At 37.3% G+C, this 72,089-nt stretch overlaps 2 protein-coding genes across 10 annotated transcripts; one reads left to right on the plus strand and one right to left on the minus strand.

Moving 5' to 3' along the window:
- Nucleotides 1-32,306: 32,306 nt before the first annotated feature.
- Nucleotides 32,307-36,443, plus strand: LOC140862442 (WD repeat-containing protein JIP5-like). The gene is made up of 9 exons (XM_073265464.1): nt 32,307-32,720; nt 33,021-33,105; nt 34,526-34,603; nt 34,934-34,971; nt 35,082-35,138; nt 35,749-35,825; nt 35,984-36,032; nt 36,159-36,205; nt 36,296-36,443. The coding sequence occupies exons 1-9, from the start codon at nt 32,307-32,309 to the stop codon at nt 36,396-36,398; spliced, it is 948 nt and encodes a 315-aa protein (XP_073121565.1). The 3' UTR covers nt 36,399-36,443.
- Nucleotides 36,441-59,016, minus strand: LOC140864535 (protein MOS2-like). 9 transcript variants are annotated; one of them, XR_012144262.1, is made up of 5 exons: nt 57,810-59,016; nt 57,659-57,732; nt 56,777-57,534; nt 56,558-56,638; nt 36,462-36,477 (listed from the first exon to the last, which is right to left on the minus strand). XR_012144262.1 is itself a non-coding variant. In XM_073268778.1 (3 exons), exons 1-2 carry the CDS (start codon nt 59,000-59,002, stop codon nt 57,681-57,683), a joined length of 1,245 nt encoding a protein of 414 aa, XP_073124879.1. In that variant the 5' UTR covers nt 59,003-59,016; the 3' UTR covers nt 56,257-57,534; nt 57,659-57,680. The 9 variants fall into 9 exon arrangements, 2 of the variants coding, with proteins under 2 accessions (XP_073124879.1, XP_073124880.1); XR_012144258.1 differs by having other exon boundaries at nt 36,441-36,477; nt 56,558-57,534; XR_012144259.1 differs by lacking the exon at nt 36,462-36,477 and adding an exon at nt 38,812-38,852 and having other exon boundaries at nt 56,558-57,534.
- Nucleotides 59,017-72,089: the final 13,073 nt, after the last annotated feature.

Here is a 72,089-nt window from a genome sequence, read left to right on the forward strand (position 1 = left end):
GGGTCACACAAGTAATGGATTACTAAACCCCATTGAGATAGTTAAATTTAAAGAGTTAAATTTAATGAAAGAGAAGTTGGACTTCTTAACTAAAAGGGAGTAGAATTTCCTAAAATGACATAGGGATGGACATTTTTGGAAATCACTGAATTCGGATTCAGAAAAATTATCTTGACTTTAAAAGATGCAAAAATGGTTTCTGTGTACATTGGTGAAATCGGTTTATCAATAAGAGTCACGATAAATTTTATATTAATTTCTATAATAACAGGCTTGGCTTGTTGGGCTTAAGTTATGGATTATGCGTCCTAAGGAGTTAGAGTCCTAATACAATTATAACTTAATCTAGTCTAGAAATTATATATAAATACATGTGTAGTGTTCGAAAATTGATACAATTCATTCTAGCAATTTTCGAAAATTCACATAAAATAATTCAAGGGGATTTTCGAAAATCCTCTGTCCCTTTTGAGAAAATTCGGTCTGTGATTTTTGTGAAAAATTACATTCCGAATTAACAGATCAAATCTGTTTATTCTCATCGATAAACATCGGATTGATTTCTAGTGCAATCAATCAAAGGGTTTCTGTTTTCTATTCGTGGACCTTATTCCAAAGATTGAACGTGAAGCCATCGGTTCCCGGGATATACAAGAAGAGCAGATTAAATTCTGTTGGTGTCCATAATCAAGCCGTTGCTTTAAGAGATAAAATATTATTAATTGTGATTATTATTATTTTACTTGCATAATTTAATCGTAAAGTTTTGATACCCATGATATGGAATCGTTCCATATATAAAAATAAAATTTTTAAACTTCCGCTGCACCGGGTATCAATTCTTAATTGATCTGAACAAGTTTTCCAACAGCCACTTGAAACGACATTTCCTTAACATCCTAGGCTATTCCCAAACACATGCCCTAAGCCAAAACATGAGGAAACTCTGTCTTGATCAACCACATCCGGATATCCCAACGCTAGCCCATGAATCTGCTCATCCATGTCCTTATTCATTCCCTTTTCTAGACTCCTAAACTTTGAATTCCTATGTTAACGACCTTTAAACTAGGACTTAGACCACTTCCTAGTTACACCAAAACCCCTAAGACCGACTCCCTCACGAGCCAAAACCCCAGCTCAAGCACTGACCCCAATTCTTAAGCCCCTACCCAGCTCGAGAAAGCCCCTGCCCCAGCCCCCAGAAAACCCGATTCCTTCAACCTACGCTCAGCAGCCCCTTGCCTCAGTATTTGCTAGCCATTTCGCAAAACAAGGTGCTACCATGTGAGCTACGTTCTCACCCATGGTAGCCCCTAATTCACCATCCAAGCAACACACATAACTTGAAACAACACAAGCCCAATCACAAAGGGAATCCGAAACTGAGACAAGAATGCATACAATAACATGAACTTCTAACTCACAACTATCCATTACTGGAAAAGCAACGTAGTTCGATCATAAACATGTGCAACACACCAATGGAATCAAAATTTCTAACAGCTAACCCCAAAGGGAACAGAGAAGCTCGGACAGTAATCCAAAAAACAAAGAAAACTGTAAAATTCTCGGACAGCCCCATAAATTCAAAAAAATTCAAAATGCAAATAAGAAAAACAAGCACACGACGTAATAATCTACATGGTGGCTAAAGAAACCCATAATCTTGCCTATTTACGAAATACTCCAAAAATGCCCAAAGAAATGGAGATGGGATGAGCTGAAACCAACGGTCAGCAGCTGGAAAAGATTCCAAGAGGTGAGCTCCGGCGACGGCGGGTGATGATGGTGGCTGTCGGCGGCCTGAACTCCATGGGAAGAAGAAGAACCGATCGACTTAAGGGAAATGAGAAGGAGCCGATGGACTTGAGAGAATAGGGAAGAAAGGAGTCTGCATCGATTTAAAGGCTTGGAGAAGGGGAAATAAACTGGGTCGTGAATTTGGGTAGGGAAATTTTTTAATGGGCCGGGTCGAGACAATTTTTTAAGTGTGTAAGGAATATAATATGTAGTATTTATAAGTGTTAGACCCAAATTCTGCAAATACTCAATTTCAAAAATCCAAGAAATGAACATTTTAAATATTCTGATGTCACGGCAACGAGTAAAATATTTAAATAACAAACAAAACGATTAAAATAATTTTGAACAAACTAGACAAAAATTTAAAAGAAATATAAATAAATACACAAGCAAAAATAAAGCCTTTAAAATGATTTGGACAATTAAAAAGGATTTAATTAAATAAGCTAGACATTTAAAATAATTTAAAATAACTAACAATTAAACTAAGGCTATTTAAAATAAATATGTTGGACACTCAAAAATATTTAAACAAATAAGCTAAACAGTTAAAATCATTTAAAAAACTAAACTAAACAATTAAAATCATTTAAATATGCAAGCTTAAACCTTTAAAATATTAAAACAATTAAATTGCATAATAAAAATCATTTTGACAAATAAACTTAAACAATTAAAAACATTAATTAAATAGTTAGTACAATAAAATCATTAAATAAAAAATAAAAATATTTTATTAGCACATAATTCAAATAAATAATTTAAATAAATTAAACCTAAAAATAATAATCCTAATATTTATTAAATTTAATGCATGCGATTTAGTAGATTAGATTTTAGGTGCTACAATTCCTTCCCCCCTTAAATGAAATTTCGTCCTCGAAATTCAAGACTTACTAACTAGGTTCGATTAACTTAGACCAGATCAACACTAAATTTTCTAACTTTTCACCTACATGAGTCGACGCTAATAAGCTTACGCTGCGCAATCTGATGCTTATCAACACCTACAAAGAAATGAGATAACTAACTCCCCCTGCAAAATAAATTTGAAAATTCCTCTTTATCCCCAAATGATTGTAGCCTAAGAGAAATTTCTAATCATTGTTTCCATGTGATTTAAGAGTTTCAATTCGCCATCTAAACTCCTAAAATATCTGATACCTGCCTTAGTTCGATAACCTTAAATCCTAGATCGCAACTTCAATCAATAAATATCCGTAAAACCAATAAATAATTTATGTCGACCTACCTCATAACTTAAAGGCTTCCTAACAACGAAAATATGCTTAATGTCTATTAACAGTAAAACTCAACTAATATAATATAGAACTTGAGCTCTTAAAAAATTCACAAGTCCTCAAATTAATTAGCGACTAAACTCTCAATTCTTCTAAGTAGGGCAGCTAAGGGACTATACAATTTTACCTCGTTAGGCCTCAAGATATGATATATATGAATCTGACCCATTTCTATAAATAAATCTAATCTAATCCTTGATAAGAAAATATACCCATAACATGTTGTTTGGTTCCAAGATATTATCCGATGACATATAAAATCCAAATAGGTGACCAGACAGATCCCAAATATCCATTCACAAATTTATGCGTTCATCTCAAGCGTCTTTGATTCTACCGCAAGTTCAACTCTTAATTAAAGTTTCCCAATAAATTTATCCACCTCTTCTATCCCAGACGCAACGACTAAGAAATCCATAATTACACTTCAAGTCAAAATATACTACGAGCTATTCTCCGCTTATTGGATTAGATGGTCTCCAAGTACCAACCAATTCCTACATATCGCCTAAAGACATATCTCAAATCCCTAGTTCAACTTGACATCAAGTCTGAAAAATCCAAAAAAAATTCCCAAATTATTATATGTACAAACTGAATTCATATTTCAAGAACTTAGTATACAATTGTACACCTCGAAGAGTTTGTAACTTGATCAAAAAGGCTTTATAATTGATCCTCCAGTACCTTAGTATTTTTCCAATAAATAAATCTAAAGCTTATCCAGAAAAACTACCTGAATGTTCTATTCATCATTCTATTCCCATAGTTGGTGCATTAGTCTTACCGGTCGACAATCACATAGTCTTAGAATGCAAATGTAAAATACTCAAAAGTATTCTAGGGACAGATCTATTTCCCTATCTCACGACTGACCTGTAACACCCCATTTTTATCTTAATTGAGTTTATTTGAATTAATCGGAGATTACAGAGTTCAAGAGCCGACTTGATTTTGATCAGGGACTATTTTGCAAATTTTGCAAATTTCAGGGACTAAAATGCAAATAATGGATTTGTTATATTATATTTCTCTTGTTGACTTAGTCTCCTCATTCCATCACCTACTTCATCTCTCCCAAGCCGCCTCCACCATTGTTAACGCCTCCCACCTTTTTCCAAGCTTTGGAAATTCAGTCCGAGCTCGATCCGTCCGTTGGAATTTAATTCTGAAGGCAGATTAGCGATCACTGCAGCGAGAGCTCCGTTATATTGTAAGTTTTTCTACGATCAGATACATTCTATTTTTTGGATGTTGTTAGAATCGATTGAGATTCGAGTATGTTGTTCTTGGCAGAGTTTTGATCGTTTATTATCTGTCGGTTTTGAAATAGAGCGACGTTCGGAATTGTTATGATTTTTGGAAGCCTATTTTCGAAAATGAGATTTTGAGATGTGTTGGAATTGCCTTGTTATTGTTGACTTAGCATTGTAATGAGTTAGTATCGGTGATATACTGTTGTTTGCATTTCCAGTTTGTTCAGTTTATAGTCGTTATGCCGCCGGTTTGAGTTTTGGGGATTTCGAATCGTTTCAAGTTGTTGAAACTTGGATACTGAGTTTGACAATCGTTGTTGATGATCTTTTGTCTCCGTACAGATTCGTTTGGAGTTGTCGAGACCGGTGTTGACAGCATTGGATAGTCGAAGAGATTGGATGAAGAATGGTAAAGAGATTACCTTGAGCCGTTGTTGTTGTTAGGTTGTATAGTTTCTGATATAACATTTTATTGTAGCTTATCCAGAGTTGGAGCTATTGCATTTAAAGGTAAAAGCAGTCATCGTTAGCGGGATAGCATACTCGGGACAGTTGGTTCACGAGTTTCCCTTATAAATCACATACTTGCATCAATACTTGTTCTAGCATGTGGAACTTGTATTTTATTGTTGATTGAGTTTTGTTATATGGCTTAATGCTTTATGTTTTCTTATGCATTCATATTGAGCCAAACCTTTGATTTCAGCGGGCAGAACAACCCTTTTTGTTTAGACGTTTTGGGGGCTATACTGTGAGTGGCCTGGGTGTAGAGGTTCACCTAGTGTCAGCATACTCCTTATAGTCGCACCAAAGTCTAGGGGAGTAGGATACGTGGCACCACCTCGATCACCACCTCGATTGGAAGAGTCGGTGAGTCGTTACGTGATCTCATCCTCGGGATCCCAAAAAGCACAGCAGCAATCCCTCGTTTATTAGAATTGATATTCCGATTTAAAGACATACATTTCATTACGTTGATATTGATTATGTTGTTTCCTTAAATCATGTTTGTTGTTGTATTACTTGTTATGTTGCTTTTACTGGGAATATCTTTCTCACCGGAGTTATCCGGCTGTTGCTTTGTTTTGTATGTGTACTTGGCAACAGGAGGGGCAAGATCAAGTCAGCGAAGACCTGGTTAGCATCAAGTCTAAGAGATAGCAGTGGGACTCGATTTAGAAGTTGAATATGCATGCCAACATAGTTTTATGTTTTGAGGCATGTTAGAATTCAAACTTGTTATGTTTTGTATTCGGATTGTAATTGCTAGAATCGAGACATGTTCTATCCTTCTGTGCAGTTGATCAACTCTAGAACTTCATGTATTAGTTGGAGTGATTGTGATGGTAATGCATGATTATAATTTGAATGTTGTGGATTTGAGTTGCATCAAGTTTCTGCTGTATTATGCTTTTGTTCTGTCACCGCTCGATCGGTAAGATTTGACCGATCAAGAGAGTGACATTTTGCCTTGTTTCTATTCTTGCTGCAGGGTGCCCGCTTGATCGGTGGTTTTTGACCGATCGAGGGAGCTGGTTTGTTCGAGCAGAGAGTTGGCACTTTTTGGCTCGCTCGATCGGTTGAATCTTACCGATCGAGCGAGGCTCTCTTTAAAAAAAAATTATTCTATGATTTTAACCTTGGATTATTGTATGTATATTATTGTTTAATCCGAGATTAGTTGTTTAGAACCGATGTCTCACATGACCAGTCATTCAACTTACCAAAATCATCTGTTTACTCTTAACGATCCTATTTAAAATTGAAACAACCCATTCAATTAATTTACTACCTAGCAATCTACTCGCTAGAACCAGATATAATTGATAGTCGTCATTCCTCAGAACACAATGATAACTTAGGATTTATCTAGTAATAATACTAAATTCCAATAGTCTAAAAACTTACTAAGCGGCTACGAGCCAATTCTCTACACAAGAATTTGAAATAATAATTGAAATTATGATCCAACCAAATCCTCATCATGATGGATCATGAAAGGAAATAGACATAAAAGTAATGCTGCTTAATGTGAAATGAAATAATGCAAGCATTACAAACAAAAGAGCTGAAAATAAAAATCTAGATAAGTGAAAACAACTCACTCATAATTCAATTCTAGAGGTGAATGAATAATAATGGAGGTTTCATGAATAATGAACATGAGCCAGCTAGATCCAAATCTCGTAATCATTCATCCGTGGGTAATGAATCATTCTCAAACAATAAAAGTACAATTAAGGCAATCGGTGTGACTTCAGTCGTGAGAAGTCCACACAAGGGAAAACAACGATCCTAAGGTATATTCAGATGCCAGCCCCAACATAAGTAGATCACCAAAAAGAAAGATAAGATGAATCTCACTCACATCAACATGTGGCTCTAGAACCGGAGAAAAATTCAAGAAGTGTGAAATATTAACAAGATTTTATTAAGAATTATGACCAAGGTCAAAATAGCAGAATACAACGTTGACTGACGTCGTACGATCCTATAAATGAACCAAGGATGTGCAAATAAATTTCAGATACTCAAAAGTATATGTTGCAATGGATACAAGCATAATTGAAGAATAAGGAAATAATTATCGGAATAATAGTTCACAAAATTGAAAGGCTCATAGTAAACGACTCACTATTTCCCCAAAATCATACTTGCCTGAATAAACAAAGAAAAACTCAAACTATCCATAATAATATAAAACCAAATTCGTAACCCAAGTCTTCACACGAGTTCGATTCACTAACTTAACTGAAAAACATACCTCTATCAATTTCTAAGCAAACTATACAATTATTTTTATCCGACTAAATTCCATCCATAAGAGAATAAATTACAACAATGACAGATCAATTAATATCTTCTAATACGCAAGTTTAATACTTTCCAGCAAACTCCTACAAACTCATCAAAATTATTAGTACTACCTAATAACTCAAACAACATCCCCGTACTGCCCAAATCTGGAGGGAATATTGATACACTAACTCCGTTTAACTTGGAACCGCATGCTATAAAAATAAACAGTCAAATAGTACACTTTAAACTATAAAAGAAGTTTTTAAACGAAAATAAACACTAAACTACACACTTAAATAAATTAAACATCTTGTTTTGAAAATATTTTAAAAAGAATGTGACATCAAAATATTTAAAGTAATAAATCAACAACGACTACCATATAAAATTCATTAAAAATTATAGACTTTGAGGCGAGATTTCTCGAGTTTCTTGCAACCAGTAGTAGGCACAACCCAAACCAGAACCATAATCTGATACCAATTGAAACGACCCTAACTATACATTAAATAATAATTAAATAAAATGCAGATTTTAAGAAAATTTTCGGCATGACCTCTCTATACATATTCAAACCCGCCTGTTATAGACAACAACTAAAAATACGACCAACAGTACAAAAAAACTAGACCGAGAAAGAAACGAGAACCAGAGAAAAAGATCTGACAATTCAACCATCCAAAATAAATAACACTTTGATGTTTACATGCCCAAAGACGATCAATAAATCCTTGCGTTTACATTTTTCCAAACAACAAAATAAATAGCTATAAAGTGTTTAAAATAAACTTCTGCGGAAGACTAGCATAGCTCGGAGGGATGTGCCGTGCCTGCATCGCAGTCCACTCGATAGTCTTGCCCCTCTATCTCAAAGATAACTTATACTTGCACCAAGTAGATGTAGTGAGCCTAGGGGCCCAACAAGAATATGGGGGAAATAATGAGTATTACATAAATACATGCACATGCAGATTAAAAATAGCTTGATAATAAAATACTTTGTGCCCTTAATTTGAATAAATGATCTCTAAAGGAAAGAAGTGAACATAAATGAAACATATGCATGGCTAAGTCGAATATAATCACCGTAACTGAATAAACTGTACTGAAACATAGTCATAAATATTTGAACTTAGATCCTTGATGCGAGACCTCGGTTCTAAACATCTAATCTCAGATTAAACAACAATTAAGCATACAAGATCCAAGATTAAAAGCAATAAAAGTTTTTTTTAAAGGGGTGCCGCGCTCGAGAGGTAGAAAACTACCGCTCGGGCACGATCAAAACAGCAGCCCTGTTGTGTTGCTAAAAAGGGGGGGGGTGCGCTCGGTCTGCTAAAAACTGCAGACCGGGCGCCCCCTGCACCAGAACAAATATACCAAAAATTTACTCGCCAAACTAAAACCAATAACCATTCCAAACATAACAAGGTTCATAAAACATGCAACGACAACATTCAATCCACAATATTCGAATAATAGGAACTACAAACATCAACAAGTTCGAGTTCTAACATGCTTCAAAACATAAACTAGATTGACATGCTGATTCGACTTCTAAACCGAGTCTCACTTCTATCCCTTGATCTCGAAGCTAACCAAGCCTTCTCTGACTTGATCCTGCCCTACCTGTTGCCAAGTACACATACAAAACAAAGCAACAGCCGGATAACTCCGGTGAAAATGATATTCCTAGTAAAGAAACATAACATGCAATATGTGAGATCTCGGTTCTAAACAACTAATCTCGGAGTAAACAATAATTAAGCATACAAGATCCAAGATTAAAAGCAATAAATAAATTCTTTTTTTGAAATAGTGCCTCGCTCGATCGGTAGAATTAAACCGATCGAGCGAGCCCAAAAGTTTCAACTTTCTTCCCGGGATTACAACCCAGCACCGCTCGATTGGTCAAAAACCACCGATTGTGCGGGCACCCTGAAACAAGAACAGAAACAAGACAATATGTCACTCGCTTGATTGGTCAAATATCACCGATCAAGCCATGAAAGTACAGATGCAATTATACAACAGAAGACTTGATAAAACTCAAATCCAAAACATTCAAATCATAATCATGCATTACAATCGCAAACTCTCCATTTAATACATGAACTTCTAGAGTTGATCAACTGCTCAAAAGGATAGAACATGCATCGGTTCTAGCTATTACAAACCAAATAAAAACATAACAAGTTCGAATCAGATGCAAAGACAACCTTCAATCAAAGTTTGAGTTCTAAACACGCTTCAAAACATAGACTAGATTGACATGTTGAATTCAACTTCTAAACCTAGTCTCACTTCTATCTCTCACTCTTGATGCTAACTAGGTCTTCGCTGACTTGATCCTGCCTCTCCTGTTACCAAGTACACATACAAAACAAAGCAATATCCGGATAACTCCGGTGAGAATGATATTCCCAGTAAAAGCAACATAACAAGTAATACAAGTAATATATAACAACAACATGCTTTCAAGACAACATAATCAAATCAAAACGAATGATATGCATGTCTTAAAAATAGGGATATCAATTCTGATAAACAAGGGATTGCTGCTTTGCTTTTGGGATCCCGAGGATGAGATCACGTAACAACTCACCGACTCTCCCAATCGAGGTGGTACCACGTATCCCAATCCCCTAGACTTTGGTGCGACTATGAGGAGTATGATGACACTAGGTGAACTTCTACAACCCAGGCCACTCGCAACATAGCCCCCAAAACGTTTAAATAAAAAGGGTCGTTCTGTCTGACAAATCAAAGGTTTGGCTCAAGATGAATGCATAAGAAAACATAACTCATTTAAGCCATATAATAAAACTTAAACAACAAAATACATGCTCCACATTCTAAAACAAGTATTGATGCAAGTATGTGATTTTAAGGGAAAACTCAAGAACCAACTATCTGGAGTATGCTATCCCGCTAAACGATGACTGCTTTTACCTTTCAATGCAAGTAGCGTCAACTATGGATACGCTAGAAAAGAGGTTATATCAAAATCTATACAACCTAAACAACAACAAGGCTCAAGGTAAACTCTTTACAGCTCTTCGTCCAACTCTTCGACGATCGAATGCTACTAACACAGGGCTCGACAAAATCCAAACGATCTGTACGGAGGAAAGAAGATCAACAACGACAATCAAAACTCAATAGCCAAAGTTCTATAACTCAAAAATGGTTCAAAATTCCAAAACTCAAACCGGCGGCATAACGGCTATAAACTGATCAAATCGGAAATGCAGACAGCAGTATAATATCGATATCATCTCATATCAATGCTAATACAACAATAAAGGCTCAAACCCAACAAATCACAAAACTCAATTTTCGAAAATAGGCTTCCAAAAATCATAACAAATCCGAACGACGCTCTAGTTGAAAACCGACTGAGAATAAACGATCAGAACTCTGTCAAGAACAACATAACCGAAACTCAATCGATTCTAACAACATTCGAAAATAGAAGTCTAGCTGATCGAATAGAAACTTACGATATAACGGAGCTCTTGTTGCTGTGATCGCTAATCTGCCTTCAGAAATAAATTCCAACGGATAGATTGAGCTCGGGAAAAAATCTGGAAGCTTGAAGAAAGCTTGGGGCGCAACAATGGTGAAGGAGACGGCTTGGAGAAGGAGATGAAGACTTTTCCAACTTAAACCAAGTGTAGATAATATATAAAAACTCAAATTTGCACTTTAGGCCCTGAAATTTCCAAAATATGCAAAATAGACCCTGATCAAAATCAAGTCGGCTCTTGAACTCTGTAATCTCTGATTAACTCAAATAAACATATTTAAGATAAAATCGGGGCATTACACAATAACAGGTAATATATATCAATAACATGATATAAAGACAACATCTACAAAGTTAATACGAATGAAATGCATGTCTTTAAAACAGGGATATCAACTCTGATAATCAAGGAATTGTTGCTCTGCTTTTGGCATCCCGAGGGTGAGATCACGTAAACAACCCACCGAATCTCCCGATCGAGGTGGTGTCACGTATCTCCATCCTCTAGACTTTGGTGCGACTATAAGGAGTATGCTGACACTAGGTGAACCGCTACACCCAGGCCACTCGATTATAGCCCCCAAATCGTCTAACAAAAAGTGTCGTTCTGCCCGCTGAAAGCAATGATTTAGGCTCAATATGAATGCATATTAAGGACACAAAGCATTTAACCATAAATCAAATAATAACAAGAGTTAAATCAAACAAATACAAGTTTCTCATTCTAGAACAAGCATTGATGCAAGTATGTGATTTTAAGGAAAACTCAAGAACCAACTGTCTCGAGTGTGCTATCCTGCTAAACGATGACTGCTTGTACCTTTTGATACGAATAGCTCCAACTCTAGATAAGCTACAATAAAAGGTTATATCAAAAACTATACAACCTAAACAACATCGCTCAAGGTAAACTCTTTACCGCTCTTCGTTCAACTCTTCGACGATCGACTTCTGCTAGCTTTGGGCTCGACAAACTTCAAACGAATCTATACATAGGAAAAATATGATCAACAACGACAAAAAAACTCATTTGCCAAAGTTGTACAATTCAAACGGTTCAAATTCCCAAAACTCAAACCGGCGGCATAACAGCTATAAACTGATCAAACCGGAAACGCAGACAGCAGTACATCATTGCAAACAACTCAAATCAATGCTAAAACAACAATAACAACTCAAATCCAACACATCTCAAAATCTCCATTATTTCGAAAATTCTTCCAAAAGTCATAACAATTCCGAACGACGCTCTATTTCAAAACCGACTGAGAATAAACGATACGAACTCGTTCAAAAACAACATAACCGAAACTAAATCGATTCTAAAAACATCCGAAAATATGAGTGCAACTGATCGGAGAAAAACTTACTATAGAACGAAGCTCTAACTATCGTGATCGCTAATCTGCCTTCAGAAATAAATTCTAACGGACGGATCGACCGGAAACTGAAATCTGAAAGCTTGGAAGTTCACGTTGGTTCTTCAATGGAGGAATGGCGAGATGGGGGAGGAGATGGAGTGAAAAGAGAAGTAAACTCTTTATTAAACATCTAATAAAGTCCAATTTTTCATTTTAGTCCCTAAAAAATCCAAAATTTGCAAAATAGACCCTGATCAAAATCAAGTCGACTCTTGACTTCTGTAATCTCTAATTATCTCAAATAAACTGAATTAAGATGATTTCGGGGCGTTACAATTCTCCCCCTCTAATAACTGATTTCGTCCTCGAAATCAATTACGGTTCAATCTCAAAAGAAAAGGAATAATATCCAAAGCTGGAAAATAATTCATCTCTCAGAATAAGTCCAGAAACCGTTGTCTCAAATCGCACTCTATTTCCCAAATCTCTTCTTAAAAACCGTAATGGCTCAACTGAACTAGCACAAACTGACTCTGTTTGTTTCGGAGCTGCTTCTCTGTTCGGTCATACTCTGAATCGGTCGTCTCAGGCAATTTGGTAACTCGTCAAATTCCGGCCTCATCAACTAAAAAGCATAAGAAAATTATGGTTGGGTAATTCAGCAACACGGATCTGGCGATAATCCGCAACGAAAGACAGAAATCACCTCGTGAAAATTAGAAAGAGACGGAACGAAACAAGTCTGTAGGCAAGAACGCCTATCATCTCCAGACTCTAGTGAGATTAATCAATCTCAGAGACGATTTCTCTCTCTTCTCATATCTGAAAATTCTTATGAAAGTAGAATTCTTGAGAAAAATTTTATCTTTCCGATCCAAATACGAAAGTCTGCATCTAACATTCATATAATTAAACTGTCTAGTCTAAGCCATCTTCATTCACATCAGACAATCATCATCTGATCAAAATACCTCGAAACAAATCTGGTCCAAAACAGGTGACTCAGAAAAGTATCATCCCAAAACAAAGAGGTTTTCAATTCTGCTCGTACAATTCATCAAAATATTTCATCCAGATAATCATCTGATAGATGTCACTGTACAAAACTCCATAGGAGTTAGCGACACTCGTCAGCTAGTGCAGGATCAAGCACCAAACTCCAGATCTTCTCCTCTCGGAGTCAGAGAGTTTCATATCTTCCTCTAATACGACACATGGACCTTCAGGCTAGGTACCATGAATTACCAAGTCTGGTAATAATTGAGCTTAAGAGATGGCATGGACCACTCATGTAGTAGCTCGTAACCAAAATCAATAATTAAGGAATTAATCATAATTACTTGAATAGAGTTCGGAAGCTCCGAAGGTAGGTTCGGAAGTTCCGAACAGGATCGGAAGCTCCGATGCAGGATCGGAAGCTCCGATCATATAACGTCAGGCATGACGATTGTCTAGATCGGAAGCTCCGATCAGGATCGGAAGCTCCAATCACCCCTATCCGAAGTCAACAAGTGATATTTTGACACGTGGCAGATCAGGATCTTCGGAAGCTCCGATGGCAGGATCGGACGTTCCGATTGAGGATCGGAAGTTCCGATCTTTGTCTATAAATAGAGGGCCGGGGCTTCATTTCCAATTGCCAATTCTGAGTATTTTCCTCTCCTTTCTAGTCTATTCGAGTTGTTCTAGCCTTCCTAGGCTTGACCCGGCGGTCGGCGAGGCGTTCGGAAGTCGTAGCAGAGTTGTGCCCAAGTTCTGGAGGCATCGACATCAAAGGGCTAACGACGGACGAAGGTATAGCTTTTGCTTCCTAAAAATATTTAGAAGTATGCAATAGCTTAGTTAAGGCTTTTAGAGCACTTTAATGATAGTAGTATCATTTGGCAGTGTAGAGCAGACTATAGGCGTGGACCTAGAGTTGGTAGAGCTTGCACTGTTTTGAGGTACGGAAGTACTGTTCGAGATATCCTGACTGAGTATGCATGTATTATGTGACTGCATGGTTTATATGTCATTGATTTATGCTGCATTCATTTGCATACTGAGCTATCTCCTTCGAGATGTCTGTTAGTAGGGTTTTTCCCTATCCTGTTAGTGGTTGGACTTCCATCGATTTGGGTCCGGCATATCCACTTGTATTATGGTATGGGAGCCACCTCCTGAAGCGACGGCACAACGTGCTACATACCAGGGCCTGGTCTGTCTCTGTTATCTGATCCTTGACCTCGAGTTTATAGGGAGTTCACTTTGCATGTATGTATACTCATACTCTCGTACTGAGCATTTTATGCTCACGTCTCGTACTCTGTGTTTTTGGATATCCTATTCCATGGGGCAGGTTTGCGATTGGACGAGGCGGGTGGATCCAAGAGGGGCTAGTCAGTGGTTGACCAGCTGGAGCTTCGTCTAGGTTTTATTTCTGTTGTTTTGAGGTTGATACAGCTATTCGATTTGGTTGTATATTATTTGGATAAATTACAGATTCCTTTACTTGGGATTGTATAACGTTTATGGTTTCCGCAGTTTTATTCTGATATCTGTTTAATTAAGTTGATTGCATGCCTAAGTTCTGTTAGTAGGTGATCCGGGTAAGGTTCACTACATTTATGGTATCGGAGCATGCATAGTATTCTTGGGATTTAGACTCTGCATAAGGTAACTGTGAGGTACTTTTTAGATGGCAGATCGTGACGACCGGAGTTCTCATGGCAGTATTGGTGGGCGTTGGGTTGATGCCGACCGGGAGCCTCGTCGAGAACGGCATCATCGTCATCATGATGACGAACATTTCACTGTGCGTCGATTCTTAGCAATGGGTCCTAAGCCCTTAGTTGGAGGTGAGTCTCCGGAGGATGCGGAGAACTGGTTAGACCGCATGGAGACGACTTTTTAGACTTTCCAATGCACCGAGGAGCAGAAGATGGAGACCCTGGGTTATCTTCTGGATGGACGTGCGCGTAGGTGGTGGAGGTTTACTTCTGCACCTTTTGTGGCGACGAGAGGAGTGGCCACCTGGGCCGAGTTCTGCACAGCTTTTCAGAAGCTGTATTTTCCTCCTACACTCCGTCAGTCGAAGGCAGGCGAGCTTCTGAGTCTGCGATAGGGAGCCATGTCTATTGATGAGTATCAGCAGAAGTTCTTTGATCTGCTATCCTATTGCCCCGAGATTGCTGATAGCTCTGGGATGAAGTATAATCTGTTCCTTCAGGGCCTTAACCCTGAGATCCATGATCGTGTGGCGGTTGGCGATGACATGTCCTACGAGGGTTTGGTGAGCCGTTGTCACTAGGCGGAGGACAACATTTTGCGGAATAGGTCTTTCCCTCAGTCAAGGTCTGCTAGTTCTTTGGGTCCCCGTGCCCAATCTTTCAAGAAGTCTGGATCTACTTCTTCCTCTGGTTCTGGAGGTGTTGTCCGTTTCGGTAAGAAGGACAAGTGTGATCACTGTGGGAAGAACCATCCATCCGACAAGTGTCATAGAGCTTGTGGAGCTTGTTTCCATTGTGGAGAGACTGGTCATATCCGGAGAGATTGTCCACTATCTGGGGGAGGCGGTTCTGGATCTGGTTCAGGATCTGGTTCTCAGGCCACCGTACAGCAGAGGTCGCAGGGACAGCCTGCTGGGAGTTCTCATTTGAGGCCACGAGCTTTTGGCCAGGTGTTTGCCCTGAGACATGATCAGGCAGTGGAGGAGAATAAGAAAGTCATCGCAGGTACATTTCTGCTTTATGGTATACCTGCTCTTGTACTTATTGACACTGGTGCATCTCATTCCTTGATTTCTGCACGTTTTGTTAAGAGGCATAAGTTACCATGCATTGCACTAGACGTAGTGATGTCTGTTTCTACTCCGACGGGCCAATCTGCATTGGCTAAGCGTCTAGTGATGGGTTGCCCTTTAGAGTTCGAAGGGAACATTCTGTTAGCGAATCTCATGGTCCTGGAGATGGATGACTTTGATTGAATTTTGGGAATAGATATGTTGACTACCTATCGAGCTTTAGTGGACTTCTATCAGAGGTTAGTACACTTTCATCCGGAGGGGAGTGAGAGCTGGTTTTTCTATGGTGAGGGAGCGCGACCCCCGATGCCTTTGGTATCAGCTTTGAGAGCCTGTCGAGCTCTAGAGTCTGGCGAGGAAGGCTACCTTATCTATGCAGTTGATTTGTCCGCTGAGAGCATTGGGATAGAGAGCATTCCTGTTGTGGATTAATTTCCAGATGTATTTCCTGATGAGATTCCGGGTTTTCCTCCTGCTAGGTAAGTCGAGTTTGGCATAGAGTTGATGCCGGGTACTTCGCCTATTTTTAGAGCACCGTATCATCTGGCTCCTTCAGAGATGCGTGAGTTGAAGAATCAGCTACAGGATCTTTTGGACAAGGGGTACATTCATCCTAGTGTATCTCCTTGGGGAGCTCCTGTTCTTTTTGTAAAGAAAAAGGATGGGTCGATGCGGCTGTGCATTGACTATCGGCTGCTGAATCGAGTCACTGTGAAGAACAAGTATCCGTTGCCTCGTATTGATGACTTTTTTGATCAGCTGCAGGGCACGTCAGTTTACTCCAAGATTGACTTGAGATCTGGGTATCATCATTTGAGAGTCCGTGATCAGGACATAGCCAAGACTGCATTCCGTACTCGCTATGGGCATTACGAGTTTCTAGTAATGCCATTTGGTTTGACTAATGCGCCGGCTATATTCATGGATCTGATGAACCGTGTTTTCAGGGAGTATTTGGACAAGTTTGTCGTGGTATTCATTGACGACATTTTTGTGTATTCGTGTAATACGGAAGAGCATGTTTCTCACTTGCAGTTGGTACTACAGACTCTTCAAGATGAGCAGTTGTACGCCAAGCTGAGCAAGTGTGAGTTCTGGATGGATAGAGTGGTCTTTCTTGGCCATATCATATCCAAGGAGGGGATTTATGTTGATCCAAGCAAGATTGAAGCGGTACTTAATTGGTCGCGTCCGATGACAGTTGCTGAGATCCGTAGTTTTCTGGGTCTAGCAGGGTATTATCGTCGCTTCATTCTGAACTTCTCTCAGTTAGCTCGACCGTTGACGCAGCTTACCCGTAAGGGTGTGGATTTCGAGTGGTCCTCCGAGTGTGAGGAGAATTTCTGTGAGCTTCGATGGCGGTTGACTTCTGCGCCAGTGTTGGCATTACCGTCAGGATCTGGAGGGTATGTGGTATACACTGATGCTTCTCTTCAGGGGTTAGGTTGTGTTCTGACTCAGAATGGGCATGTGATCGCATACGCTTCTAGACAGCTGAAGCTTCACGAGGACAACTATCCAGTCCACGATTTGGAGTTAGCAGCCATTGTGTTCGCTTTGAAGATCTGGCGTCATTATCTGTATGGCGAGAAATTTGAGATCTTCACCGACCATAAGAGTCTCAAATATTTTTTCACTCAAGCGGAGTTGAACATGAGGCAGAGACGTTGGATGGACTTGCTTAAGGACTATGATTGCGAGATTAAGTACCATCCGGGAGCTGCTAATCTCACCGCTGATGCTTTGAGTCACAAGGTGCGACTATCCGCACTTCAGACTTGTTCGATGTCTAGTGCAATCAGTGACTGTTGTACTTCAGGTTATACCTTCAAGCATAAGAAAGGTATGCAGAGTATCCAGATGTTTGCGATATTATCTGAGCCAGCCTTGTATTCGCGGATCCGAGATGCTCAGATGTCTGATTCGAAGACCCAGCGTTTAGCTCGTCTAGCTAACGAGGGTAGCTCGTCTGGATTTCATTATCAGTTAGATGGCTTTCTGTGTTTGTCTGGTAGGCTTGTGATTCCGCAGGATGAAGAGTTGCGAGAGGAGATTTTGTCTCAGGCACATCGCACTAAGTTGAGTTTTCATCCTGGGAGCAACAAGACGTACAAGGATCTACGTACTCGTTTCTGGTGGAAGGGTATGAAACGCAGTGTTTATCAGTTGAGTTTTCATCCTGGGAGCAACAAGACGTACAAGATTCTCAGATTTGGCCTTAAGGGCAAGTTGTCTCCCAGGTTTATCGGTCCGTTTGAGATCTTGGAGAGCATTGGCGATTTGGCTTATCGGCTAGCTTTGCCAACGCATCTATCCAGTATTCACGACGTGTTCCACGTATCTCTGTTGCGACAGTATGTGGTAGATGAATCTCACATTCTGCAGCGGTCTGAGGTTCAGGTGAACAAGGATTTGACCTATGTTGAGAAACCTATTCGTATCCTGGATTTTAAGAATAAGGTTTTGCGGAAAAAAGTCATTCCTTTGGTTTTAGTTCAGTGGCAGTGCCGAGGCACTGAGGAAGCTACTTGGGAGCTTGAGGACAGGATGCATGAAGACCATCCTGAGTTGTTTTGATTTCATTCTTAAGTTGTATTCAGTTGCAAACTCTGTAAACGTTTGATTTGAATAAAGAATGTTTCTGATTTTTGTATTACATTCAGTACTTAAGATCTGATTTCGAGGACGAAATATCTTAAGTGAGGGAGAATGTAGTAGCCTGTAACCAAAATCAGTAATTAAGGAATTAATCATAATTACTTGAATAGAGTTCGGAAGCTCCGAAGGTAGGTTCGGAAGTTCCGAACAGGATCGGAAGCTCCGATCATATTACGTCAGGCATGACGATTGGCTAGATCGGAAGCTCCGATCAGGATCGTAAGCTCCGATCACCCCTATCCGAAGTCAACCAGTGATATTTTGACACGTGGCAGATCAGGATCTTTGGAAGCTCCGATGGCAGGATCGGACGTTCCGATCGAGGATCGAAAGTTTCGATCGTTGTCTATAAATAGAGGGCCGGGGCTTCATTTCCAATTGCCAATTCCGAGTATTTTCCTCTCCTTTCTAGTCTATTCGAGTTGTTCTAGCCTTCCTAGTCTTGACCCGGCGGTCCACGAGGCGTTCGGAAGTCGCAGCAGAGTTGTGCCCAAGTTCTGGAGGCATCGACATCAAAGGGCTAACGACGGATGAAGGTATAGCTTTTGCTTCCTATAAATATTTAGGAGTATGCAATAGCTTAGTTAAGGCTTTTAGAGCACTTTAATGATAGTAGTATTATTTGGCAGTGTAGAGCAGACTATAGGCGTGGACCTAGAGTTGGTAGAGCTTGCACTGTTTTGAGGTACGCAAGTACTGTTCGAGATATCCTGACTGAGTATGCATGTATTATGTGACTGCATGGTTTATATGTCATTGATTTATGCTGCATTCATTTGCATACTGAGCTATCTCCTTCGAGATGTCTGTTAGTAGGGTTTTTCCCTATCCTGTTAGTGGTTGGACTTTCATCGATTTGGGTCCGGCATATCCACTTGTATTATGGTATGGGAGCCACCTCCTGAAGCGACGGCATAGCGTGCTACATACCAGGGCCCGGTCTGTCTCTGTTATCTGATCTTTGACCTCGAGTTTATAGGGAGTTCACTTTGCATGAATGTATACTCATACTCTCGTACTGAGCGTTTTATGCTCACGTCTCGTACTCTGTGTTTCTGGACACCCTATTCCATGGGGCAGGTTTGCGATTGGATGAGGCGGGTAGATCCAAGAGGGGCTAGTCAGTGGTTGACCAGCTGGAGCTTCGTCTAGGTTTTATTTCTATTGTTTTGAGGTTGATACAGCTATTCGATTTGGTTGTATATTATTTGGATAAATTACAGATTCCTTTACTTGGGATTGTATAACGTTTATGGTTTCCGCAGTTTTATTCTGATATCTGTTTAATTAAGTTGATTGCATGCCTAAGTTCTGTTAGTAGGTGATCCGGGTAAGGGTCACTACAACTCACCCTCACCTAGTCCAATTCAGGCTATACAGATATTGGGTCAGCCTAGCACTTTAGCTCGGCAAAGCCTCTAATAAAATAACGTCTGTTCTGACTGTCCGTCGTTCTGAGGATAACAAAAGCACTCAGCTGCAATAGAATAACAAAATCCTCTTTGAAGAATATACCAAGAAAGGGTATATCAAAGATCTCTGTCTGAAACGCCCAAATCTGGCAATCAAACAATCTGACAAAATTCTGACGGAATATCAATAATCTGATTAAGTCTAAGAATCATTCTGTACGGAAAACAGTAGTAGCTTTCACCAATCGGTCAATCTTATACAGATGGTATCTCAACTCAGACTTCTCAAAGAAGTTTCCTGACGAATCCATCAGAAAAATTATCTCAGAATCAAGAGTGATATCATGCTCTTCCTCTCCTACGTTAACTTGGACGCCTTCATAGTAGTGCTTCGGCCGGTGGCCATTCACCTTGAATGTTTTGGATGTGTCCAAACTTTGAATTTCGACTGCACCATGAATAAAGACATTAGTAATAACAAATGGTCCATTGCAACGTGAACGTAACTTACCTGGAAACAACCGAAGTCGTGAATGATAGAGCAGCACTTTCTGACCGACTTCGAAGTTCCTTCTAGAGATCATCTTGTCGTGGAAGGCCTTTGTCTTGTCCTTGTAGATCTTAGAGCTGACATAAGCATCATTGCGGATTTCTTCTAATTCTTGCAACTGTAGCTTCCGGTGCTCGCCGCTCTCATCCATTTGCATGTTGAAGTGTTTGATTGCCCAATAGGCTCTGTGCTTCAATTCCAGTGGCAAATGACATGGTTTCCCAAAAATCAGTCGATATGGAGACATTTCAATTGGTGTCTTGAACGCAGTTCTGTACGCCCATAAGGCATCATCCAAATGCAAGCTCCAATCCTTTCTAGTAGGATTCATGGTCTTTTCCAGGATATATTTGATCTCTCTGTTCGATATATCAGCTTGCCCGTTGGATTGTGGATGATATGCAGTGGAGATCCTGTGCGTCACATGGTACTTTTTAAGCAAACTCGCCACAGTTTGGTTGTGGAAATGTGTACTTCTATCACTGATGAGAGCTCTCGGAATTCCAAACCTAGAGAAAAGGTTATGCTTGATAAACTCTGCAACAACTTTCGAATCGTCAGTCCGGGTGGCCTTTGCTTCCACTCACTTCGAGACATAATCCACAACAAGCAATATAGAAATGTATCCATAAGAACTAGGAAAAGGTCTCATGAAGTCGATGCCCCAAACATCGAAGATTTCACAAACAAGAATAGGTTGCTGGGGCATCTCCTTTCGTTGGGAGATATTACCTGTTTTTTGGCATTGAGTACACGACTTACAGAACATGTAAGCGTCTCGAAACAGGGAGGGCCAAAAAAATCCACTTTCCAACACCTTCCTTGCTGTCCTTTTCGCTCCAAAATGTCCACCACATGCATAAGAATGACAAAACGTGAGGATAGGGATTACCTCGCTCGCGGGTACACATCGACGTATCACTTGATCAGCGCAGTGTTTCCACAAGTATGGATCATCCCACACATAATACTTTGCATCGCTCCTCACCTTGTCCTTTTGCGAACTTGAAAATTCAGAGGGAAACCCATTAGTAACTAAATAATTCACAATGTTTGCGTACCAGGGTAATTCGGCGCTTGCTGAAAATAATTGCTCATCAAGAAATTCTTCTTGCAAATTCAGCTCCTCATCAACATGAACTAGGCGACTCAAGTGGTCAGCAACTTGATTCTCGGTCCCTCTTTTGTCTTTGATTTCTACATCAAATTCGCTCATAAGTAGTATCCATCGGATCAGCCTTGGCTTTGCCTCCTTCTTCGCCATCAGAAAACGAAAAGCTGCATGATGAGAGTAAACAATAACTTTAGTACCAAGTAAATAAGAGCGAAATTTTTCTAATGCAAAGACCACAGCTAAAAGCTCCTTTTCAGTGGTGGAGTAGTTTCGTTGGGCATCGTTCAGGATACGCGAAGCGTAGTAGATAGCATGCGATGCTTTCCCAACTTTTTGTCCTAAAACAGCGCCAACTGCATAGTCACTGGCATCACACATGATCTCGAATGTCTTGCTCCAATCCAGTGGCTGGATTATTGGTGCAGATGTCAAGGAATCTTTGAGTTGATCAAAATATGTTTTGCATGGTGCATCAAACTCAAACGGAACATCTTTTTGCAATAGCTTGCACATGGGGGATGCTATCTTGGCGAAGTCCTGAATGTATCTCCTGTAGAAACCTGCATGGCCAAGAAAAGAACGCACTTCCCGCACACATGTTGGATAAGGGAGAGACTGAATGATATCGATTTTAGCCTTATCTACCTCTATTCCCTTATATGAAACAACATGACCCAATACAACACCTTGCCTAACCATAAAATGACATTTTTCAGAATTTAAAACCAAGTTGGTTTCGACACACCTTTTAAGGACAAGTGCAAGGTTAGACAGACAAGTTTCAAATGAATCACCATAGACAGTAAAATCATCCATGAAAACTTCTAAGATATGCTCGATGAAGTCCGAAAAAATGCTAACCATATACCGTTGGAACGTGGCCGGTGCATTGCAAATTCCAAAGGGCATCCGTCGATACGCAAAGGTTCCAAACGGGCATGTGAATGTCGTCTTTTCTTGATCCTCTGGCGCAATAGCAATCTGAAAATAACCAGAATACCCATCAAGAAAATAATAATAAGGATGGCATGCTAAACGTTCAATCATTTGATCAATAAATGGCAAAGGAAAGTGATCCTTTCGGGTTCCCACATTTAACTTCCTATAATCAATACAAACCCTCCACCCGTTTTGAATGCGGGTGGAAAACAATTCATCATCCTTGTTTTTCACCACAGTTATCCCGATTTTATTGGGTACCACTTGTACTAGGCTGACCCACTAACTGTCAAAAATTGGGTAAATGACTCCAACTTCAAGTAGTTTCAAAATTTCAGCCTTGAGCACCTCCATCATCGGTGGATTCAACTTCCTCTGCGGTTGACGTGAGGGGTTTGCTCCATCCTCCATCAAAATTCGGTGCATGCATGTGGACGGGCTAATTCCCTTGATGTCTGCTATAATCCACCCAATAGCAGTCTTGTGCTCCTGTAGTACCTTGACTAGTTGTTCCTCTTGGTCGGCTTCCAAACTATTGGAGATTATGACTGGTAATGTTTCTCCTTCACCAAGGAAAACATACTTCAGATGGGTTGGAAGTGTCTTTAGTTCGACCACTGGTGCCTGCAAAACAGATGGAAGAAGCCTAGTGTTAGAGATTGGTAAAGATATGTAAGAGACATTACCTGACTGAGGTAGCTCAGGCGAACTATTCAGAATTTCCTCAATCTCCTTCACTTCCTCGCTGAATCCAATTCCATCATTCTGCTGAATGGGTGCAATAATAGCCCTCTCTAGATCATCTTTTCCTGCATGCTCACAATAATCTTGTGCCAAGTAATCCACAATATCAACAGAAAACACACAATCATCACTATCGGGAAATTTCATGGCATCATAAATATTAAATTTCACAACTTCTCCATCAAATTTCATAGTGAGTGTGCCACTGTGAACATCAATTTTGGTCATGGAAGTTTTCAAAAATGGTCTGCCTAACAAAATAGGACTATTATGATCTCCGTTTTCCATGTCTAGCACATAAAAATCTGCAGGAAACACCAAGTCATTCACTTGCACTAACACATCTTCTACTACTCTCCTAGGGTATGCATTAGACCTATCTGCTAACTGAATAATAATTCCAGTTTTGTTCAATGGACCAAGTTTCAAGGAAGCATAGATAGAATATGGCATAACATTGATTGATGCTCCTAGATCCAACATGGCCTTTTCAAGTCTAACATTCCCTATAGTGCATGGGATAGAAAACATACCTGGATCCTTGCATTTTGCGGGCAATTTTCGTTGGATCACAGCAGATACGTTCTCACCAAGTTCCACTTTTTGACAACCCTTCAGTGTCTGCTTCCTCTTTGCTGTGCACAATTCCTTCAAAAACTTTGCGTATCGAGGTACCTGCTTAATGGCATCTAACAACGGAATATTCATCTCACATCTATGAAAAGTCTCATAAAGATCCTTTATCCCTTCATCTTTTCTAGACTCTTTTAATGCTAAGGGAAAAGGGGCGACAGGCTTATATTCAGAAAGTGGAGGAAACTTACCTCTTGGCGCTTCTTCCTTGGTTGCTTTGCCATCAATCGCCTTTGGTTCTTCTTGTGGCTTCTCCTTGGTTGAACCCTCCACTTCTTTTTCCTTGATCTTCAACTCCTTCCGATTCCGTAGAGTGATTGCACTTGCGTTTTCTCTTGGGTTCAGAATTGTCTGAGATGGTAAAGCATTGGAGTGATGTGCTTCCAGCTTATTGATGGCGGTGGCGAGTTGTCCCATCTGGGTATTCAAGTTTTGAATACTTGTTCTGGTTTCCTGTTGAAAAGCTACAGTGTTAGTAGCAAGATCTTTAACGATATTTTCAAGAAACTCACCTGGATTTGGAATTTGAGGATGCTGCTGCTGTTGAGGATACGGCAGCCTATAAGTTTGATTGTGCGGTGGTTCTTGAGGCCCCGATTGATTTGCTTGAGGATTCCCATATCTCATATTCGGATGATCCTTCCAACCAGGATTGTATGTGTTGGAATAAGGATCATATTTCCACTGTGGTGGTCCAGGAAATCCTCCAATAGCATTGACATGTTCAACCGAATCTTCTTGAAGTGTGGGACACATATCAGTAGCATGTCCCACTGCAGCACAAATTCCACATGCCTTTGCAGTCTGTCCATTCCCTACAGCCATCTGACGGACAAGAGACTTCAATTCAATTAATTGCTGTTCAAGGAAAGAGACATTTACCTCGTTATTCTTCCTTGGTGGATGCTCATTCCTGATGGTGCCAAATTTTTGAGAGTTGGCAGCCATACTCTCTATCAAAGTCCTCGCTTGTACCGGCGTTTTGTCCACAAAAACGCCTTCACTGGCTGCGTCTAGCATTCTCCTGTCATGAGGTAACAAACCTTCATAGCAAAATTGTATCAATTGATTTTTACTTATCTGGTGTTGCGGACAGCTAGCACAAAGCTTCTTGAACCGCTCCCAGTATTCATGCAGTGATTCCCTGGAGTATTGCTTGATACCATAGATTTCCTTCCGGATGTTCGCAGCTCTAGAGGCTGGAAAGTATTTCTCCAGAAAGGTTCTTTTCATCTCCGTTCATGTTGTGATGGAGCCAGAGGGCAAGTAATATAGCCAATCCTTAGCAGCACTCTTCAAAGAGAAAGGAAAAGCTCTCAGTTGAATCCGTTCCTCTGTCACTCCATGGGGTTTCATACTCGTGCAGACCACGTGAAATTTCATCAAGTGTTTATTTGGATCCTCACCTGCAAGACTATGAAAGGAAGGTAGTAAGTGAATTAATCCAGACTTAAGCTCAAAAGTAGCATTATTTTCTAATGTAGGAAAAGTAATGCATAAAGGTTGTTGATTGGGATCAGGAGTGCCCAATTGTCTTAGACTCAGGTTAGCATTGGCAGCCATCGCTTCTTTTGGAAAAGCAGCTCGAGTAGCGGCTTCTTGTTGTTGCCTTCAGAGTTCTCTCCTTCGCCTATGCAAAGTTCTTTCAATCTCCGGATCGTAGAGAAAGTCTTCTTCAGCAAGGTCACCTGAAAGCATGAACTAGAGAGAACTAGAAACAAAGAAAAGAGAAGAGAGTGAGATTAATCAAAATAAAAAAAAATAAAATGAACACAATAAATTAACACCGTTCCCCGGCAACGGCGCCAAAATTTGGTAGCACTTAATCGTGTCACGCCCAAATTACCCAACTCAATCAGATAATCACTAAAAATGTAGTACTGTGAGTAGGGATCGTTCCCACGAGAAAATAAAAATTTAGTGTGTCCTAAGAAAACAAAAGGGGATTTTGAGATTTCAGATTAACTACTAAAAAATTAAACAATTAAATATTCAAATTATCGCTATCATGCAAGATTGAAAATTAAACTGGAGAAATCAATAAGAGACAAGACTTGGTATCAGTCGACTACACCCTTGATATTCATTCATTCAATCATCGATTCCCTAAAAATAATTAATCCTATTAAATATTCGTCATTGAAAATCAAATTTTTGTTTCACCTTAATTTTAGTTAATTAGAAAACAGCATTCTAAATTAACTCTTACCAGTAAATTAATCCAGATAACAGCAATCTAGATTTAAATCCACGGTAGTATTCAAACTAGTAAAACTGACGAACCTAGACAACACAAACACCAGCGGTTGTATTTAGCCTAGTCAATAATTGATCCTACAATTTAATAAATTCAACAGTAGAAAATATCAAACGTAGTTGCTTTTCAAATTAGTTCATTCAAACAATTACGGATTTGAATTCTAATTTAGCTATAGCTTGCAAAACAAAATCCTAAGATGGCCAATCCTAAAATCTCGCATACAAACATGAAATAAACCAAATCAGTTATTGATACTTAACAAGAATTAAACACTACGAATCGAATCTCATGAATAAAATATATCAAGGTTTCGTCTCCCTCAACCAAGTATAAAAGGTTTAGCTACAACGATTCATCATCAAATCAATAAAAATTCAAAAGAAAAGAAGAAAACTAGAGAGAAAATTGAAGAACAAAACCTAGCCTCCAAGAGAGATTCTCCAAAATCTGATAATAATCCTAAAAAATAGAATTAAGAGTCTAATAAAGCCTAGAGTCCAAAATAACAAAATTTCCAAAATTATAAAATTATTCCCGAACAGGCTAGCGCGCTCGATCGCATTGAGTACGTCCGATCGAGCACGCAATATTATGCAATTCACTGCCTTGAAATTACTCGGCCCGCACTCGATCGCCTCGAGTTCGTCCGCTCGAGCGCATGGAAAACGACCAACATTCTGCCTTCATTTCTTCAACTTGAAATCTCTTACACATTAAACCCGGGAGTATGTTATGAATGTAAATGCATGCAAAAGACAAAACTAAGATAAAACATGAACAAACCAATAAAATGCATGCAAACTAATAACAAAATAACAACAAAATATGCAAACAAAACACGACTATCAGTGTCATATCATTTTGTTGCATTTGTTTTGAATTGAGAAAGAAATGGGTAGCCTGGCCAATGATGAAAATTTATTTTTGTTGTTCAGTAACTGAATCCCATGTCTATCTAACCGACTTTTTGCACTGATGGAACTAAATAGACGAGTGAACTCTTATATATTCGGTGATTTGTGCTTGAATCTAAAATTTGAAACATACAAACATGGATAGGATTGAGGCATTGTTTAGATTATTTGGGCCGAATTTTTTCTTGAATTATCCTTAGATGCACTGTTGAGCTTTCACGTGATATATGAGCACATGAGATGCATACTTCTGACTTTTGTGCAAGATCATCGTTTACTATTGATGATTTCTCTTTTCTGCATTGATTGAAATTTGTATGAATTGACTGTGAATTGAGACATGTCTAGAACAAGTTCGGACACCCCTCGATGCGCGATATGGGTAAACTGTGACTTAGGAGTGATGTAGGCAATTTTTCTGAATATCGTTTGAGCTTTTCAAGCCACCCACTGAATTATTTATCCCTAGTACCTTGTTTGAGCCTAATTGAAAAACGAGTGGCATGCATGTAAACTTGTGGTAAACCCCCATTCGGCATTGTTTCAAGGTACTACAACTACTACTTATCGCCTAAACACTATTTTTTACCTTTAAGGGAGTAAATTGAATGTCAAAATTATTTTTATGCTCCTACTTTGTATTGTGGATATGGAATGATGTGGTGATAGAAATTTGAAAACAAAAGATTGTAGTGAAAGAGGATAGAAAATGAATAAAGAAAGTGGTGCAAAAAAAGAAAAAAATTAGTTGGTGAAAAGCAATAGAAAAAAAATGGAGATCAATGAAGTGCAAAGAGGTTGAAATCTGAATAAAAAGGAGTGAACTTTAGAAAAAGAGCATAATTTACTCCCTCTTTGAATTCCTTTTCCTTCATTGTAGCCATGAGCCAAGCCTAACATTATAAGCTGATTAAGACCTATTGACCGACTCACAGTCGCCTAATATACTAGTGGAGAGGGGTTGCGAGAATTTTTCCTATTGACTGTCAATTGACACTTTTAATGAGTATGATTTTTTGATCGAAACACACACACTCTAGAATTCTTTGCATTCACCCGATTGTGAGTGTGTTAATTTGATTATCTATTCATTTTGAACCTGTGAAACCTTGAAAAGTCCTCATGATCTATGAATGCATGAATTGAATTTGGAAGAGAGTGTTTTGAATTTGAGTTGCGGAGTTTATAAGTTTGTGCGGTGAAATTAGTCTGTGTTTTAAAATTTTCAAAAAATGTTAGTGAGTTGGATATGGATGGATGTGAAAATTTTGAAAGTACTGAGGCCAGTGTTCCGTAGTATTTCTTGATTTTTGTTTGTTCTGTTTCATTCTGTATTTGCACGACTTACTCGAGGGCGAGTAAGGATTAAGTGTAGGGGTATTTGATAGTCGTGTTTTGTTTGCATATTTTAATGTTATTTTGTTAGTAGTTTGCATACATTCATATGTCTTTGTTCATGTTTTATCTTAGTTTTGTTTTATGCATGAATTTAGCTACATAATATACTCACGGGTTTAATGTGTAGGAATTATCAAGTTTTAAGAAGAAATCAGATTTTTGCTCATGCGCTCGATCATACGAACTCACAGGATCGAGCGTGACATCTGAAGATTCAAGGCAGTAGGTTCCCCACTTTTCATGCGCTCGATCGGACCAACTCATAGGATCGAGCGCGGCCGAGGAATTTTTAAAACAGTGTTTTCGCAACTTTTCATGCGCTCGATCGGACGTACTCATGCGATCGAGCGCGGATGTCGGTTCGGGAAAGATTTTTTATTTTTAGAAACTCTTTTATTTTGGACTTTAGTTTTTATTAGGCTTTTATTCCGTTTTTAGGAGATTATTATCAGACTTTTACAATCTCTTTGGAGGCTAGGTTTTGTATTACAACTCTCTCTCAAGTTTTCTTCTTTTCTTTTGAATTTTTCTTGAGTTTTTCATGAATCGTTGTAGCTAAACTTTTATACTTGGTTGAGGGAGATGAAACCTTGATATAATTTATTCATGAGATTCGATTTTCAGTGTTTAATTCCTTGTTGAGTATCAATAGTTGGTCTGTTTTATTTCATGCTTGTATGTGAGATTTTAGGATTGGCCATATTAGGATTTTGCTATACAATCTATAGTTAAATTAGAATTTAAATCTGTAATTGTTTGAATCAACTAATTTGCGAAGCAACTACGTTTGATATTTTCTGTTGTTGAATTTATTAAATCGTAGGAACAACTATTGACTAGGCTAAATACAAATTCTGGTGTTTGTGTTGTCTAGATTCATCAGTTTCACTCATTTAAATGCTACCTTAGATTTAAATCTAGATCGCTGGAATCCGGGTTAATTTATTGGTAAGAGTTAATTTAGAACGCTGGTGTCTAGTTAACTAAGATTAAGGTGAAACAGAAATTTGATTTTCAATGATGAATATTTGATAGGATTAATTATTTTTAGGTAATCGATGATTGAATGAATAAATATCAAGGGTGTAGTCGACCGATGCCAAAGCTTGTCTCTTATTGATTTCTCTAGTTAAATTTTCAATCTTGCATGATAGTGATAATATTACTTTTTAATTGCTTAAATTATTAGTAGTTAATTCCAAAACTTAAAAAACCCTCCTTTAGTTTATTTAGAACACATTAAATTTATCTTTCCTCGTGAGAACGATCTCTACTCACACTACTGCATTATTTGTTTATCTGATTGAGTCGGGTAATTTGGACGTGACACGACTAAGCGCTACTAGCAGGTACAATGTTTGAAAGGAGATTCTATAGGTATGATAGTAGTGAGGATTGGGGGAGAGAAAGGAGAAATTATGGGAGTAGGAGAGAGAGAAAAATTGATGTATGATGGTTATCGTGGAGAAAAAGATTTTGAATATTATTTGGATAGGATTAAGAAAAATAAAATTTCGTCGTTCCATGGAGATATGGATTCGGAATCATATTTGCGTTGAGAGAAAAGGGTAGAGTTTATATTTGAAGGTCGTGACTTTTCTGAAGCTAAGAAGGTGAAACTTGTCATAAAAGTGTTTATCGACTATGCTTGCACTTGGTGGGATCGATTAGATGAGAATAGGGAAAGACGTGGAATGAGTCCTATTTATACATGGGATGAGATGAAGAGAGTCGAAAACGTTTTGCTCCTAATCACTATGAGAGGAGAAGTGGAGTTCCAAAACGTGAACATCAAGGTACATCTAAATTTTCAAATGATATGAATCTTGATGAATAAGATTAGCAAACACAATAATAAATTAAATCGCACCCTCTAACCAATAATCAAAGATCCAAAGTGTTTTTTCCAATTTTTGAAACAAGAAAAATTGATAAAATTTTTGATTTCCACCTTTAATCGACATGACGATTAACAACAGAAATCACGATAATCGAAACCAAAGAAAACCTTTAGATAACTTGTATATGACAATCTTCAGTAAAAAATCAATTGACAAACGTTTCCAAGTAATTAAACTGAGAAAGTTTGATTCGAAAAGCCAAATCAATTGAATAAAATTCTAGAGAGAATTTCAATAATTTGTGTATAAACTGAATCTGAATTATGTTATTCAATAATGAATGTATTTGTTGTATTTATAATACAACTACAAAATAATAAAAGATATTGCAAAATAATATCTAAAGATATCAAAGATATCTCCTTAAAGTTTCCTAGTCTAATTAGAACTCTAAAAAATAGGAAAATAATATCAAAATATCAAAATCCCGCACACACACACAAAACACGCCGAGGTGTGTGTTTTTCCCAAAAAAACTCGCTCGCTCGAGCGGAAGAAATCCTCGCTCGAGCGAGAACATGCGCTCGCTCGAGCGGACGTTATACGCACTTGAGCGAAAAACGCTCTGTCTGACAAATTCCTTTGAGCTCGCTCGAGCGGACGATACCCGCGCTCGAGCGATAAACTCTCTGCCCGAATTTTATTTTCTTCATTCTTTTTTACTCCTAGCACTTCAAAAATTCATAGGCAACTTCCAAACTGATCTTCAAGCTCTTCAATTTGATTTTCACGTAATCCAAATCCTTCAGTTCTCGAGGACAAATTACGAACCAAATCTTGAAACAATATGAATCGTTGAGCATCTCCTAGATTCATATCACCTTGTCACCCTCAAACCAGTGGTCAAGTGGAGGTATCAAATAGAGAGGTTAAAAGGATTCTTGAAAAAACTGTCAGCTCTTGTCGAAAAGAGTGGTCGAATAAGTTATATGACGCTTTGTGGGATTATCGAACCGCGTTTAAAACACTTATAAGAATGTCTCTTTTTAGGATGTTATATGGCAAAGCATGTCATCTACTTGTGGAACTCGAACATAAAGCTTTATGGACCACTAAATTTCTTAATACTGAAGTAAATGCCACATGTGAGGAGCGAATTCTGCAGCTAAACGAGCTTGAAGATCTCAGATTGGATGCCTACGAAAATGCCAAGCTGTATAAGGAAAAGACAAAAAGATGGCATGATCAGAATATAATAGTTCGAGAATTTGAGTCGGGCCAACAGGGTATTATTGTTTAGTTCCCGACTGAAACTTATGTCAGGTAAGTTGTGCTTGCGCTGGTCTGGACCATACACTATCACGCAAGTTTTTCCATATGGCAATGTGGAAATAACTAGTGCCACAACTCGCTAGTTCAAAGTCAAAGGCCAAAGGCTAAAAATTTACCGTGAGGGTTAGTGGAGAAGAATCAAACCACTATGGACCTGCAGGATCCAAGTTAGTAAAGAAAAGTACAGTCGAACTATAGACTATAAATTTAACGCTGACTGGAGACAACCCAGTGTTTTTCTTCCCTTTCTTTTTATTTTATTTTCGTTTAGTTTTGTTATTTCATAAATAAAAATTTTAAATTTTAAATTTTAAATAATTTTGTTCTCGCTCGAGCGGCAAGAACTATCCGCTCGAGCGAGAATAGTTCTGTTTTGAAACAATTTTTGCGCCAAAATCACGCCCGAGCGCACAAAACTCTCCGCTAGAGCGCGAAGAGTTCTGAATTTTACGAAATTTTAATTTTTTCATGCTGGAGCGCGCAACTTTCTGCACTCCAGCGTGCCGGGATCTGCGTCATATAAACACGCAGATCCCCTTTCTCCCCCTCCCACTTCTTTTCACCCTATCTTTGAAACCCTACTCCCTCCCCTCTAAATTCGGCGCTCTCACCTATTCTTCTCCTTCAAATCGTAGGTTTCTCTCATGCACACTCTTCGGACCAATTTTTACAAGAACCATGCCGCCCAAGCGAGCCAAGGTCACCGCCCAAGCTTCATCTTCTTCGTCCAAGCTTGACGGCAAATTCGTGTCCTTGGAAGCCCAAAAAAAGTATGACCATGCGAAGCTTCATAGAAATCCTATTCCCATGCATGGTCTTGAACTCTCTTCGCATACAAGTTGTCTTGGTTTGGACGTTAAGGCTAGGGGTTGGGCTAAATTTTGCACACAACCTAAGGCCGTTGTGGTGCCCGTGGTTCATGAATTTTATGCTAATGCTGCCGAATGGGAAGATGGCAAAGCTTTTTTGAAAGGCAAGATTGTGTCGTTTGATGAAGACATGTTGAATCGATTTCTGGAAACCCCTCCAGTGGATGACATGATGTACCAAGCCTTGAAAGCAAACCCGGATTACAATGCGATCATCGATGCGGTTTGTCATGAGGGGGCTGTTTGGAAGGACCCGATCAAATTCTTACACTTCCCAGAATGATTTTTGCGACTCAATCCGGCACTGTGGTATGCCTTTTTGACCAAAATATTGATGCCGGTATCACATACTAGTGATGTTCATACGGATTGAGCTATATTGTTGTATGCTCTGACGAAGAACTTCCCTATCAATGTTGGGCAATTGATTCATTCACAAATCCGCCAATCAATCTACACTTCGTCAATCGGTTTGTTCTTCCCGTCTCTTATTTCTGAGCTATGTGCTAAATTTGGAGTTCAGTTTCACGATGATGAAGAGTGGCTTCAACCTACGAAGACGGTTGATGACTCCGCACGGAAGGGAAAGAATGTAGTGACCCGTATCCGTGATTAACAATTAATGAGTAATTAATCATGTAATCATGTTTGGATTAAGTAAAACATGATTAAGGAAGTCCAAGAGGATTAACGGAGCCCAGGAATGGATCCAGGACACTCGAAATTGATTTATAAGGTTCCAAGACTCGAGTGGGATCGGAAGCAACGATCCAGGATCGGAGCGTCCGATCGACGATCGGAACGTCCGATCAAGAACGGAGCTTCCGATGGCTGTCGGTGACAGGTGTGTGGTTGCATGTGGACCGAATTGACACGTGGCGAACAGAGCATCCGATCGGGGAACGGAGCTTCCGATCTGCCGGAACGGAACGCCCGATCGAGGAACGGAGCTTTCGATCGACGTCTATAAATATAGGGTCCGAGCTCCTCATTTCTTGCCAATTCCGAATTCCTCTCCTTCGCCCTAGTAGCTTTATTTTGGGCTTTGAGTACTCTTATTTTAGAGTTGGAGTAGGAAATATACTTTAGTATAGTCAGACAGTGTCTGACATAGTAGCGGGGCAGTGCTCGTGTAGCAGAGCAGTGCTCGAAGCTATGGATCTGCAGCATGGGTGTGCCCTAGTTGCGGGATAGTCGCCATCAGTGGGCTGACGACAGACGCAGGTATAGCTATGGTCTCCTTAAATTATTTAGGAGTATGCAATAGCTTAGTTAAGGCTTTTAGAGCTTAATGAATGATGCATGGATATTTGCATTGTAGAGTTGTTGATAGGCTTGGAACCTAGAGTGGGACTGCTAGGATTTGCCTGTAGTGAGGTACGTAAGTACTGACTGAGATGGCCAGCATGATATATATTATATGTGTTACATGAGTATGTGCTATGTGTTTACCATGTTTTACGGCTTTAGCACATGCATATGTTTTTACGGACACTGCATCGAGTACGATGTGAGTTATGACAGTTTCCATCAGTCGAGGCGATTCTTCCTGAGGATTCGTGTCTTGGGAATATACGAGTACCACGCGGAGTCGCTCTCTAGCACTACAACAAAAATGCTCAAACACAACACTTCAAAGACAACGCTTTTTACAAAAAGCGTTGTTGTTTTTTAAATTACAACGCTTTTAGTGAAAAGCGTTGTCTATGAGCGTTTTTTTTAGGTCAAAGACAACGCTTTTTAAAAAGCGTTGTCTATGAGCGTTTTTTTCTGTTTACAACAACGCTTTTTAAAAAGAGTTGTGGATAAATCTTTTTTTTTTATTTTAAATAATAATAATAATAATAATAATAATAATAATAATAATAATAATAAAACATATACCCAACCCTTCACGTTGAAAAAATAAACCCAAAATCCCCAAACCCTTGTCGCGATTTCTCCCTCTCGTTTTTGCTCTCTTTCTATTCCAACTACTGCTTTTCCATCATTCGCGATTTTTGCCGCTTAGTCGCAAAAGTCTTGTAGTTGAAGAGTTTGAAGAAGGCCTTGACGAGGGACATCTTGTAGTTGATGAGCTTATTCGCAGTCCGGAACCTTGCTCTGGTACTTGGCGACTCCGGAGACGAGGCGATGGCCATAAGGTCTAGGGCTTTGCGACATCAACACATGCCCATCGGTGAAATTGCTCACCCCTGCCTTCTGTCACAGTTTCTCGCAGCCAAGTCGTACGTGTTCCATTCTTCTGGCCTCTCTTTAGCCCTAGCTCGTACACCCCTCTTTTTTCCCTTCATATGTCTTCTTAGATATATGTGGGGGAGGATTTATATCTTTTTAATGGATTTTTGTTTACTTGGGCTTCTGTTTTTGTTCCATTAATGACAATGATTTGAGTAAAACATTCTTATTCTTTTTGATTTCTTTGCCTCATTGGAGATGGCACGCTATCTGTTTGCAATTTAAGAAGCAACAAGGTAAACTTATCTGTTGTTTGTGTTTGATCTTCTAATGCATATTGGCTAGATCATTAGCCAACTTACCCCAGTTGATAAGTAATTTCTTTCTTCGTATTTCTACTCTGCAGGTTCAAACAATATCCGAGTTCTCTGAGGATGAACTGCTTTCTGTTGTGATTATGAAGGTTGGGTCCGACTAGAAAAAGTGCACAAATAAATTTTCCAGATTGCATATAAAGAGATCCGTCCATATATAATAATAATACTTGATTTCTTATGTTATACAAAGGTTGGGTGCAGGTGTGTTTTATGAATGTGCTAGTATGATCTACTATTTTTTGGTTCATGAGGTGACAGAATTCTGTGTTGGTTCGTTTCTGATTTTCTTGCTTCCAGTTGTCTTTTTACCGTTGTAGAAAAATGAATCTAAAAACAATATTTGATACATTTGTCGTACCGGTATTTTATTGGGATTTGCACACGTCCCACTCCAACAAGAGTGAAATTCTGTTCAAGTCATATGGCCACACTTCCTTTATTTGTATTTTTATTTTTTATAAATATTATTGTCTTTTACTCAATTTGGGTATATATATCTATAATTTTAATCCATTACCTATCATGCTCTATCCTTGGTATCTAACTGACAATCTAGCTTCTACTCCATGCTCTTGGCCATTTTTTAGATAAAAAAGTAGTTTATTTTTTATATTAATTGCTATATTTAGTTAGAAACTTGAAAAATTGATATCACTTGCTATTCTGAGAGCTGCTTCTGTTCCCTTTTATATCTAGAACGGTCGAAAGGTTGTATGTGGGACACAAACTGGAACTCTACTATTGTACTCGTGGGGATTTTTCAAGGACTGCAGGTGTTTCATCTTATTCTGAAAAAAAAAATTATTAACGATGCGGAAGAAGTCGTTAATTGTCTTTATGTGGTGTCGAGATGAATTTAATTTTCCATTTAGTTGGCATTACATGCTTGTGGTGGAGTTTGATGCTGATGGTATGTCTTCTAATTTTACAGTGACCGTTTTATAGATCTTTCTCCTAACTCTGTAGATGCCCTGTTGAAGGTTAGTGCATTTTTCATGAAACTAGTGGACTAGTTGAACCATTTCAAACAAGCAGTTTCAGTTGTTTATCTTATTGGAATCTACTTAATTCCATTTCCATTTCTAATCACTTGTTTGTGGGTTAAGCTTGATGAAGATAGAATAATAACTGGTTCCGAGAATGGAATTATTAGGTGAGACAATTTTTTTTCCATATTTGGGATAATTTCCTCAATCAATCCACGCGTGAACATCGTACTTAATTTATTCATAATTTTGTGTAGTTTGGTCGGTATATTACCCAACAGAGTGATTCAACCAATCGCCGAACATTCCGAGTATCCCGTGGAACGACTTGGTATGACTTTCATATACCCTTTTAATTGAATACTTCAAGTAAACTTCTGTTATGGGCTTACTCACTTTTGCATGGCCATTGCCCAAACATCTCACATGTTATCAAGTACTGTGAAGAGAACACAAAGGTATGACTTGTTAATATACATGGATAAACTAATCATGTAATGAGTGCGAAAAGAAATAAATTCTCTGTCACGAAAAGAAAAATAAAAGCATCCAGTGTATAACTTTCTACTAAATTTTAGACTTAGGACATAGGCTTTAGTCAAATTCATGCCATATGATGTAATCCATCAAATGGAAAATGCTGAGTGTCTTGGATTTTATGTTTGGTGAAGGCTTTCACCAGTCATTTCCAACTTAATTTTGCCTCTTAAAAATCAATTTTTTCTTGTTTTAATAGCAAAATTTTAATACCGTAACTTTGGTATGCACTGGGTAATGTTTTATTCTGTTTTTGCAATTCAGGCGAGGATCAAGAAAGGAACAGGGGGTTCATCCACCCCTCCAAGTGCCCACGACCGTATTGCCACTGCCACTCATTTAGGTCCTTCCTAAAACTTTCTTGTGGTGCTTTACAAACAGAAAGTATCGCCATTTAGGTCCTTCCTAAAAATTTCTTGTGGTGCTACAGAAACTATACTTGTGCAGTTCTCGTCGTTGTCTGTTTGTTGGACTACATTTTGTGCACATGTTTATTAAACTTCGATTAACTTCCTCTTGATTTATATGTATTTAGCGATTGCGTGTGGTTGTTTAATATATAATATTTTTGTACGGATACAAGTTTATACCCAGGAGCTTGGAGGAAAGATAACTCGACAACCAGGACCAATTCCTGGAATCAACACTAAGATCACTTCTTTCCTAGATCCAGATGGTTGGAAAACTATAAGTTTGATATTTTGGATATTTACTTAAATATATCGAAAGTGATATTACTTGTAGTTCTTAGTAGCTTGCAACACTAATATTTTCTTGTTCTTTTTCTTTTCCTTCTCTTTACGTTGAACCAGGACCATTTCCATTGCATTCAAATGGAAATGGGAATGTTTTCTTGTTCTTTTTCTTTTCCTTCTCTTTACGTTGAATACGGCATTGTTAATTGTTGCATGTTATACCGTTCTATATAGTTCAAAGAATAAAGTGTGTCGATACACTTTTCGGGCATATCATTGGGGTGGGGTGCATTACCATTTGTTTTTGAGCCTATCAACTTATTTTGCCTATTCGAGGTTTACTAGCTTATGAGCTGAGTAGCGTTTTTGGTAACGTAATTGCTGAAATTTTGGAAATCTGGAAGGCCTGAAGGACATCGATTCATATTACAAGTCTGCTGAGTTATTCTTGTTTCTGAAGGCACAGTCGTTCGAAAGTTTTCTGTTGCATGTGACTGGAATTTATATGTAGTTTTTCTTATGCTTTAAATATAATATTTTGTTTTATTGGGATGAAACTAAAATTTGTGTCATAATATTTGTCAGGCTATGAAGAATATATCTCCGACTCTAGGAGTTGAAGATGGGATAAGTACTGAAGTTGAGTGCCTTCTTTTAGAACCCCAAGGTGGGCATGTTTCAATGGATAGTGTCTTGCGATTCGATGAGAAGATTCTGCACAATACCATGAGCATGAAAGATGTTTCCCCCGATTTTGGTATGTATCATATCTTCAGCGTGTTAGCTTTTCTAACTAATAAAATACACGCACGGTGAGGTGAGGGAAAAATAGCTGCCAATAGGAATTCATCAGGGAACTGATCCTGATCCTTAGTGATGCTTAATTAGCAGCCTTCAGGGTTACATCCACCTTGTAATCATTAATGTGTAGTTAGATATTCAGCGTATGGGAACCTATTATCATGAAAGAGATGGTAGTCTTGTCTCACTGGTCCTTTGTTTCAAGTTTTTCTTTGAGTATATTCTGTGACGTCTCTATTTTTATTTGTCTGCATGATATAATATACCCAGATGCAGCTTGTTTCAAAAATCAAAAGAAAACACTGCTATTTACTGATTGCCACTGACGAGTGTGCTATCCGCTCTTATTTTATTGATTATAGCCAGTGAATCTGATCTGATCCATGCATGGTTGTCGTTCAATTAAGGGAAGATGTTCGGGGACATTAACAATGCGGAAAAAGCGTTGTCTTTAGCCGTTTTTCTTGTAGTGAGTTGTACTGAATTGTGAGTTTATGGTCCCTATACTGTTTGCTCAAGAACCTGTTATTTCACAGTAGCTTCAAAACCATTTTCAACGACCTCATGTAAAATGATCTAACTTATCATAAACTGAACTAAATAATGCACTTCTGAAGACATCACGACATTACAAGAAATTTAGAGTTACATTTACTTTGGATTTTCCAATTTTCACCTCTTTGCATTCTGAATCTGCATTGCTTGTGGCAGGGAACTACATAACAACAAACTGACTGGGCCAATTCCATCACAAATCAGGCGGTTGAAGCATCTCAAGATCCTGTAAATTCTTTTACTTTCTAATTCAGAAAGCTTTATGTTTTTAGTGTTTGGCCGTGTGACATAAGAATAATACATTTTGTCTGGTATATAGATTAAATGATGCAAATGTGTAGGCGTGTGAAATTTAAAATATGCGCAAGAGAGTCTCAAGTTGAGATGTTCATATCAAAGTATGACAACTCTATTTAACTGATATATATCACGCTTGATTTTATTTGCGTAATGATATGGATTGTGGCATGAGTCCAGTTGGGTTTCTTCTCTTCTTTTTCTTTTTGTCATGAGTAAAATGTTCTCTCTTTCCTGAATTACTTTTTTCTTTTGTGGTTTTTTCCTATTTTCACTAGGTAGACAACCATGTGCAAAATGAATGAATCTTCAGAAATCCAACTCCATGATATTCTTGCTACTGCAACTATTGAAAACAGAAATAAATCAAGAGATGATCATTTTTTCAGACCAGTACTGCTCTGGAATGAGGTATCATCTTCATTTAATTTATCCCTTTCTAGTTTTCCATCACCAAAACATTATTATTTAAGCTAGCTAGAGCGAGTTCGTTGATGAAAATTGAAGAGCCAAAGCTTGAGTTTTGATGATCAACCAAGCACATGCAAACACTCCCATTTTAATTTTATACACAAGCTATTTAATTTTCATGAAATATATATATATGTTACAGTAGTGGAAATTGGCTTCTGGGAGAGACCAAAACGGCAAAACCTTATTTTGCATTTTAAATAAGGATCAAGCTATTGAGCCCTTAAATTTAAAAATTGAGGAATTTCATTTCACGATTGTTGTTGTTGCGGTTCTTGAAGGGCTTACATTGGCAGTAACCTTGACGTAAGAGTGTCATTAAGTTGTCTATTATCAGCCACCTACCATTTTCCCATCTCCAATCTTGTTATTCATGAGCTTGATTTCTCTTTAATTTCCCACAGTCTAGCGTACTCAATGAAAAAAATGATGGCTAACAAGGCCTTGGTATGTCATTAATTATGGTTCTCTGTTAGGCTTTGTTCAGTGTTGATATTGTATTCTTCAAGAAATTGCTGATACAAATTGATCTACAGGTGCATAAGATTTCAGCTTGTGAAACTATGGGATCAACAACTACCACTTGCAGTGATAAGACACGAACTTTGACATGGCCGAGATGAACATGAAGAATTCGATTATTTGTTATATTTGAATGATTTTTGTTATATTTGAATGATTTATAATATTGAAATATTGTATATAAGATTTAATTTTCAAAATTTTTGAATATTGAGTGATAATATTGAAAATTTGTGAATTATATTTTTTTTTGTTTTTTATTTGAGAAAAGACAACGCTTTTTAAACGTTGTCGTAGGTAGAAAAAGCGTTGTCGTTACTAAAAAAGACAACGCTTAAAAAGCTTTTGAACTACGACAACGCTTTTTTGTGACAAAGACAACGCGGAAAAAGCGTTGTCGTTTTTAGATACGACAACGCTTTTAAAAAGCGTTGTCTTTTTCAGAAACGACAACGCTTTTTCCGCGTTGTCTTTGAGCGTGGTCTTTTATAACACTGGCTACGACAACGCTTTTTCGGGGACATTAACAACGCGAAAAAAGCGTTGTCTTTGGCCGTTTTTCTTGTAGTGTAGCCCGGTACTGTGTATTCCAGGCGCCCAGAGAAAGTGTTTTAACCCTGATTTTTAAAGTCACTTATATGTTGCATATATTATATATATATCATTGCTTTCGTATTGAGCTTAGAGCTCATGTTCAGTCTTTTATGTGTATCTGGACACCCCATTCGACGGGGCAGGTGTAGGTGCAGGATTGAGCGCCAGGAGCTTGGAGTAGCCAGCGACCAGTGAAGTCAGCAGGATTAGCTGTAGGTTTTGCCTTTAGGCTATTTATTCGATTTGGTTGTATAAATCGAATTGGTTTAACCGGTTGTATTCTGCCGGTATGTTTTTATTTAAGTCTTCCGCAGCAATTTATTTAAATGCATGTTTAATTATGCTCTTAACTCTGATTAGGTAGTGGATCCGGGTAGGGTCGCTACATTCATTGGTATCAGAGCATATGCATGCAAGAGACTTGGGATATAGTAATGAGACTTTGGGTTATCCTTATAGGATTGATGAGACCTTGGAAGAGGTGATGATGCGGCGATTAGTTTTCCCAGAGACTATCATCATCGGCAGGATTTCTAAAGATTTGGCTTATGGGATTCCAGCAAGTGCGGACAGGAGTGATGGATCGTGTCCGAGTTTTCAAGACTTCTACTCATGTGGATCCTAGCTTTGGATCAAGTACCAGATGTCAGAGGCAGTGGCAGAGCATTGGATGGGACGCACTTGATGCTTGCATCTGTATCGTCCATACCATGATAACACTACTCTGAAGATTCTCCAGTCGTAGATGGAGAGATTGTCAGATAGACCTTCATCAGAGAATGCCTCGAGTGCCTAAAGCATGACAGGTTTCGAGTGTGAGGTCTTTAACCTCTTGCAAAACATGGTTTTGCCGATATGCTTGTATTGATGCTTTCGGTAGGCACACGGGAAACTTCATGTTCAAAAGCATGATTTAGTTACAAGAAGAAAGCTGACGGTAGATCGTGAGCATAAGAGGTCGATTGACATGCACTGACGCAGAGCATAGCTGGTTAGCTAACACGTGTCATTTCTCCGGAGTTCTTTGCGGGAGGACATATAGAGAGACTTGGACGGGAGTATGCTTGTATCGATGCGTATGTCGATTAGAAGCTTCATGCTCAAGGAACGAAGACTAGTACGATGATTTAAATATTGTATTGTTGTAGTTGTAAACAGTGTTTCAGGTTTAATAAATCATCAGATTCGGTTGTATCATTCAAGTTATTGATTGTACATTTTGTATTTTTGGAATACTGTAATTGTATTACATAGGGATTGTAATCAAGAAATTGTACATAACTTGAAGCAATGATACATGTTTTATTAATCTAGCAATTCGTGGATGATTGCATGTTTTTTCTAAGTTTAGCATTGATCCTAGTTGATTAGTGTTCAACTGTGGTGACTCATGGGATTTGAGTAGGGCCAACGGTGATTGTTGACTTGCGGTTAGTCTAGGTGTTTTCCTAGGATTGACCTAGTTAGTCAGTGGACTAAGATAGTGCCAGCGATGGGTGGACTCATCTAGAGGCATGGGACTATTGTTCGTTTTCGGAAATTGGATTTTGTTCTAGTTTGTTTTCTTAGGACAGTAGACTGTTTGACCTTTGTTAGGTTGAGACTTGCGATGATGGGATTTCATCAGGATGCAAGGTCGAGTATATACCAAGAGTTGTGGACTATGATCATGACTAGACGTGATGGGACGCGACCCTATGCCAGTGTTACTCTAGGAGTCTTTTCACTTCAGAGGATTACCTGGGAGCCTTTTTGTGCTTCAGGAGATGGCGGTGGGAAGGCTACTCAGTCTAGGGATTTGGCAGTAGTCACAACAGGATATGACCTTGGATTAGATATCACAGGTTTGATATTGATGGTTCGATATCGTCTGATGTGTCAGAAATATCAGTGATAGTGTTCTGCTATAGGAACCAGTCTTGGAGGGATTTTCTTGACAAGTGTGTGCTCTGAGCAGATAGATTTAATTTTTGACCGATTATTACTGCTAGACGTGTGGATCTAGTAGGTGGATGGAATTCTACCAACAATGACTTGTGGTTGTCATCAGAATTGTGGATAAAGTTTCCTTGAGATAGGAATTATCCGAGATCCAGGATGGGATGCAGTTTCGAGACTTCGACTCGAATACGAGAATTACTTCATGATGATTGATTTCATCAAGTGTTGGATCATATGATAAGTATTGTACAAGGATTATTGAGATCTGAGGGAAGCATGACCTATACCCGTGAAGCCTTGGTGGTTGTCCAGGTGGGTTATCGAGGTAAGCTACCCTAAGTCTTGAATTATCGTACAGTCTTAGCAAGGGGTCTGATCCGGAGCATGTTCGAAGATTGTGAAGATCTTTGGTATTCGTTAGTTATGCTTCTTGGACTTGACGAATCGTGATGTTCATCTTGAAAGAACGAGGCAAGAATAATGAGTCCAGTGATTGCGCCAAGAACTGTCTGATATTTCGGAGGTTGAGCGTAGGATTTTCCCTGAGATGGAAATGGTCTAAGTTGATAAGATCGCGAGAAGATCTTGAACTTGGTTTGTCTTGATGATCATCTCGAGTGAACAAGACAAACGAGTAGTAGTGCTGAGACGGCACAGGATTTGTGCTAATGTCTACTAGTGGTTAATGATTAACTTTGTCAGAGTTAGATTGATTAAGTCAGTGTACGAGATAGCTGTCAGTAATAAGACACGAGATTGTGTCATTGGATTACTAATAGCTATGTTTCGGTTACCAAGCGCGGGTTTGTTGTAACCTGAGAGTTTTTGTGTAATCCAATGTTTGGAATAGTAGACTTAGATCAGTCGAGTCAAGAGTAATTGATCGAGCCACTTAGGTGTTGACGATCAGTGGTTATCTGATTTGATAAGTGTGTGTATCAATCAGCAAATCGACGAGGTCGATGAGTAAGTCCAATCAGCGATGAATTGGAGGTAGCAATCGAGAAATGCTTGGGATAGTACTTTGTCGCTTAAGTGCTTTTATGATGAGGTCTTAAGTGTACCATTGGAGTTTGGGATCCAACGAGGATTGGACACTTATATGGACATCAGTTGTATGATCGTGAGGTGTGACATTAGCTGGGACCTAGTTCTCGAGATCCAGCAGGGGGTGTCACTAATTTTTAGCATATGGTGCGTAAGATCATTGAGACGATCGAAGCAGTCGTTGATCGACTTAGTGGTCAACAAGATTGTTGTGGGAATTGAAGACTTCGCAAGACAGCGATGCAGCGACTTTGTTCTTTCAAGTCAGTAAATCACATCTGTGCTGACTGTTTGTCAGAGATTTTACGTTCCAGCTATGACGACAGTCAAAAGCGTTGTGTGACCAGCTATTAGAGGACAAATGTTTCCCAGGATCGGCTAGGGAATCGACGAATTAGTCTTTTCATTGCTGTGGCTGATGAGTTCAGCAAGGGAAGCTATTTGACTATTGAGAATCTGTTGGAATTTAGTCCCAGGATCAGTGTGTTTAATCTTGGGAGGTTGGTATGCGATGATGGTTTCATCAGAGACTCCGAGTTGAATTATACCAGACGCTTGCAACTGTTGAGTTTCAAGACGGTATAGGAAGCATTTCCATATGTCTGTGTACTGTGGAATGTCCCAATCGAACATATTGTTGGGAGCTTGCCTTAGTCATGATTTGTATACAGTGATTGCGAGTAAGTATAACTATCGAGAGAATGTCTATTGATTGGGAATTCTTGGGTGAATAACCTATGTGAGTTATACTAAGAAACATGAACTGTGATTTGTACTAGACTGGATGGTCTGAGTTCCCAGTGTTGCCCTTGGGAAGCTGTTTTGCTTCGGTGAGGCATGGGAAGGATAATCAGTCTATGGAATCATGTTAAGCAGTTATGTTGCAGTATAACCCTGTGTCAATTAGATTCTCTTGAAGAGAATTAGAGATTTGTTGTGTCAGCACAATGTTGGGATTAGTGTTTCCTAACTAGAGGTGTTGGGCATTGAGAACTTTTGGGGACCAGTGGATGGTTAGAATTTTTTAGTGATTCGACGAATATCGTAAGCCAGTCAGGTTATGACTTGGTCTTAGTCAGTTTTAGATTTTACTTGTGATGATAATCTTGATCAAGTGGATTGTTGTATCCTTCGTGATCAGTAAGATCGTGATTGTGACGAAGGACGTATCAGTGCTGTGGTACGTTAGTGTCAAGCGAGGTTAATTGTCATCAAGTAATGCAGTGGTTTCCAGCTCGGAGAATGCTATTGTGATTTAGCATGTATGCAGCTTGCATATAATTCGACAAGAGTCTGAGTATGTCGGAAGCTATTTCGACTAGACACTCGGGCAAGTGTCTGTATTTACGTTCTCGAGGTGTTACCCTAGATTTCGAGGACGAAATCTTGTAATGGGGGGAGAATGTAGTGACCCGTATCCGTGATTAACGATTAATGAGTAATTAATCATGTAATCATGTTTGGGTTAAGTAAAACATGATTAAGGAAGTCCAGGAGGATTAAAGGAGCCCAGAAATGGATCCAGGACACTCGAAATTGGTTTAGAAGGTTCCAAGACTCGAGTGGGATCGGAAGCAACGATCCAGGATCGGAGCGTCCGATCGACGATCGGAACGTCCGATCAAGAACGGAGCTTCCGATGGCTGTCGGTGACAGGTGTGTGGTTGCATGTGGACCGAATTGACACGTGGCGAACGGAGCATCCGATCGGGGAATGGAGCTTCCGATCTGCCGGAACGGAACGTCCGATCGAGGAACGGAGCTTCCGATCGACGTCTATAAATATAGGGTCCGAGCTCCTCGTTTATTGCCAATTTCGAATTCCTCTCCTTCGCCCTAGTAGCTCTATTTTGGGCTTTGGGTACTCTTATTTTAGAGTTGGAGTAGGAAATATACTTTAGTATAGTCAGACAGTGTCTGACATAGTAGTGGGGCAGTGCTCGTGTAGCGGAGCAGTGCTCGAAGCTATGGAGCTGCAGCAAGGGTGTGCCCTAGTTGCGGGATAGTCGCCATCAGTGGGCTGACGACGGACGCAGGTATAGCTATGGTCTCCTTAAATTATTTAGGAGTATGCAATAGCTTAGTTAAGGCTTTTAGAGCTTAATGAATGATGCATGGATATTTGCATTGTAGAGTTGTTGATAGGCTTGGAACCTAGAGTGGGACTGCTAGGATTTGCCTGTAGTAAGGTACGTAAGTACTGACTGAGATGGCCAGCATGATATATATTATATGTGTTGCATGAGTATGTGCTATGTGTTTACCATGTTTTACGGCTTTAGCACATGCATATGTTTTTACGGACAATGCATCGAGTACGATGTGAGTTATGACAGTTTCCATCAGTCGAGGCAATTCTTCCTGAGGATTCGTGTCTTGGGAATATACGAGTACCACGCGAAGTCGCTCTCTAGCCCGGTACTGTGTATTCCAGGCGCCCAGAGAAAGTGTTTTAACCCTGATTTTTAAAGTCACTTATATGTTGCATATATTATATATATCATTGCTTTTGTATTGAGCTTAGAGCTCACGTCCAGTCTTTTATGTGTATCTGGACACCCCATTTGACGGGGCAGGTGTAGGTGCAGGATTGAGCGCCAGGAGCTTGGAGTAGCCAGCGACCAGTGAAGACAGCAGGATTAGCTGTAGGTTTTGCCTTTAGGCTATTTATTCGATTTGGTTGTATAAATCGAATTGGTTTAACCGGTTGTATTCTGCCGGTATGTTTTTATTTAAGTCTTCCGCAGCAATTTATTTAAATGCATGTTTAATTATGCTCTTAACTCTGATTAGGTAGTGGATCCGGGTAGGGTCGCTACAAAGAAAGACAAACGAAACCTAGAATTTTTGTCTGGAATGGCAGGTGAAGACGGCTCCAGCCGACCGAGGCAAGTAGCGCAACCACCACAACCCCGTCGTCTTCCCGTCACTGCAACGGTAACCGAATTGTGTGCTTGGGCACATTACCAAAACAAGTGTCAAACTGTTACCAACGCTCATCTCAATTCTTTGGATGCCCTGACACAAATGGGCTTGGACCCATCACTCTACCCCATGCCACCATCGTACCCGCCGCCTTTCCAGTTCCAGTATGCTTCTCCACCGAGAGATTTAGCTGACGGTGTGCCACCACCTGAGGAGGAGGCCGACAATTAACCAGGGGAGTTTTCTTTTTAAGTTTTTCTTCTTTTTGCATTTAGTTTCGTTCTTCATTGCATTTTCCATATTTGTGGTTGTTTAGTTTGATGTTTGTGTTTGAAGCATTGGGGAAAATGATTTGGTCTAGTATGGGGTTTTGCATTTATGTGTTTAGTTCTATCTTCATGCATGTGAGTTATGTCAAATTCGGATGATAAAATGAAAGCCTGTGATGATTATGAAAATGACACACAAATAATGAGATTTGTTACATATTTTGGCCCTTGAGTTGAGTTAAGAAGCTTTAATTGTACCGTGAATATCCTTATGCACAATTGTTAAACTACTGAATTGTACCAAAAATGATGAAGTTTTAATTGCTTGACTATTGCACGTCACTAGGTTTTAGCAAACTCAAAATGTAATCTTGTGATTTCTTGTTACACTCTAGTAGCACATATATAATCTCGGCACATTCATTTTCTTACACTATATTTGTTCCACCCCGCAAAGATTAAAATTTGAGACACCCTCATTAAGTTATACATGGTTAGTTGTCCTTCGAAATCCAAAATACTTTGATTCATACGCGCACCATTGAAAGTGATTTCGTGCAAAAAGAAATTCGAAAAAAAGAAGAAGGAGATTGTAAGGTAAGGGGAGGTCGTGGAAATGGGGATTGAAATCCTAATCCAGCCAAATCCAAAGCTAAGTATGGGGGGAATGTATAGAGTTGAAGTAAAACGGGTGCAAAATTCAGCGGTGCACGAAAAATATGGATCACTCATACTCATTGTTCGTGTCAACTTTTACCCTTGATACACAATAAGTCATATTTCATTTGATGAGTCCGAAGGATTTCTGCATGCTAGATGTAACTATAAGAAATGGGTTCATGAGAGGGATACTTGCACCGATGTGTTAATTAGGTCACTTTGCAGTCATGACAACAGATTCTACTTGAAGTACATGCCACCAGAATAGCATCACACACGCACGTTCACAATCAATCTAGAGGTATATTGTGAAAGGCTTAAGGGTGTTTTTAACTGTTGGAATATGTGTTTGAATTTACTGAGGCTTGATTACTATCCATGGAATCATTCACAATTTGATTTTTTGTCATTTTGTGTCTTAGTTTGTCTTTTTTTTGTAAACTATTTTGCTTTAAGGCGAGCAAAAGGTTAGTATGGGGGAGTTGATAAGTGTCGTTTCTATTTATTATTTTGTGATTTTGGTGAGTCTATTTTGCATGGTTTTCTACGTCATTAGGATCATTTTTGTTTGATTTTCGTTGTTATTCATGCATTCAGTCTACTCCTCATCTTTCCTTGCTAACTTGTAGGTGTGAAGGAGAATTCGCGAAATTTAGGAAGAAAACTTCTCACTCGAGCATGCATTTCTATCCACTCGAGTGCGTGTGGGGAATTGTTCTAGCCCAAAACAGAGAGTTTCGCGCTCGAGCCGTTAATTTTTCCCGCTCGAACCGCCATATGAAAAAGTTATGAGTCGAACAGACCCAGTCACGCTCCAGCGGGCAAATCTATTCGCCCCAGCGTGCCTTAGGGAACTTCAAAGGAGCGAAACAGAGAACCTCGCGCTCGAGCATGCATTTCTATTCGCTCGAGTGCGCTCGAGATAAGGAAAGTTATCTTATGACGGATTTTAAAAAGGAAAGACAAGGAGTAAAGATTTTAGATGGTTTAAAAAGATATTTTTACGCAGATTTGAAGGGGAATCGAGATTTGAAGAACACGTCTCGCGGCTTGGGAAAAAAGAAAGAACACCGTTGAAGAACGCTGAGATTTATTTCATCTTTCACTTTTTAATTATTATTTTGATGATACAAACAATTGCTCTAGCTATGTTTATGTTTATGGAGTAGATTTTCTTTGACTAAGGCCGCTTGATTGGGCCGAGACTGATTTGTGTTTGACACGTGATTTCATGTTTAGGACATTTTGATTATTGTCATTATTAATTATTGGATTTTCATATTGTTCGTGTGAATGATTTGACCAATTATTTGCATGATTTGTTGATTGATTCTAAGTCGAAAGATTATGAATTAATTTCAGCCTCGCTTCAACAATTGACACAAGGTTAAATCGACTAGAAATAATATTCGATTTCGTTCTGCAGTTTTGGGTGAAAATTGAATTTTCATAAATATTTAATGCATTTGAATTTGATTAGAATTAATTAGAAATAATTAATTTGTCCAACTTGAATAGGTTTAGCAAGTCTAGAAATATATTGTTAAATAGAATAAGAAAATTCAGTGTGATAGGAAACAAAATAATTCTTAGCTTGTGCCACGTTTAGGGATGAGCAATATTTCGGTTAAACCGAATTAACCGACCGAACCGAATGAATTCGAAAATGCGGTTCGATTAATTCAGAAATTCGGTTTTAGTGTTAGAAAATTTCGGTTAAATCGGTTAATTCGGTTCTCTTTTCGATTTTTTTAAAAAAAATCGAGTAATTCGGTTAACCGAATTATAAATAATTAAATATTAATTTTTTTATTAGGATTTATATATACTTTATAATATATTTTTAATGTGTTTATATTTAATATTGTACTTATTTTTGTTATTTTAATTTTTTTAAGCTTAATGTGTTTTATTGTGATAAAAATATCATATTACAATCATTAATTTTATAAAATTTTGTATTTTTTAATTTATTTTGAGAAAAATTCAGTTAATTCGACGAGCGACCAAATTAACCGATTTTAATTCGGTCGTTAAATCGGTTTTAGCATAAATTCGGTTCGGTTCGGTTCGGTTCGGTTCGGTTAGCCTAAAAATAATTCGGTTAATTCGATTTCGATTAATTTGATTCGGTTTTTTACCGAATTAACCGAATGCTCACCCCTAGCCACGTGTATGCATGAAATAGCTTGGTACCTTCGTGTGTCTTATTCGCTTTGTTTGAATTGAATTCTTCATTAAACCCTAATTGCAAGATACTTTTTCAGTTATTTATTGGCATTTTCCATATTAATTTAATTTTAATTAAATAAATCAAATCCTCTTTTATTATTTTGTTTAGATTAAATAAAATAATTACATCTTGGTAATCATCTATCGGTCTTTGTGGGACGATCCGGACTCAAACCCGATTTATTATAATTTGACCTAGTACACTTATTAGTCTCAACTGATTTTGTCGGTCAAACACCAACTTAGCTAACGTCCAAGTTACCATGCACAATGGGTAACAAAACTTAACATATATCATATATTCATCTTGACAAGTGGTACTAGTAGTTATAAAGTATGGAGGGATTACTTGAATATTTTTGGGTTTATGATGTCAAAATTTTAAATTACTAAAAATGCCTTTTTCAATTACAAAAAATGTCGGAAAATCGTTCGAATTCAAATGACGACGCCCAATTTCTCAACTTAACTTGAACTCGAGAAGCCATCCAGTGTTATGTTTGTCTAACTAATTGCTTGTGTAAGAAATATAAACGGGTCGCCCATGAGGGCTGACTCGAACCGACCCAGTTGAATTCAAATAGCAAATTTGAATTCTCTTGGAGGGAGTAGTTTCTTAACTACCATTTAACTCCCATTAGTTTATATAATGAATTAATTAATTCATATTAAGAGGTGGTTAGCCGAATCAATTGAAGGATTGATATTTTCATTCTTATCAAAGAAGTCGTGACTTCTTCAGAATATATCATACCACATTGATTAAGCATTTGGATTGTGAACTCGATCCCTTTCCGTTCGTGATCGGCATCAGACCATTGCATTGTTAATTTCGTCGGAAGATAGGTTGGTAAATTCAACTACAAAAGATCCTATATCGAATTAAGTGTTATTCGATTTGATAGATTCGAGTTTAAGTTTTTCCGTCATTGGTATCAGAGCATGGTTAGTTGAATTTCTAACTTGTTTTCGATGTTTTAAATGCATTCGTTTGATTCAGAAATAGATTTTGCTTCTGTTTATTCAAGGAAATTCGAAACTGCATTTAAATATTTTTCTGGACAGAATACACGAAGGTTAAGGTTGTATTACCTAAATGAATTAGTCACCGATATGCATGCCATAACAATAATAAGAATGAGGTTGAATACGTGTTTGTAAAGATGTAAACCAGAAAAATCTACAACACGTCTGAACGGCACACTAAACCCAAGTTTTTTATTTTATTATATGGCATGATGATACATGATGCACGTTAGTATATTTATAGTGCAATTAGAAGAAGAATCATCATAATATATATATATATAAATAAAAGATAGTAAATAAAGGATTATAAATTGCATGACAAAAGGATTAGATGATCTGTCGAATATCATATGCAAGAAAGTTTTTTTGGAAAAACACTTGTCACTTTGTTTGTCAAGCGGTGAATTTTTTTCTTTCAGTGGGGTTTTTTTTTAATACATGGCATGATTAAATATATGAATCCGCTTTCTGAAGTGATATGAGCAGCAGGTTCAAGCTTTGATCCGATCTCTTCCAGAAAAGTGGGAGCATCTGAAAGTCAATCTGACTCACAATGATAGCATTAAGACTTTCTCTGATGCTGCTCGCCATGTTGAACTTGAGGATGAGCGGCTTGGTGCTGCTAAGTCCATAGCAAGTGCTTTTGTGGCTGAATCTAGTTCCAAGAAAGCTTCGGGCTTTAAACGTTTTAAGAACTTGAAGAAAAACTGGAAGGGAAAGAATGTTGTGGAAGGATCCAAGAAGAACAACTTCAAGCCAAACCAAAAGAATAAGCGTAAGAGGTTTGGGAAGAAGAAAGATAAGAGCAAAATGAAGTGCTATAATTGTCAAGCATTTGGTCATTTCGCTCGCGAGTGCCCTGAGCCTAAAAAGGTAGCACTTACTAACGCTTTTGTGAGTACTATATGTGTCTCTAGTACTGTTTTATTAACTGAATCTTATCCTGTGTGGATTGTAGACTCAGGAGCAACAGACCATGTAACTAGAGATCGTGAAGCGTTTGTAGATTTTCGTCGAGTCCCTAGTGGTACAAGATGGATATATGTAGGAAATAATGCAAAAGTTGAAGTCAAAGGCATCGGTACTTGCAAACTTGAGTTGCATGGTGGCCGGACTCTTATCCTACATGATGTTCTCTATGCACCTGAAATTCGACGAAATCTAGTATCTGTTGTTGTTCTTCTAGGATTAGGATTCAGTTTGAACTTTAGTAGTACTCTTGTTCGTATCTACTATGGCAATATGTATTATGGTTGTGGACATCTTAGGGATGGTTTTATTGTGTTGGATTGTGACAGACAAATATTTAACTATTATGTTGATCGTTGTGTTTCGTTAAATGTTTGTTCATCTAGTCATGCAAATGTGGATGCTTATACTTGGCATGCTAGATTAGGTCACATAGGGCAAGACAGAATGAATCGACTAATGAAAGTAGGACTATTGGGTTCTATTTCTAAAGTTGATTTTTCAAATTGTGAACACTGTCTTGCTGGTAAAATGACACGGAAACCATTCAGAAAAGCAATTAGGGCAGAATTTCCATTGCAATTGATTCATTCAGATATATGTGGTCCAATGAGTGTGAAGGCAAGACATGGAGCCTCTTACTTCATTACGTTTATAGATGATTTCACTCGTTATGGTCATGTCTATTTGATTTCACATAAATCTGAAGCATTGGAATGTTTTAGACGTTATGCAAATGAAGTGGAAAACCAAATGGACAAAACCATAAAGGCCTTGAGAACTGACAGTGGTCGTGAATATCTATCATATCAATTTAAGGATCTATGTAATGAAAAGGGAATAATTAGACAATTGACTACTCCTTACACACCTCAGCAAAATGGTGTTGCTGAGAGAAGGAATAGAACATTGTTGGATATGACGAGGTCCATGATGGCACAAGCTAATTTGCCTATTTCTTTTTGGGGAGATGCTTTATTATCTACGGCCTATATCTTAAACAAGGTACCTTCAAAGTCAGTTACTTCCACGCCATATGAACTTTGGACTGGTAGAAAACCGGATCTCAGTAACCTTAGACCTTGGGGATCAGCTGCTTATATTTATGATTCTACAAGTAAATATGGAAAGTTGGGTCCTCGAGGAAAGAAATGTATTTTTATTAGATACTCTGAGTATTCTAAGGGTTACGTGTTCATTGGTGAACAAGATGATGGAAGCATTACTGAGATTGAATCACGAAATGCAAAATTTCTGAAGAATGATTTTCCTAAGCGAGGTGAAATAAAGGGGAATGAACCTTTATTTGAGTTATCTGATTCAGATAACGGGTTGTTGTCAAATGAGTCATCAAAAGCTCAAGTGGATGAGTCGTTGTTTGATCCCAGTAGGAGAAATCCTGATCACAATGATTCATCTGATCAGAGTGGGAGAAATCCTAATGGTCCTGCTCACGTTGATTCATTCGATCCGAGTGGGAGCAATCCTGATCCAAGTGGGAGCAATCATGACCACGATGATTCATCTGATCTCCAACTTCGGAAGAGTAATAGGAAAGGTATGCCTAAACGTCATTATGACATCGAGGGGCACACATATATCATATCTTCAGTTGATGAAGAAGAGCCTAAAAACATAGATGAGGCTCTATCTTGTCCTTCGAGGGACAAATGGATGAATGCAATGGAAGAAGAAATGGATTCAATGAAATCGAACAAAGTTTGGGAATTAGTTGAAATTCCACATGGTCGTAAAGCTATTGGGAACAAATGGATTCTCAAAATTAAGCGAAAGGCTGATGGAACAATAGAGAGGTATAAGGCTCGACTAGTGGCAAAGGGTTATACTCAACAAGAGGGTATTGATTATGAAGAAACTTTTTCGCCGGTAGTGAGATTTACTTCTATTCGTCTGTTGTTGGCCATAGTTGCTAATTTGGATTTAGAATTATATCAAATGGATGTTAAGACTGATTTTCTCAATGGAGAACTTGAGGAAGAAATCTACATGGAACAACCAATAGGTTTTGTTGTTAAAGGTCAAGAAAACAAAGTTTGTAAATTGAACAAATCAATTTATGGCCTTAAACAGTCTTCTAGACAATGGTATTTGAGATTTCACAGAGCGATAATCTCATATGACTTCATTATGATTGATGAAGACCATTGTGTTTATGTGAAGAGATCCAATAGAAAGTTTGTAATTCTATCTCTTTATGTCGATGACATATTGTTAGCTGGAAATGACAAGGAGTATATAGAAACCATTAAGAAGTGGTTGTCCTCGAATTTTGAGATGAAGGACATGGGTGAGGCGGATTACATTCTAGGTGTTAAAATTCACAGAGATCGTTCTAAGAGACTGCTTGCATTGTCTCAAGAATCTTATATTAAAAAGGTTCTAGAGCGATTTAGAATGTCGAATTGCAAACCCATTGATACTCCTGTGGCAAAAGGCGAGAACTTGAGTCGTGAAATGTGCCCAAACACTTTTGAAGAAATCCATGAGATGTCTAAAGTACCATATTCTAGTGCAGTAGGGAGTTTGATGTACGCAATGATGTGTACTCGTCCCGATATTTGTTATGTTGTGGGTCTGGTCAGCAGGTATCAATCTAATCCAGGAAGAAGACATTGGAGTGCGGTAAAAAGGATTCTGAGATACCTAAAAGGCACTACGGATTATTTCCTCTGTTATCAAGGAAAAGATCTAACAATGATGGGATACACAGATGCTGATTGGGGTGGTGATTTAGATGAGCGTAAATCCACTTCTAAATATGCTTTCTTGTTAAATGGTGGATGCATATCTTGGAGAAGCAAGAAACAAACATGTGTATCTCTATCCACGATGGAAGCCGAATTTGTGGCGTGTGCTTCCGCAGTGCAAGAAGGTGTTTGGTTGAGAAGATTTCTAGATCATTTAGGTATAGTAAGCAGTCCAGTGGGAGCTGTAACAGTTTATTGCGATAATCAATCAGCAATTGCTTACACAAAAGATCCTAAATATCATGAGAAAACCAAACATATTGATACAAAGTACAATTTCATCAGAGATATTGTTGAAAAGAAGGAGATGACTTTGAAATACATGCCTACGCGCATGATGGTGGCTGATCCTTTTACTAAGCCAATACCAAGAGATATCTTCATCGATCATGTTAGATCTCTTGGACTACGTAGGATGTGATTGTAGTAGAACACATGAATAATTAAGACATTGTGTTCATTATTATAAGAATGTTTATTATGCGCTATGTGTACACATTTATTTTATATTTTTTATCTGCGCATTAAAGGTATGTCTGACAAGTTGAGATTGGCTCTCTCACACGAGCAATCACCTTTGATGTTGAGAAACATGCAGAGATGAGACAGTATTGATTTTGTAGTGAATAAAATCTATACATATGTTGCCTTGGTCATGAATTACCAAGATGAGATTACTTCATGAAATTGTAATCGGATTGGATTTTCCCACAATCCATTAAACTTGTCTATAGCCAGATTAGAGTTTTCAATACATGTTTGAGGATAAACGAGGTGAAAACTCAAGTTAAGTGTTGAGACACACTTGAACCAAGATCTGTACGATGTGAATATTAAAATATATGACATACGCTTCCAAAAGGAGGAAGAATCACATCGTATCACGTGTTTTTCATACCACGTGTGCTGAAGTGACCATCTGGATAATGAGTAGATGAGTCCCAACTCATTGTGTGAGATCCGTAGGTTTAAATACAAACCTAATCTTATACCCTTAAGACTTTCAACGATTTCTTTAAATTTTATTTTAGTGTTGCTACTTTAGCATGATACCAATAACTATGGATGATTCGGTAATGCGGTACATGTCTAAGAAAGCAACTAAAATAGAGATTGAAAGATGTCAGTGGAAAAGAAAGATTTATTTTGACACTCATTTTGTATTCACTAGCCGGCTAATTATGTTTAACATAGTTGTTAGAACATAATTGTGAATACATGAATATGGATTAATATTCTATCAAGTATGCCCTTATTATTTTGTATGGGACAAGAGATACGTTGATTAGTGTAATAATAAATCTGGGGTATAACGAGTAAATATCCTCATGAATATTTTGAAATGAGCTGCTATATATCCTTAACAGGTGTATGGCTATGAGCTCTGATTTAATATGCTCGTTGGTCACACGATCCATTTGCTTGTATGAATTTTGTGGTATATGATTGTGAACATACTAGACGAAAGGTCTAGCCCTCATGTGCGAGTGGGAGATGTAAGAAATATAAACGGGTCGCCCATGAGGGCTGACCCGAACCGACCCAGTTGAATTCAAATAGCAAATTTGAATTCTCTTGGAGGGAGTAGTTTCTTAACTACCATTTAACTCCCATTAGTTTATATAATGAATTAATTAATTCATATTAAGAGGTGGTTAGCCGAATCAATTGAAGGATTGATATTTTCATTCTTATCAAAGAAGCCGTGACTTCTTCAGAATATATCATACCACATTGATTAAGCATTTGGATTGTGAACTCGATCCCTTTCCATTCGTGATCGGCATCAGACCATTGCATTGTTAATTTCGTCGGAAGATAGGTTGGTAAATTCAACTACAAAAGATCCTATATCGAATTAAGTGTTATTCGATTTGATAGATTCGAGTTTAAGTTTTTCCGTCAGCTTGTTTGCTTGCCTAGGGTTCCCAACTCGTATATTTCCAGATACCAAAACCCGCATTGGATTTAACTTTGTTTAATGGTATGTATTACCCGATTGTTTAACAAAATTAAATATCTCGGATCGAGTCAAATTTAGTGGACAAGGCTTGTACCCGAGTATGAAAAAAAAGTTCAAAAATTTATTGCACAAGAACTATGCCAAAACAGTATGGAAATACTAGCTAGCTTAAATACAAAAAATAAATTAAAAGCAACCAGGACACGAAAGACAATTTTATATCCAAGGTATCTTGAATCAGTACCTGTTGATCACCGAAGGTAATATCTACTCGTCAAAGGTCGAAAATAGTGGCTGCTGGTTGGTTACAAGCTGAATTGATCATCTATAGAGCAAGTCTTGCACGGTTACGATGCATCATTTCCAATAACAACGATAGATGTGGAATTCCATATGCTGATGTTATTTGCAGACTGTTATATCTGATTCTTTTGTTTATTAGTTATGGAGGTAGAATACATACCTTCAAGTTATGTGCTTCATTTCTTTGTTGCCACTTTTCGTTCATGTACAAAAGAATGGTATTCTTCACTTCGTCACCTTCTCTCTTCCCGATCTCTACCATCATAAAAATACATCTCAACTATATATTTTGGCTGAACTAATAACATCACAAGCCAGTTTTAAAATTGATACGAGGGCGAGACGAAGGAAGAAGCAAAGGAAGATGAAGGAAAAAGAATAAGCACCACTCGTCATAACCAGCAGATTATACTAGAATTACTAAAGATTAAAATAGAAAATCAATAAAGATAAGTTATAGGAGAATTGGTTTAAGGATGTTGCAAAAGGAGATTGGATATAGGAGGCATGATTGTAAATGTAACTTCTTCATCCTTCTTAAAATGAAAGTTGTAGGAATTCGCTCCAACTCCATTCTTCTTCAATTCTTTTCTTATTCCATAGGAGCTCGGCCGTCTCAAATTGGCTCCCTGATGCTTCATTTGCCTCTTCCATATTTTTTAATATAGCAAATGCAGAAAATGTATCTATGGATTTCTTATGTAAACTACAAAGACAAATAAAATGAAATCAACAATGCATATTAAAGGCAGGAAGATATATTTTCATTTCCAAACCAGGCATGAGATTTGAGATTCATTTTTCCAAGCCCAAAGCAAACTCCCTTGCTGCTTCTGCTGAATCTTTAACTAAGATTTGACAGAGCTCTTTCAGATGACGTGATTGGATCATGGCATATAAAGAAGACCGACCTTTAAACTAGAGGGAGAGAGGATAAGGATTTGTGAAGCGAAGTAACAAATGCCAATGAATTGCACATCAGAAATTACTAAGAATCACAAGCAAAATACATATAAATACGAAGAAAGTACAAGGTTCTAACTGTGATGTTGCAGAGTCAGGTTTCAACAGGCAAAAATGGGAAACCAAAATGCATCAGATGCCAAGCAAGTTAACCTGTTCACAAAAGAAAAACACGATTTAACAAAAATACTGAGGTGCTGTAACAATGGAAACTAGAACCAGAGCTTCACCGGCAAAAAGAACAAACAAAATCGCTTGGGTGTCCAGTGTACTCCGCCATTTGATCAAGCCTCACATTGAGCATCTCTTGTGTCTTAGCATCAAGAACCAAACCCGTCTCCTCCTCTTCCTCCCCCGACGAATCGACCTCCAACAGACTCCCACAAACACCCTTGTATATGCCACACAAGACAAGGACAAGGCCTCCACATCCTGGAAGAGCGGTCTCCATGAAATCCTGCTTCACTCCTTGTACCAACTCTCTGGTCTCATCCATGACTATGTCGCACACCCCTGGCTTCACAACATCGATCACGACTCCTTTTTGCAGGAACAATCTCCCACCCTTCAACTTCTTACTCATGACAATGACCTTTATGTCATTCCGTAGCCAATTCACTCTCTCAGCACGTCCCTCTTCGATCTTGAACTCCATCAAATTTCTCAGGCATTTCTTCTCTTCCACAGAACCCAATCCCGACACATCCTTGCTGTGAACTTTCACCTTCTTCCACTTCCGATATAGCCGCAAAACCAATATTGCTCCATCTCTCCTTGCCTCAACAACTTTGCCTTTCATTCCCATCCCCCTACCACTCACTATTCTCACCACTTCCCCAATACCAAATCTTTTCTTTTTCACAACCTCATTTACCAAATTCCCAGCACCTCCTCCGTTACATTCAGATGGATGCCAAGTGAATCCTACTACCCCTCTCTCAGTATCCTTGTCAATTACTACATTCTCATATCCTATTCCCCATCTCTTATGCTTCCGCACAGGCTCGTAAATTCCTACATCCTCCTTTGCATTACACCCTGTTCCCATTCCCACTTTCCACCCAATCCCTGACAGCAAGACCATGGAAAACTCTTCCACGGGCAACTTCTCCGAATCCTCTCTCAATTGCCTCGGCTTCAATTCTAATATCGTCGCACGACGATCAGGTGTAGGCCGCAATCCACCATCTGCCGCAGGAGGCTGGCGGATATTAAGTCCGTAGGCCAGAGAGTTGTAGGCGGCTTCGGGGTCGAGTTTCTTGAGTGTGCGCTGATATTCTTCCGGAAGAGGGGGGATAGGTTTCGCTTGGGGCTCGCTTTCTCGTGGACATTCTGGATTGGCGAGTTCGTTGATACAGTTTCCGGTGGAAGGAGCGGCGGCGATGGAATTTTCATTGACTACCAAGGCGGATGCAGCGCTCATGGCCGCGACGATTATGATCCAAAACAATTGAGAATCAAGAGGGTTGTAATCAATGGACGAGATTTGAAGACATTTAGTTATTTTTGTTGATCTTAAAAAGTTATAATGAAATTATAACTTTTATATACTCTATAAAAATCAAATTTTTATATATTTCATAGAAATTTAGTCTTATTATTAGGATCGGATTTAAAATTTTGGTTTTGGGAGGGGCGCTAACAAAATATAAATCAAAGATAAAAAATATACTGCTTTTAACAAATATATATTTTTAGTTAAAAGAAATTAGACGTTCTATAAAAAATTTAAAATCTTCAATGATATTATCAATACAAAAAAATTTACCAATGTATTTTTCAATAAGTTCGAGATAAAATCACCATTCATTTTGCTTCAAAGAATAATTTTGACATATTCATAGCTGAAAATTACAGTTATGTAGTAGTTGTAGAAACTGAAAGGATAAGTACAAGCAGTATCACCCTAAAAACAAGGTCGTTATAGTAATTTTTTTAGTCTTTACCAACTATTGACACAAATAAATAAAATCTATGGAATTGATCAAGACAATATTACAAATGCTAAATTCTAAAATATCAAAATTTAGGAACTGATGTGATTTTAATTAAGTTGAACAATATTTTCAAAAAATACTAATTAAGTAAAACAATGGAAATTTAGATGAAGGTGATATTTTGTTTGCTCATAGTTATTTTACTTCAATCCAACAAGAAAAGTATGATTAATTAATAGTTTACTTTGCCCTCAAAAAAAAAAATTAATAGTTTACTTGAATGACAACAAAATCTAGACAACATCATCTTTTATTCGCTACTCATCTACTGCTTTAACTCTACTCAATTTTTTATTTGAAGAGTGGGAAATATTAATATATTAGAAATTAAAATTTTCTTATGTACATAATATTGATTAATATATATATATATATATATATATAATATTAAAAAAGCATTCAATTGAGAACACAAAATGATATAAAAAAAAATGAATTCGATCCAAAATATTAACAAAACAAAATCTAAAATAACTCAATCAAACAAAATCAGCAGAAAACAAGTATATATCGGCATATCACAAGACCGGAATACCCAAAATTAGCATTAAAAAATCTTGTGCAAATTGAGAAATTTGGTGTAGTCGATGGTGCAGCCATGAAAGCGGACGGAGTTTTCTCTTTTCACGATGGTATGAGGGTTTTCACTTTTCATGACGGTGAATATCTTTTTTTTATTAGTTTGAAATATCTTATTTTATATAATTTTAGAGGAAATTTAGAAGAAGAAAAACAGAAGAATAGGGGTTTTCACTTTTCACGATTAATAGCCCATTTATTTTTATTTTTATTAGTTTGTAATTTTTTATTTTATATAAATTTAGAGGAAAATTTTGAATGATTTAAATAAATAAATTATTAGAAGAATATGGGTGTTCACTTTTCAGGATGAATAACCCATTTTTCTATTTTAATATTTTAAATGATAAGCAATATAGTCTTTTTGCTCAGAGGTCTATCTATTGAATTAAAAACAAGACAGATCTATGTCCTCGATTCTTCCAAGATTGGGATGAATTTTTAAAATTTACACGTAATTTTTTTTCTCTTTCTCAACTTCCTCCTCTCTCCTCTCTCCTCTCTATCTCACTCTCTCCAATCTTCAAAACTAGCAATTTGTTGCACGCAATGCGTGCTAAATTATTTATTTTCATAATAAAATTATATTTCAATTAAAATTTTTAATTAAATTAATTTTATTATATATTAAATAAAAAAAATTTAGGATAGTTTCAAATCAAAATAAAAAATATCCCATTTGAAAATTTAGAATTTTTCATTATTTTTCTAAAATTCAGTTTTTTATTTTTATTTTCGAACATTACCCACTTCCAACTTTCAAGTTTCAAGGATACAATGGGCTGAGTTGAAACCTCATTTCGCATTTAACCCCATCTGATTTCGGGTGGATCTAAACACGGTTAAATGGGTTGCTAACTAGAGATCTAAACCCGGTTAATGGGTCTAGAAGCGGGTTTGGTATGGCTACCTTAATTGACAATATTGTTGTCCCTTGTAGCTAAATTATTACTTTTTGAAAAGACTTTTAAAATGTTATGGTTTTGATATAATTTTGATGAATGTATTTATTTTTGGAATTTTCCATTGTATATTTACTTTTTTTAAAAAAAAGTGTCTAATACTTAACGGGTATGAGGTCCAACCTCGATGAAGTGATCCAGGGGACCAGGTTCGAGTTTAAGTCTTCAAAAGTTATGGCATAATAGTTTAGTTTGAATTATTTATTAAATATGTGAAATCTTATACACCGAAATATTAATGAAGCTTAACATTTTATAGTAAACGTTTTGTGGTAAACTCTTGTTAAATGAAATAATTATATACATAAATTAATTCAACATTTATCTCAATACCAAGGTCTGGATAGGAGAAATTAAATTTGAAATTAGGGTTTATTTTTTTAAAAAATAAAATAAAATAAAATTGGTGTGATAGAGTAGACTTTTCTCTTCTCAACTATCTATTTTCATCTTCATGTATTTTTCATTATTTTTCTAAAATTTTTAGGATAGTTTCAAATCAAAATAAAAAATATTTCATTTGAAAATTTAGAATTTTGGAAATATTTTGTGATTTTAATTTATGATTTTTACCAATAATTGTAATATTTTATAATAATGAAATATGATTCAGAAAATTATAACACGACCTAATTCAAGTATTTGAATAGCCGCACAACAAACATGATAAAAAAAATTAATAGAATAATTTGATGATATAATTGATAAAATAATTTATTTATTTTATTGTTTAAAAATAATGTTTATTTATGAATTTTAAACTTACTATAATTGTGGCAAGTTTTAAGTTAAAATTATGATTTTTTTTAAAGTAAAATTATTACACTAATATAACAAAACCATAAATATTGGTTGTCCATAAAAATAATAAAAGTTTTTAATAAATTAAATTTAAATTTTATATTAAATATTTGATTAAATATATTTTTTTATTTTCTGTTTTAATAATTTCAATTAGTCTATGACTCTATAAGTTATCATATTTTAAAAATTAAATTACACGATCACAAAATATTTTAATTTGTTACATTAATATATATATATATATATATATGGATTAAACTGATTTAATTTTTTGTAGGATCGAGCGCTTGCCGCTGTACCAAAAGCTATAGCTAGTGTTAATGGTGCAACTCAAATCTTTTAAACCGCATGCACAGCAACCCAAGCATCATGGTTCGATCGCTCTACCCAGCAGAGAAAATTATTGCACTCCAACAATCTCCTTCCCAACAATTGCACTCCTTGCCATCAATGTGAATCGAACACATGATTTTGGCTCTAATACCAATTGTATGACCGAGCGCTTGCCATTGTACCAAAATATATAGCTGGTGGTAATAATGAAACTCAAATATTTTAAACCACACAGCAGCTCAAGCGTCATGGTTCGATCACTCTACCCAGCAGGAATAATTATTGTACTCCAACACTTTTGAACAAGTGTATTTCCATCAATAAATTTAAAAATTATATATTTCGAATTAAAGTTATTATTTATTTCAAATAATTAGTAGTTCAAAAAAACCAGTGAAAAATAATATGATACATTAAAGATACAAATCCATATAATTCTATGAAAAAGTTTACAAATATCTGTAAAAATCCTGCGAAAAGCCAACAAGGAATCTATGGAACTTTGTTTGTAAATCTGTGAGATTTACTTTTTGAAAATTTAAATTTTTTATTTTTAAAATTTTAAATTAATATTTTTTACATATATACATGATTATTTGGAATTTGTACTTCATTAAAAAATTATTTTAATAATTATTGGTTTTTTTAAAATTAAATAATTCTTTATTTAAATAATTTAGAACTATAATTGATATTTTGAATATATTTACATATTTATTTAGCTTTCAAATTATGATAAATATATATATATATTTGTCTATTTATATATATTTTTTAGTTTTTAAAATTAAAAATATATTATTTATTATATTATATTATATAAACGGTTTTTCGTTCCGACCGTCCGGTTAAAACGGTCCGATCGGTTGGATCATTTTTTTTAAGTAGATCGGTTCGATTACCGATCCGGTTATGAAAACACTGGTTTGGTTACGGTTTTATGTACTTCAAAACCAACCGATCATTTTAAAAATTACTTTAATAAAATAAATGTTTTATTGATATTTAGTCTATTATTATGTAAATATCATTTTAATAAATTAAATATAAATTATTGAATATTTATTTTTAAATACTTTTTATTCATCAAATGTATATAACTACTTGTAATTTTATTTAAAAATTATTTGCATACATTTTAACTAATTTAGTGCATGAACCGCATATATAGAAAAACTATAAAAACAAATTTTAAATAACTTAGTTTTACTTAAAAAAATTGAGCAAATTGGTGATAAATCCCCAAACCCAAACTTGACTTTGCCCTAGCTCCCTACCCATAAGATTCTTTGCAATAGCTCCCTAGGACCACCAAACTTGAATAATTAAATTTTTAATTCTTGTATTTGATTTATGCTTATATATGCTTAAAATCTAAAGACTTCATGCTAAAATATGAAGATTTTGAGATTAATTATGGTACAAAGAATTATCCGCAAAAATGGTATCAGAGCTTTAGGTTAATTATTCAGACGTAATATTATTCGTTAATTCATAATTTTCTTTGTTCAGGAAAAGATTTTTTACAAAAGATGACTTCAAACGAAAGTTTGAATCACGAGGATTTTATTTATATGAAATCCTATAAACCAGTTAATCTCACAATAGATTCCTTACAACAGGCTGTGATTAATAATGCTCTCGATTTTGAAGGGATAAAGAAATATTATTTCTAACTCTCAATTTTTAGAGATTACCACAGATTCTTCTAAACTCTCTGGAAATCTTAGAGAAATCCAAAAGACGGTATAATATTACAGCAACCAGCTTTATGAAATACCTCGACAAATTGGAGAAATCCTTAAGAAATAAGAAGAAATTCTTGTAGAAAGGTAAAACCAAAATGGTACAAAAACTTTTAACTGATGAAGAGATGATGATTAATCTCATAAAAGCAGTATCAGAAAAGAATACGATCTGATGACTACTTTAGAAAGATTAAATCTTGAGGATCTACAAGATCTTGCAGATTCATTTGCAAATCTTAAAGTTGTAGACCTAAAGATGAATTCTCATGAAGGTGAGATACCTACTGGGAATCCTCCGAGGTATGTTGTTAAAACAGAATAACCACCTAGTGAATTTCAAGTTGGAGAAAATTCACATCCAGCAGGAAAAAAGACAAGATGGGGGAAAATCCCACTCCATCAAACTCTTTACGGAAAAACTGTTTTAGATCCAATACATCCTTACGGGGTTATTTTAAACCTTGATGTGCTGGATTTCAAAAACAGGGAAGATCTTATAGATGATTGGACTTCAACTATGAGAATTGCAGCAGGGACATTAGATCTCAATAAAGAAAGATTCATTAAGCTTCTAGAAATGAGTCTAATGGGATCGGTTAAGATCGCTTGGGAGATGACTATGCCAGAAACTAAGGAATCAATCTTAGTAGGAAAATCCCTCAGCGAGATTGGTGGAAGAATGACCACCCTATTTAAAGCACAATTCATAGGGGAAGACTATTTCAATAATCAAGATACAGAGAAAAAGAGAAGATATACTCAAGCTCTGTATAGCCTCGAGTTACATGATATTTGTTTAGTTGATGAATACATTATGTTATTCACTAAATACAGATGGAATTCGGGAGTCGAGGAAAATGTAGCTATTTAGCTATTTTTCGCAAAAATTCCAAGCCCCTGGAGAGAAATGCTGATAAAAGTATACGTTTCAGGTAATCTTGATACATTGGCAAGACGCGCCTCTATTTTAAAAGGAAAATTGGCAGAATGGTGTCACATACTCACATGGCAGCATTACAAAGGAACTACAAAATGATAAGGGTATAGATAAACGTACTCCTTTATTTTGTAGAGAAAATGATCTCCCAACAATCATTGGAAATAGATCACAGAGATTTAAAAGAAAAAAATTCAAAAATAATCCCTATAGCAAAAGAATGAGAGGTTCTTGGAAACCAAGGACAGTTTGGTCCAAACAGAAGGCTAGATCTTATAGATCAGGGAAAAGAAATGGACCTACAAGAACATCCCCAGCAACAAGCTCATCTCAAAGCAGAGGAAGAATACCATCTAGAAGAACTTTCAGAAGAACTCATACGAGAGCAAATGAAAGTTTTAAAGATTCCAACTGCTGGACATGCGGAGCAAGGGGACATATTTCAACAAATTGTCCAGAAAATGAGAAGAAAGGAGTCAAACTCTTTGAAGCAACACCTAACATGGATGATGCGATCTTCTTTCAGGATCTTGCCCAAGTATATCAGTTTGAAGATATACCCTCAGACGAAAGCATATACGATGAAGAAATACTCTGTAGTCAAGAAGAATCTAAGGATGAATCAGAATCAGAATCAAAATCAGAGTAAAGAGAAAGTGTTTCAGCATGAAACACATGAGAGTTTGGCTGGGTTCTTTAGTCAAACTATTATATCTCATAATATGATCCAAAAAATTATGAGAGAAAATCCTACTTTACAGAAGTATCAAGGATTTTCGGCAGGACAAGTTGAAAGAGTATTAGAAAACTTAGGGCTTAGACAAAGAAGACATAATTTGATTTATAAGGTATCCAAAATAGAAATGGCGATCCCTATAGAGTAAACCAGTAATCAAATTGAGATGCACTTAATTCCCTTTGAAGAAATTAGAGATGAATTACAGAAATTGAAAGCAGAAGTAGCAAATACAATGTCTTGGATTCATATTGGAGCAATCCAGTTTATGATCAAAGTTACTTTTAAAGAGGGAATAGATTTACCTATAGATATCGTAGTATGCGATAAAAGAATGTGGAATATTCAAGATGCGGTTCTAGGAATTATCTCGGGAAATTTGTGTGCAGGAAAAATTGTGGGAGTTATTTATCCAAGAATAGCCTACAATTTAGCTGACAGAGATTTAGTCGAGCCTTGACGTTGCATCAAAACTTCAAGGAAAAACGATTGATGAAAGAAGGTAATAGACCATATTCTATTACATATCAAATTTCATATGTTCTTTCTAATACTTACCATTCGAAATTATTTATTAGAAATGAGTTTATTGAAATTCCAGAGATTTTTGGGAAGGTTGCTCAAGCAATATACCCGGAAAGAATCGAGTTTCCTTTAATCCAGGAAACATACATTGAAATTCAAGACAAAACAGTTCTATACAGAGAACTTAAAATAGAACCCAAGAGGTTATCTTTCCAGGGTGACCGAATGACAAGTAGGAGATGAGACAAATCTCATATTCAAGAAATTCCATTAGAAGAAAAGGAGTTTTCTATAATAGGAAAACTTAGATCTCCAGAAGGATGGAAAGAAGTGAAAATAGTATTCGAAATTACAAGTCATTAGAACCAGTTCTCTTGTAACTCGATTTACTATTTGGAATAACATGAAAAAGGAACTTACCAAGGAGTGATAAATATTGGAGAATTGGAAGTTCAAATCTGTGGAATTCCAGGAAAAGAAGTGGATCAGCTCATTCTTGGCCTAGAGTTTCTTGAGGACCATAAACCAGGGAAACGCTTTGAAAGAGGAATAGAGTTTATGGCAAAATAAAAAACTTGGAGAATTCAATAAAAAATTCTACGAGATGGCCAACCAAGAAAATTGGGTAAGGGATAATCCCCTAACCAAATTTGAAAACTCTGTTCACAAACAGAGAAAGAAACAACTCTTGAAGTTAGTAAATCATGAACATGATTTACTAGAACGCATTGAAGAAGTAGAAAAGAGTAATCATACTCTACCTACTAAGACATTAGAAAAATTAAGGCTAAATAGTCTTAATCGGATTACTGAGATACAACACAGCTTATTGAAAATGGCGGGGCCATTTAGTAATCCCTTTAAATAAAATGACAACCAGCCCCTTCTCCAAATACATTCCAATTGGGATGTTGTATGAACAATATGAGACTGAATAATTTGCAGCATATATTGATTTAGGAGCAGAAATTTGTACAGCAAAAAGAGGAGTCTTTCCTATAAATTGTGAAGAATATTTGCCAAAAATTGCTAGACGATATTTTTCGAAAAGAATTTTAATTATTTGAAAAGGAATAAAACAAGCAGAAATCCTTATGGGATACGCATGTCAGACTCCTTGGTACATGGTAAATACACCGCCAATATATTTCCATGATACAGGAGCTGATATCTTGTTAGAAAATAACTTTTTACAAATGTTTAAAAAGTATACACAAGATAACGAGTTAAGACGACTTATGTTCACCACCATTTGTGATCATAATATTATCGTTCAAAGACTCAAGGTTGCCTTTTATCGACAAAGGCCGATAATGTTTCGCAGCCAGCGTGGTGATAAAGGACAACTTTTTCACCCAAAAATGAAAGATTTCAGGAGATTTGGAGAAACAATGTTAAAAATAACAAGAAAACAAGAACTCCAAATAGAAGATATGGATCTTCTCAAGGTAACTCTAATCCACAGAGATATAGAGTTGGAGAACAAGGTATCCCTTGAAGATGTCAAAAAGAGGCTCAAAGAAAGTTATAACGAGAACCCTCTGGAATGGTGGGATAAAAATCAACTCAAAGCCAGTCTTACTCTAAAAGAAGGAAAAGCGTATGAATTCGTTAGATATAAGACTATCCCGATGAACATAATAGATCAAAGGGACATGAGAATAATTATCAAAGAACATTTGGAACTTGGTTTAATTAAAGAAGGAGTTTCACCATATAGCAGCCCAGGTTTCCTAGTGAGAAATCATGGTGAAATAAAAAGAGAAAAACCCAGGCTAGTTATTAACTACCAAAGTATTAATAAAATTTTGGAGTTTTATGGGTACTTTATACCCAGTAGAGAACATTTAATAAGTTGCGTACGAAATGCTAAAGTGTTCTCAAATTTTGATTGTAAGTATGGTTTCTACCAGATTCGAATAGAAGAAGGCAGTAAAAAATTCACAGCCTTTTCTACTCCACAAGGATACTATATTTGGGAAGCTATGCCTATGAGATTGGCTAATGCACCCCAGATATTTCAAAGAAAGATGGATAATATGTTTAAAGATTATTTTAACTTTATGTTTGTTTATATTGATGATATTCTTATGGCATCAAAAAACATAGACGAACATGTTAAACACTTTGAGATTTTCTCTAAAATTTGTAAACAAGAAGGACTGGTTTTATCTGAAAAGAAAGCAATCATAGAAACAAGTAAAATCGAATTCCTTGGCATAGAGATTGATGAATCTGGAATTATTCTACAGCCCCATATTGTGGAAAATGTACAGAATTTTCCAGATAAACTCAAAGACGTAAAACAACTCCAAAGTTTTCTCGGAGTGGTTAATTTTGCAGGGATGTTCATAAACAACCTTGCAATGTATAGGAAGATGTTCAGTCCTTTGTTAAAAAAGGACGCAAGGTTTATATGGACCGATGACCATACTAAAGGGGTAAACCAACTGAATGAGATATGTAAGAAACTCCCAAAAAAGGCTATACCAGTTGATGAGGATGATTTGGTATTATTTACAGATGCCACAACGATTGGTGGGCATCAGTCCTTACTAAGCTCACTCCAGATGGGGAAGTACCATGCAGATACTGTAGCGGCCTTTTTACAGAATCTGAGGGAATCAGATGGCACATCAACAAAAAGGAATTTTACGAAGTTAAAAAAGCTTTTGAAAAATGGCCTTTATTTTTACTTTCTAAAAAATTTATCTTAAAAGTTGATAATACTCAGGTAAAAGCTTTCTTAAGGAATAAGATTGAATCTAAACCAGAGAAAGCTAGAATATTAAGATGGAAAGCTTTATGTCAAAATTATATTTTTGATATTGTTATTATTAAATCTCATGAAAATATTCTTGTAAATTTTTTAACAAGAGATGGAAGATAGTGACGTGGATTCCATCATGAAAATGCAGAGGCATCTGAGGGAACACCTTGGGTTGCTTCAAACCGAGTTCAACCAGTTAGTCATAAATGCTGAAATGGCTGGCAGGTTACAAAAAGCTGATCGGATCAAAGTATCTAATCGTATTACAGGATGTTTGCAAGCTCAAACTCAACTATGGGCTGCTATTCAAGGGCCAATTATGAGGGCTATAGAGAAGCCATTGGTTTCTCATAAACAAGAAACGATAAAACCATTGGTTTTACAAAAAGAAATACAGCCACTGGTTGTAGAACAAGATGTTGGGAATTCTAATACCCAAGACACAAGTGCTAATCTACCATCAGCTTTTGATGAATTGGATGAAGCAACAATTGATGAGAAGAACTCATCAAGTCAACCCTCCGCCTTTGGGGTAAAAGAGAAAGAGATCAATCTTAGGCCCAACACTGACAAGGAAAAATCTAAGATTGATACTAATCCATCTATTATTTCTCCATTCCAGGTTTATCAACAGAGGTGGGAGAAATTGAATACAAGGAGTGAAATCAACCCGAACACTTGCAGGGTTGATGTTGCAGGAATATATCCAAGGGTTTGGCTAAAAAACAATGTCAATCCTAAAGATGTAAAACTTTGGTATGAATTTGGGGCTTTGGCCTCAGTTAATACAATGTCACTAAGCTTCCCGGAGATATCACAGTTACCAAAATGAAAGAGTGGGTGCCCAGTGAGCCAACTTGTGGCTAAGGGCTTTGATGACTCTTTGTATAAACAATCTTTTGTTTAAATATAATTTACACTTTTATAAATGGCAATGACTTTATCTTTCTTCATATTGTTATATTGTGATATACTATTATTGTTTTGATAAAGACCTTGAATATACTATAGTGTATGTAAGATGTGGTAGAACATGGGGATGTCTATCATGAAACACATCTTATAGTCACTGTATATTCTAAACTGTTCCTAGTCGATTGAGCCGTCCGATAATAAGGATAAGGATCGCTCGAGTTTGAGACTAGCATTTGCGATGCAGAGTACCACGTTTCATTGGTAAGGAACATAGAGATGTTCGAAGCATGCAAATGGATATTCATATGATGAATGATCGAACTACCCTATCCGGACTTTCCAAGTGGTTATCACTTATCGAGTGGATAAAGTTCGTGGTTTTGGTTGTACACCATTAGTCCTTACTACTTGAAACATCATTGAGACTCTATATGCTAGTACTGTGCTTTGACTCATTTACCGACTCTATTGGGGTCATCAGGTGTCGGGATTGGGTACAGTTACAACACATATAGGAGTCGATGCTTTGTTGTCAAGGATTCACCACATACTTGCGAGTGTGGATATCCTATGCGATCTGAGGAGATATTAGTGTGACGAATCTCTGGCCAGAGTACATGATTTGTTTTAAGAAATGGTTTCTTAGTAGCACATGCGATGTCACTATTTGATCTTCAAGATGTATTGCATAGTTATCGAATCTCGAACGACTCTCGATTTACCAATGGTTGTTGATTCGATCGGGATATATGGATGAAGGGACCGTACTGTACGCTAACCAAAATCTATTGGTTCTTGCAGGCACTATTAGTGATACCTAGGGAATCATGGGGCGATGTTGCTAGGCGCTCTTACCATGATTCGATGGGCAAGTCGGAAATTGTTGTTCCGAGTCACAAGGAGTTGTGAGCCCACGACTAGCTGTATCCCTGAACCATTGAGGGTCACACAGAGTAATGGATTTTTAATCCCCGTTGAGATAGTTAAATTTAAAGAGTTAAATTTAATGAACAAAGAAGTTGGACTTCTTAATTAAGAGTAGAGGAGTAAGATTTCCTAAAATGACATAGGGATGGACATTTTTGGAAATCACTGAATTCGGATTCAGAAAAATTTATCTTGACTTTAAAAGGTGCAGAAATGGTTTCTGTGCACATTGGTGAAATCGGTTTATCAATCGGAGTCATGATGAATTTTATATTAATTTCTGAACATGCGGGCTTTGCTTGTCGGGCTTGAACTTATGACTAATGGGCCCTAAGCTGTTAGCGGCCTACATTATAAATAAGTTATTGCAGTAAAGAAATTACACACAACAGGTCACAAATTTTCGAAAAACCTAGTATTTTTCTCTGACAGTGGCCGCCCCCCTCCCCTCTGCTCGGAAAATCCAGTCTGTGAATTTTGAATTACAGTCTGGTTTAACGGATCAAATTCGTTAATTCTCTTCGTAGAAACTTCTGATATATTTTCTAGTGCAATCTATCAGAGGGATTAATTATCTGTTCGTGGACCTGATTGAAGAACAGTTCGTCCATCAGTTTCAGGGATATGCAACAAGAGCAGAGCAATCTGTTGGTGTCCATAATCTCGATTCGAGATTGGAGGTAAAAATTTATAATTGTTATTTAATTTTTACACACACAATTTAATCGTTAAGTTTTGATACCCATTATGGAATCGTTCCATATAAAATTTTTAAACTTCCGCTGCACCGGGTATCAATTCTGATTGATCTGATCGCCGCGTTCTCCAACAGTGGTATCAGAGCCAGGTTGCTCAGATCAAGCGATTAAATTAATCGATTGTACAAAAATTTTTAAGCCTCGGTTTTTGAAACAAAATAAATATTTTAAAAAATAAAAAAAAATTTTTCGGGCAAAACCCGGGCAGCGATTGGATCGCTGCCCGGGGGGGGGGGGGGGGCAGCGATGGTCGCTGCCCTAGGGGTAGCCGGGCTGCCCAGCCCGAGCCCTTTGGGGCGCGGGCAGCCCGGGAACGTCCCAGGCGGCCCGCGAAAAATTATTTTTAATTTTTAAATTAAAATTTTAATATGTTAAAATTCTATTTTTGGTCCGATCGAAAATTGTTTTTGATTGGTCCACGAGGCGTCGGATCGAATTGTTCGAGTTTGAAAATTTTAAAATTGATTTTCGGATAAATTTGAATTTTTGGAAAATTTAAATATTTTATCCGTTAAATTG

The sequence above is a fragment of the Henckelia pumila genome, chromosome 4, assembly GCF_033568475.1.
Source record: "Henckelia pumila isolate YLH828 chromosome 4, ASM3356847v2, whole genome shotgun sequence".
NCBI classification, from domain to species: Eukaryota; Viridiplantae; Streptophyta; class Magnoliopsida; order Lamiales; family Gesneriaceae; genus Henckelia; species Henckelia pumila.

Bases quoted from the DNA above. Each gene is read 5' to 3' on its own strand.
- LOC140862442 (XM_073265464.1), top strand. From the start codon at position 32,307: ATGCCGCCCAAGCGAGCCAAGGTCACCGCCCAAGCTTCATCTTCTTCG. The intron at 34,972-35,081 runs GTAAACTTATCT...TCTACTCTGCAG, and splicing joins GCAATTTAAGAAGCAACAAG to GTTCAAACAATATCCGAGTT. The intron at 36,206-36,295 runs GTGAGACAATTT...AATTTTGTGTAG, and splicing joins TCCGAGAATGGAATTATTAG to TTTGGTCGGTATATTACCCA.
- LOC140864535 (XM_073268778.1), bottom strand. From the start codon at position 59,002: ATGAGCGCTGCATCCGCCTTGGTAGTCAATGAAAATTCCATCGCCGCC. The intron at 57,733-57,809 runs GTGAAGCTCTGG...TTTTGTGAACAG, and splicing joins TTTGTTTGTTCTTTTTGCCG to GTTAACTTGCTTGGCATCTG.